Source organism: Armigeres subalbatus, chromosome 3 (genome assembly GCF_024139115.2).
Source record: "Armigeres subalbatus isolate Guangzhou_Male chromosome 3, GZ_Asu_2, whole genome shotgun sequence".
In the NCBI taxonomy this organism is placed as follows: Eukaryota; Metazoa; Arthropoda; class Insecta; order Diptera; family Culicidae; genus Armigeres; species Armigeres subalbatus.
Window position 1 is genome coordinate 128,311,090 of NC_085141.1, and position 72,089 is coordinate 128,383,178.

At 40.2% G+C, this 72,089-nt stretch overlaps 1 non-coding gene across 1 annotated transcript; it reads left to right on the forward strand.

The window, feature by feature from the left end:
- The first annotated feature begins 15,990 nt into the window (after positions 1-15,990).
- Positions 15,991-16,067, forward strand: Trnaa-ggc (transfer RNA alanine (anticodon GGC)). The gene has a single exon. It is a non-coding gene; the product is annotated as a tRNA-Ala (tRNA).
- Positions 16,068-72,089: the final 56,022 nt, after the last annotated feature.

The following is a 72,089-nucleotide window of genomic DNA, read 5'->3' on the forward strand; positions in this document are numbered from 1 at the left end:
ACCGGATTGATGCTAGTGCCGTAAAACTGAGCTGTGGCAAAGAATGGGGTTTGTTAACTGGTTCTCAACTAAATAACTATTGTTTAAACTAAGGAGTCGTCACTTTTACTACCTAATTATTGTATTTAGCTGAATTATGGAAAGAACTTGCTTTTAGAAGTATCCATTGAATAAATTCTCGACGGAAAAAAATAATGTCTTCATTGTCCCTAACAAGGACGGAAATCTTCGTTTTACTATCAGTTGCATCGATGCTCAGTAGGTAGCTTCGTCATTGATTCGTGTTTGTTTTGATCAGACGCTCGGCAATGCAGACACGAACATCTCGCAGCATGCTGTCAAACTTCCATACCAAATTTACCGCCCGATCCTCAATAGCCGATTGATAATGAGCGTAAAAAATGAATATCTACCGGAGCAGAAATGAATACTTTGAAATGCGGTTGATTTGTACCGATAAATGATGATTATTTTACTTTAGATACTAAACAGATGCATATATTTTAGGAATCTGACTTCAAAATGTTGAATCCATGCACCGCAGTATGAAGTGATATTCATATTTTGAGATTTCAAATTGAATATCAATGTGCCAAGCTGAAGATTCATTTTGACACCGCACAAAACAACGCTGACACCGAGAGTCGTCGTTTGCTGCTGTTCGTGCACATGCCGTCCTATTCATTCGCACATTCAAATTCGGGAAGGACTAGCAACTTGATTGTGTGTTGGATGTCAGCTGTTTGAGTGTAGTTGAAATGACTTTTTCTGTCCCTGGACTCCCTAACTCAGGCGAATGAACCATGTGGATAATCGAATACAGTCCTTCCCGGAACAATTTCTCTCCACAATCGTTTCTCTTAATGTCAATTCCATATTCACTTTTCCTTATGGTTTTCCATATATCACAGTTGATGAACCGTGCCCTTCCCTGCGTTATTATACCCCACCAAAACGACAACCGGAAACAGGAGCAACGCCATAAATAAAGCAGGAAAATTGGTTGGGAATTTCAGCACAATATTGTGATTCATAATAAAACGGGTCCCCTGGACAAACCGATGGACCGACCCAGCGCCGAAGAAAAGCAATCGGAAAATTGGTCTTTCACCAATTTCGCTACATACACACCAAACAATGCGTATACCTCCCGCGTGTGGTTCGCCGGCAAACTTTTCTTTCCCCCATAAATCGATTCGGACCAAACGTGGCGGAACCGAAGGCATTGACTTTTCTATTTCCACCCGTTCGCTTCACGGCCATCGCAATTCGACGGCGTTGATATACCTACTACCGGGAAGGTATGTACGTTTGTGCCACGCAACAGCAGCAGAGGGAGATTCAACCCTTCCAAGTCCATCACCAGGAAGTGCGGCCGGGCGGCGTAGGTCGTCCGTCGGTCGGTCGAAGGTCCTTCGCATCACCGTAGCTACTTTCTCTTCCGAATCAGGAGCCGGTCCATCCATTTTCGGTTATTTTTTAGTTTATTTGTCGATATCCGGTCGATAAATAACAGAACTTTTCGGTTTGTTAGCCAACCGACGCCGCCGAGGACATCGCAGCGAATAGCAGAGGGGTAGATTTATTCCTACGCCCAAGCCCGGTGGAGTGTGAGCATATTGCACAGACGGACAAAACTTTCTTCATTTTACTAATTTCCTTTACAGTCCTGACAGAAAAGAATAACTTCCGGTAGGCGGATGAGCTGATGGTTCGTGTTAGTCATTGTGAATTTAGCGAGGCATGGAGATAGTTGTTTGAGAGTAGGTATGTGAGTCTTTCAACACTGTTGTTAGATAAATGAATATATTTTTTCAAAACTATGTCCCTCCTTCTTGCATTTTTTTTTGTCAAAAATTCAAAATTTAAGGGGAATATGTAATAACCAAATTTCAACAATTCCTAATTCATCTTTGAGTGAGTGTTTTGATTTTAATATTTTATTGTTTATGTTTTACTAGCTTTATGTACCCGGCCTTGCTCGGAATTGCCAGTTTGGTTTTCAGCTTTTTCACAATCAGAAAAAAATAAAACCAATTGGTCAACAGAGTAATTGTGTTAACTTATTGATGCTTCATCATTTGATTAAAAGAAGGCTTTTGGAAACATTGACTGATCTTGAAAAAGGGATCGTTGGCTTGAATAGGCTTATTCCGAGCAAACGTCAATTGCTAAAGAAGGAAAAACATTCACCGATGCTTTATCCCGGGCAAACGCCCATTTTTAAAGAAGGGATCACACTCACCATTGCCTTATTCCGGGCAAATGCCTACTTTTAAAGAAGCAATCACATCCACTATTCAGAAGGAAACACATTAATCATTGCTTTTCACTGGGCAACCCATGATTCCGATGAAGGGTAACAATTATCATTGCTATATACCCAGCAAATGCATGCTTTCTATGAAAGATTTTTCTAATGCTGTTCATAATTATTCCAAGTGCCCTTTATGTCGAATGATTTTAAGCCAAATAGTGTTATGTTAATGGCCTGCTTCATTCAGGGATATGTCATTTTCAGGGAAATGCCATATTCTGGAATATGTGTATCGGTAAGAATCATTTTTGGGAAATATCATTTTCGTTGAAGTCATTTTTGGGGAAATGTTATTACCGGATCAATAACTTATCGATACACCTCCCCCCCCACACCCTCCCCCTTTTATTATAAAGCTTCCCCCCCAGTAGAAAGAGGCCAAGGGGTTCAAAAGGTACACTGAGTTGATCAATAACTTAGCAATACCACTCCCCGCACACCCTCCCCCTTTTCCAAAGAGCATCCCTAACCCCTCTATCGTCATCTCCTAAAGATAAAGAATGTGTGTTCCAAATTTGGTAGAAATCGGCCAAGGGATTCAAAAGGTACACTGAGTTGATCAATAACTTAGCGATACACCTCCCCCCACACCCTCCTCCTTTTTCCAAAGAGCATCCCCCTATCGTCATCTCCTAAAGATGAAGAATGTGTGTTCCAAATTTGGTAGAAATCGGTCAAGGGGTTAAAAAGGTACACTGAGTTGATCAAAAACTTATCGATACCCCTCCCCCCACACCCTCCCCATTTTTCCAAAAAGCATCCCTAACCCCACTATCGTCGTCTCCTTAAGATGAAGAATGTGTGTTCCAAATTTGGTAGAAATCGGCCAAGGGGTTCAACCGGTACACTGAGTTGATCAATAACTTAGCGATACCCCTCCCCCCACACCCCCCCCCTTTTTCCAAATAGCATCCCTAACCCCCTATCGTCATCTCCTAAAGATAAAGAATGTGTTCCAAATTTGGTAGAAATCGGCCAGGGGGTTCAAAAGGTACACTGAGTTGATCAATAACTTAGCAATACCCCTCCCCCCCACACCCTCCCTCTTTTCCAAAGAGCATCCCTAACCCTCCTATCGTCATCTCCTAAAGATAAAAAATGTGTGTTCCAAATTTGGTAGAAATCGGCCAAGGGGTTCAAAAGGTACACTGAGTTGATCAAAAACTTAGCGATACCTCTCCCCCCACACCCTTCCCCTTTTTCCAAATAGCATCCCTAACCCTTCTATCGTCGTCTCCTTAAGATGAAGAATGTGTGTTCCAAATTTGGTAGAAATCGGCCAAGGGGTTCAAAAGGTACACTGAGTTGATCAATAACTTAGCAATACCCCTACCCCCACACCCTCCCCCTTTTTCCAAATAACATCCCCAACCCACCTATCGTCATCTCCTAAAGATAAAGAATGTGTGTTCCAAATTTGGTAGAAATCGGCCAAGGGATTCAAAAGGTACACTGAGTTGATCAATAACTTAGCGATACACCTCCCCCCACACCCTCCCCCTTTTTCCAAAGAGCATCCCCCTATCGTCATCTCCTAAAGATGAAGAATGTGTGTTCCAAATTTGGTAGAAATCGGTCAAGGGGTTAAAAAGGTACACTGAGTTGATCAAAAACTTAGCGATATCCCTCCCCCCACACCCACCCACTTTTTCCAAAAAGCATCAATAACCCCACTATCGTCATCTCCTAAAGATAAAAAATGTGTGTTCCAAATTTGGTAGAAATCGGTCAAGGGGTTCAAAAGGTACACTGAGTTGATCAATAACTTAGCGATACCCCTCCCCCCACACCCCCCCCCCTTTTCCAAATAGCATCCCTAACCCTCCTATCGTCATCTCCTAAAGATAAAGAATATGTGTTCCTAATTTGGTAGAAATCGGCCAAGGGGTTCAAAAGGTACACTGAGTTGATCAATAACTTAGCAATACACCTCCCCCCACCCCCACCCCCTTTTTCCAAAGAGCATCCCTACCCCCCCTATCGTCATCTCCTAAAGATGAAGAATGTGTGTTCCAAATTTGGTAGAAATCGGCCAAGGGGTTCAAAGAGTACACTGAGTAGATCAATAACTTAGCAATACCCTCCCCCAACCCTCCCCATTTTCCAAAGAGCATCCATAACCCCCCCTATCGTCATCTCCTAAAGATAAAGAATGTGTGTACCAAATTTGGTAGAAATCGGCCAAGGGGTTCAAAAGGTACACTGAGTTGATCAATAACTTAGCGATACACCTCCCCCCACAGCCTCCCCCTTTTTCCAAAGAGCATCCCTAACCCCCCTATCGTCGTCTCCTTAAGATGAAGAATGTGTGTTCCAAATTTGGTAGAAATCGGCCAAGGGGTTCAAAAGGTACACTGAGTTGATCAATAACTTAGCAATACCCCTCCCCCCACACCCTCCCCCTTTTCCAAAGAGCATCCCTAACCCCCCTATCGTCATCTCCTAAAGATAAAGAATGTGTGTACCAAATTTGGTAGAAATCGGCCAAGGGGTTCAAAAGGTACACTGAGTTGATCAATAACTTAGCGATACCGGACAGCGGGGGCTCCTTCGTAACGCCACGTTCATCATTGGCATCTATATTCCGCACCTGTGCAGTTTGACGCTTCTGATCTACTTTCCGTAACGACGGCCTGCGGATGCTCCGTGCGCCAACCTCGTTGTAGGATGTCGGTTATCCTAGTCGTCATATTTGCGACAGCACTGCATTGCTCTGCGTTCTGGCATATTTTTCGCATGCTACGAACATCGCACTCCTCGAACCTGGACATACGAACAGGATATGCTCAATCGTTTCTGCCACATCTGGATATTGCGGTAAGGCTGAGGAAGCAACATGTCCGAACTTGTGCAGGTACCATCTGAAACATCCGTGGCTTGTTAAGAACTGGGTCAAGCCAAAGCTTAGCTCTGTTGAGACTTGGCCCTAGGTCTAAGGTCAAAGGAAGTGCGATAACTGGATTAGGATCATGCCTTGATATTTCTTCGGACGTTATCGGTACCTCTAAGGGTGTAACACTTTACGTCCTCCTTCATCACCAGTTTGATGGGCATCATGCGCGCGAGTACAGATGCCGCCTCGCGAATTACTGATGGCTCTCATCCATATCAGCCTATGAGTATTCTCCAGATTTCGGGCGTTGAAGTTTGCGCACGATGCCGACACGCAGATTGGATCTCCGCACCGTAGTATTCAAGCCACCATGCTTGCCAGGAGCCTGCCCTTACTGGCAGAGATGCATCCTGAACAGAACATGAGTCAAGAGCGTGCCTTGGTGTTCTAAGTTTTGAACTCTGAACACAGTTCAGTGTACACTGGGTTGGTACGCAAGCAAAACGATCATGGTAACTAAGATTCCTTAGATTTAGAACTATGCAAAAACATACAAGCATGCGTCATTTCTATCCGTTAGTTGCCCACGTGTTCCATTACTAGCCGAAAAATGAGTAGCATGCCGTCGCTTGAGTTTCCTAGGATACAAGTTGCTAAGTTAGGTCAGTGCTCTTGAACAGTGTGTAGTGTTCAGAACGTTTTGAACACGAACACGCGTTCTCGTGTTCAGATGCATCTCTGCTTGCTGGAGCACACCATAGAGCTGTTCCCATCGCCCTCCATAGTACCGCTATCGCCGACGTCGCGCGCTTGCAGGCGACATGACTTTTGAAGTTCAGCTTATCTTCAAACATCTCACCAAACTGTTTAAGAGATCTGCTGTGCAACCATTTCTCGACGAGATAGATGAATAGACTGCAGTCAATTTGACCTCCTCGTACATGGTCATAATTATGTACATCATTGTCGAATCACACTAGCTTGACTCCTGGCCTGGCGGGAGCTTCAACCTCAGCTTGTCATCGTACATTAAGTTCTACTGCAGGGGTTGTTAGCCAGTCTCGTAGATCAGTACTAGATTCTGGAAGTAGCCTTCCAGAATCATGAGCGAACGATACTCCCAGCCGAAGCAACGAGTTCTCAATATTCGTCCAGCATGCCCTGTTGGACGCATTCCGCGAGTGTTATTACTGCGCAGTACGGAATACCGCGCCGCTTATATTCGATGGCGACTTGTCAATATCAATCACCGATTTAATGTCGTCCAGGATAGACATTCCTTTTCGAAAAACCGAATCGCATTCGACAATCCTCCCATCTACTCCAACTATGGTGACAGCCTGTTGAGGATTAAATTCCTGTAGTAGCTTCCCTATAGTATCTATTAAACAGATTGGTCTGTACTCTGAGGAGTCTCCTCGTGGCTTGTCAGGTTTCGGTAACAGCTGTCTCGCTGTCTCTTCCATGTATCCAGGGATGTCCGCTCGTCCAGGCCACCCTGTCCGGATTTGTCATTATGGCTGCCTTCAACGCCATATCCTGTCCGGGCTAGGTGATTTACTATGGTCGAAGGACTTTGCCACTGTCATTAGTTCCTCTACCATCACCCGCGCCAACTCTTCGTCGTCTGTTCTTACCTTCGCTGCTGACGGCCAATGTGTTGGACCAAGGTGCGAAAATACCTGAATTATAGTCGTCAGCATCATTGGATATCGCTCGAGAGGAGCCAGTGCTCTTCTTGTTTTGGCCATCGCCACCCGATAGGCGTCTCCACATGAGTTCGAGTTAGTGCTCAAATTGGCACAGTATGGCGAATCAGGTTTTCTTGCTCTCTTTGGTGACCTTGTTTAGAGCCAGCCCCACCGCTTTGAATAGCTCAATACGATCCTCTACGTTCCTACGTTCCTTCCAGCGTGCCCTTTGCAGTCTTCTTCTAGCCCTGAGGCAGGTTGCCCGAAGGGCTGGAATTAGCTCGCTCCACCAGTATACTTGGGGAGTGGAATTCGGCTGTCGTTCCTTCCTCGGCATGGTAGCGTTGCCCATTTGCGATAAAACCACAATCAGTTCATCATCGCTCAAACTTGCCGTGTTTTCCTCCAGACACATAGCTTCACTGAAGGCCACACTGTAGAAATGGACGACATTCCACGCTCGGGTTGTAGAACTAGCTCTCCTGCTTTCACTCCTTGCATCAATGTCTCGATCCTTGCTGGATAGGCAAATAGTCACTGTGGGTGTAACCATCGTCAACCCTCCACTGCAAACCATCGGCCAAACTTGAAAAGCTGAATGTTACATCTATTAAAGATTCCATTCCGTTTCACTGGAAGGTACCCCGTGAGCCGTTGTTGCCCGGCACGACGTTCACCTCTCCCGTTAGTACAGCAAGCGCAAAAATTATCCATAACGCGAATAAAATTCAATATCTCGGTTCGGAACGGGCGGATTGCGCTGCAATTTAGTCACAAATCGTAGAACTTTCTGGGGAATCGTGCAACGGTGGTTAAGTGCACGGCACTTGGCTGCAAGACCTCGTTTAATCTTAATGCCTCTTATTTGTTACGCTTTTCGGAAAACCTTGGCCTTTTGGGTAATTGTTAGAAAATAATAGAACGTGGGGTAAAATGAACAATATTTTAGCTTCTTTACTCGTGCGGTGGACAAAAATAACTCAACTTCTGGGCGGCCGCAAAATGGTTGTGGTTGAGCTGCGTTAATTGCACGGCTTCCTCGCGTTAACACTAAACGGGCAAGGAGCCCCCCCCCCCATGGCATGGTTGTGTGCCTGGTTCCTGCTTGCACATAGTGTTCACGATGGTGCTTTATCGCACGTGTGCTCTTTATGGCTATCGTCAACGTGGCAATGTGCGTCCCCTGTGGTCCTCTACGCAGGCGGATGGACGATTTTGCTATAACCACTCCATCTTGAACGAGGCGATTTCTTCTGCTGTCGTGACCTGGTCCAGCTGTTCACATTGGAGGGTCACCTCTTCGTGTAAAACCCTCACTTCTACATCATCACCTAAAGCCTCATGGACTAGTGCACCAAATGAGATACCGCCCGCCTGTGAGTCCTTCCTTAGGACATGGACAGGGAATCAATTTTTCTTGGATGCGCTTGCGAAACAAGCGACAAAAGAGAATCAACGACAAAGCTTTGTTTTTGTCGGAGATAATAATGACAAAGATCCGATTTTTTTTGTCAGAAACAAAAAAGAAGACAATTTTGTTGCTAACTTTTCATATCGTTATTTTGCATTATCTGTACAGCAAATTTTGGTTTTATGCTATTGTAGTTTCTGCTATTATGGAAATATTCGAGAATCTAACTCTGATTATGAAAATAGCATCGTATTTTCGGAAATATCAGAGCATGCAATGGAAATGATTCTTGTCATATTGTGTTCGGGTTCTGACAAAGGCTTGTTGCGAAGTGCGTTTGTCAGTAACAAACCCTGTTGATGACAAAGAGTATATTGTTAGGCGTTGCTCGAATATTGATTCTCTGGACATGGATCATCTCGTCCGCCCTCGTCTGACTTATGCTGCGAACCTCCTTGCTGAGAGATCCGCCAGCTTTTCTGCGCTGCGCTGCGCATCGCCTTGAGAGCGTTGGCGTTCCTTGTTTTGATAAGCAGCGCTTTCCCTTTCCTGCCTGGCTCTCGCCGGGCGCGTGGTTGCCACTATCTCATTCCTGATTATCTTTTGCGAGGGATCGTTCAACCGCTTTGGTTCTCTTGGTCGAGTTGGCTTCCCGCCTCCGGTGGCAAACTGGTTTGTTCCGCCGTTGCTCTCTTCTTACGTCCTTCTCCTTTGCTTGCGACTCTCGTGGGCCTGATCTATTGGTTTGCGCTCTCCTGACGCCTTTTTGCGTTCTGGGGGTAGCGATTGTTTCCTGGCGCGCTTGTCTGCCGCTATATCGCTTAGTGCGAAACCTAACGCCTTCTTTGTCATGGTTAAGATCGAGGTGAATACACCACTAGGTGTTCTAATCTGCCAAATTTACGATTCAGCCATTTTGGATTTTAGTATGGGAGAGCCAGCCGGTTTGTTTTCGTTTTGCACTGAAAATGAATTCTCGCTTAACTTTTCAAAAGGACCTAAGTAACATTTTTTTCATGAATTAATTTGAGTAAGGTACTCCGGGGCAAGTGGGACCTAAAAAAACGCTAGTTCAGCAAAATTGTTAACGCATACTTAGAAAACAGGGTATTTAAGAACATTAACCACGGATACATCATTAAATGCTTCCATTGTTGAAGTGTTGAGGTATTGGAAGACATTTATTCAATTACAAAAATATTGGTGGTGCTAGAAATAAATTTACCTTCAGGACCCACTTACCCTTTCAAACGGGGCAAGTGGGACCTATTCTGGTTTCTACTTTCGAGCAAAACTATTTTGAGGAATGTAGATATACTGTTCATATTATTTCTAAGCCTAAATATTTTCAGATCATGGATAAAGATTGGTTGCATGTCGGATTTTATTTTTGCAAGAAGAAGTGGAATAAAATGTTAGCAGATATAAAAAGGAGACAAAAGTCGATTTACTGTTTATTTGGCTGTTGTCTTGTTTTCCATTAGCTTACTTTTGTATCAAATGTTTAAGGTGGCAGAGATAAGCAAATCTTTATTCACTTTTCGTATAAATAAATATTTCTCTGTTTAGAATACAAATTATTTTGAAAAACAGTACTTCAGAACGTTTTCTATCAGGCGATGCGCAGTGTTTTTAATTTGTAACAGAACAAAATTTCCAATTTATGTGTTACGCACTTAATTTATCGGAGAATCTGATGCGAAGTTTGAAAATAACAAAACACAAGACAAATCCTGATGACCTATTGTAGAATAAATAGATTATTTGCATTGTAAACGGAAGAATATCGCATTATAGTTATAGCCATTGCCCTTCTTCATGCGGGAGATAATTTACAGAATGCAAAATACACATTTGGTAATTAGCCGTACAATACTTTTTAACATCGAAATCAAACTGCAACTGATTCAGATCCATATGATATATGAATGACGAAGTTATTTCTCACTAAAAACAGTTTAAACAGCTTTTCGGAAATGTTGTTCAAATATGTCCCACTTGCCCCATGTATGTTAAAACTCAAGGGCAAATGAAAATTGCAGATTTTGGCTTTCAAATCGTTTTCGATGTCACACAATTATTTAATTGCTCAAAACATTCACTTTCCACATCAATGATTAATTTTGGAACGACTATTTAGTTTGAAATCCATTGAAATAAAATAAAAGTAATAGATTTTCTCGGTAGTTTAAAGTCATGATCAAGCAATCGCATTAGTATGGTGCCTTAAATGGTTTTGATTCCAAATATGTTTGTGTCCGGTGAATTCGTTGATAGTTCTGTTTCATCTTCCTAGAGCAGCGGTTCTCAACCTGGGGTACATGTACCCCTGGGGGTACCTTCACTGGTCTCAGGGGGTACCTGAGACAAAAATGGCGGATATTGTATTGAAATAAAAAAAACCCAAATTTATCCCCAAGTGGTGATTATGCCTTTCTCGATTCCATATGTTGGATTCGAATTAATGTTGTAAATGCTGTGCAAATTGCCTACATCTTGGCGGTTAAAATATTTGATGCAACTCTATCACGCTGCTTATAAATTACTCAATAATTGAGTAATTTTAAGCAATTATTATGAGTAATGGATTGCGTCATGACTAAATTGATTCATGACTTAAAGTGTGCATGTAAACAGCGTATTTGTTAAAAGAAAATAGAAATATTATTCAAATCGAATGAGTTATTAGCAAACAAAAACAATAGTGTCCAACTAGGAAAGTTTCTCCGTCGAATGAAACTAGTTGCACTCGAATCGGTCAAGTCCTTCTATATGAAACGTGTTTAACAATAAAAAATTCCAAACACACACACACACAGTCAGACATGTGCTCAGTTTTTCGAGCTGAGTCGATTGGTATATAACACTATGGGTCTCCGAGCCTTCTATCAAAATTTGGCTTTTGGAGTGAAATTAAAGCCTTCTGGTACAACTTTGTTGTACGAGAAAGGCAAAAATGTTAAGTAGTTCCTTGATTTTCAATCTTAACACAGTTGTAATACAAATACACATAATGAGCATGTTGAATAATTCACAGTGTCTACATCTAAAAGGTACTACCGTCCGAAGGGCTTGTTCTGGTACTTTGAGAGTTACTTTTAATTATGTTAAGTGGAGCACAACGCGGATTATAATCGAAATTAAGGCTTTGTCATCTACAACACATTTTGGCGCATAGATGATGTTTGAAATCCAATAGTTTTTTTTATACCCTTAGTAAACCGTGTAGCCCAACTTTCTATAAGTATGATCTCAACATACCAAAGTATTTACATATAATACAGAATTATTAAATTAAACATCAATGTCTCAGTTCTAGAGATTAATGACTAGCATCCAACCATAACTGCATTCCATGGGGAAAATGTTAAAATGTAAGCAATCGAATCCATTTTGCGGGGCTCTCCAGAAACAATGTGAAGTGAAAAGTACCATGATACAACGAAATTCGTACGTGTATAATATAGGGTGTTTGAACTAATTAGTTGATAAATCATTTATCTTATCCTATTCAAATACTTGACACTTTGACATTAAACTTTTTGGTCATTAAATGAAAAGTAGGCATTGAAATTAAAACACAAATCGAAACCCAGTAAACGTAAAGTTTCTGGTGTCATAATTTTGCGTGTTGAGCATAATTTTATCATAGTTTCTGTGCTTAAAACATATAGGGAACTGTTCCGATCTCCATCTCACTGTACATATATCCATCTCATCGCTAAACAAAGAAATACAGCACCAAATTCGTCGCTTCATTTTGTCAACATGCGTGCTCACTGCTGAAAAAAATCACAAAAATAATAAAACACATAAAACAATAAAACAAACACAATTCCTTTTCGTTGCTTTGTTTTTGATGGGATGGAAATAGGAGCTATGAGATGAAGTGGCGAACCGTTCCCCTAAATAATTAAACTGAAAATCGCAATAAATGAAGTAAGATCAATGTAATATAAATCCCATGGATCCCTTCTCAAGGTGCGTATTGAGTTATTTACAGTGGTGGCCAGTAAATTGTCTTGCTTTAAAACATTCAATAGCTGTACGAATTATGATATTTTGATTCGAAATCAATCCACGAGGAATGGAATTGATTCATGAGGTGTTGATTTTGTTCATTATGGATCATGGACTACCTAAAAAATGCAGGCCTTTGTGCACCTTCATCAACGACGAATGTCGTTTTTCGGAAGACTTTTCCTGTGGGGATTTCGATTCCCTACAGTTCAGCACAAGCGCGCTTTAGAGTCCCAAATGCTATCTAGCTTGTGCTGTGAACAACAATCCAAAAAATTTCAACAATGCCATATTTTTTCAAAACTTTATCGATATGATTTCCAAAATATTCTCAAGTTCATCACCTAAAAACAATGTTGTACAAAATACACGTTGAACTTTAAGAGACAACTGTTGGAACATTTTTATTGACACTCATACGTCAATGGGCAAATAGCGTCAACTCAACAAGGGCAAACACTTCTTAATTAATGAGATATCCGCTGACTCATTTAACTATGGAAATTGAAATTGAACAATCAAATTTGTCACTATTTAATAGTTGTACGAACAGCATACAAGATTGCCATACAAATAAATTGATTTTCAATTGACTTTTAAATCACAACCAAGTTACTTGAAACCTTATTGAAATTTGAATTATATTACTCAAAAATCAAAAATACAAAAGTACAAAAATCGGAAGCACATGAATCATTCGTCGTTAGTACAGTTGCATAGAAGCCTGATTCTTTGAGTGTTCCCTCACATATAAGAATCACGAAAAGTTTGCTAGAATATTGATATAACTCAACAGTTCCTGAATCAAAATAACAAAATAACTTTAATGTATGTTGTTTAAATTTTAAAGCCTACGAGAACGATAAGATAAGACATCAAATTCATATAATAAGGTAGACGGATTTTCCCCTCTATAATATTAAAGTTTGGGAATAAAACCATTTTTTATCAGAAGCGAAAACCATTGCCCAATTTATTCTAGAAATTTTAATTTGTGTTCCAAACGATTTCTGATGATTTCAAAAGATCAATCGCCTCCCCTATTTTTTTTTAACATTTACCTAATTAGTTCTTGCTTTTTTTTAATTTTCTTTGTTTCTCAAAATTGCCAAAAAAGACCCACAATTAATTTCCAAATTTCAGCAGCTATGTCGAAATACAAAAACTCTTGAAAATTTAGTGGAAGCTTGAGATTAAATTTTAATATTAAATAGAAAAATTTCTCTGATATAGTTCAAATATATTTCTGGATTAAAGTTGAGTAAAAATTGCATTTGGACGTAACTACGCCACAGTTTAGACTAAAGTATGAATTTTCAGAAAAAAAAATGTTAAGGGGTACCTCAAGCAATGACAAAGCCACAAGGGGTACCACTCATCAAAAAGGTTGAGAACCGCTGTCCTAGAACATTGTTACCATCAAAATCGTTCATAGATTTATCTGCAGTCATAGTACCCACTTACCCCGTATTTTCACTTGCCCCGGGGTACCTTACTGCAATCAAAAGCATGTTGTTCTGTTGATTGCGCTATTCAAGTTAATTCATGAAAAAAATGTTACTCAGGTCCTTTTGAAAAGTTAAGCGAGAATTTTTCACCTCGCCTTCTTCTCTTCCTTAAACTTGGCAGATTGGAGCACTTAGTACTGTATTTATCTAGGTTGTAGTACTATGAAAGGAGAAGGGAGCAGTGCTTTTCTCCGCCTTGCTACAGCCTTCCAGCCTAGCCTCAAGAATAAGGGTATGCGATAAAACACTTTTTCCTAACGAAACGAAACGAAACGAAATTTAAAATGTCTATGTTGATTCGAAACGAAATATAAATTTACTTTCGAGTCTTCGAAACGATACGAAATCGGGGTCCATTTAATTCGAAATTTTTCGAAACGAAACGAAATTTAATTTTTTTTCCGCGGAATTTTTATTAAATTGGTTTTATATTATGTACGGAGTTTCGATTTCGCTTTTCAAAGTCAAATAACTGTTTTGCGATAAATAGAGTTATAATAAGAGAAGAAGTAGTTTGTGATAAATCGCCTCGTTCCCGTTTATATACCATTGGCAATAAGGCAATACCCCAGCATTTGTGCCGCTTTCAAAGCAATACATCATGGAGCGTGTGCCCCCGAATCAGATCAATCAGTTCAGTTTTATATTAGTAAGTATATAAAAATATAGAAATTGTATAGAATTTTTTCATAGGGTTAACTCATAGTTTCATTGACGCTAGAGGTCGTAATCGAGTGAAAACCAACCGATCAAAAAAGTACTGGGTGTAATCTACTCTGGATAAAAAAAGTGATTCACTTGCTTCGGAGTTTCCAATTCATGACCAATAATGATGCCGGTCATGTGCTTACAGTCAATCCTTAGGGCCTTCTTAACTCTAAAGCGGTGCTTACCCATATCCTTAAACCTGGTTTGAGTCCGAAGTGGAGGTGAAGAAATCGGTTATTAATAAGAGGCGCTGAAAAATGACCAAAAAGGGCCATTGGAATCCACGACACGACTTTGCATCTTTGACAAAGTTATACTGATCTGAATCATATCTGGTTACATTTACACAAATAGGATAGAATAGTTTAACATGTTTCTCGTTTTCTGTTAGATATTTCTAACAAAATACTGAAGACGTTTTATAGAAGAAAACTAAATACGTATTTGTCGGCTCAGAACGGGGTTACGGAGTAAGCATCTCCAATAGCTATGCGAGCAAAGGCGTAGGATTGCCAATCTGGAGATGGCGAGCTCGATTCTCGGTCTGGTCAAAGATGTTTTCGGGTTGGAAACTTTCTCAACACCCTGATCAAAGCGTATCCATTGTCTTGCCACCCAGAATACATACTCATGCAATGGCGGACATAGAAAAGTTTTCAATTAATAACTGAGGAAGTGCTAATTAGAGGTGTGCGCCACCGCCGACAGTTTTTGGCACGCCGCCGTTACGCTGCTGGACTATGATTTTCCACGCCGACTGAAATTCGAAGAAATCTGATAGATATCTCTAACTCATCACGTTGAAAATCCACTGAAATTTTCGTGAAAATACCAATGATTTCCCGCTTAACTTTTCAAAAGGACCTAAGTAACATTTTTTCATGAATTAATCTGAGTACTGCAATCAAAACCTTTCATATTGGTCTGTTGATTGCGCTATTCAAATTAATTCATGAAAAAAATGTTACTTAGGACCTTTTGAAAAGTTAAGCGAGATTTCCTTGGAAAAACTAAGAAGAACTTCGAGTGCAAACTCTGAAGGATTACTTTTCACGCTTAAAATGTTCGACCGTGTACTTTTTCCATGATCTTTGTTTGCTTGAAAAATTTAGAATGCGCGCCGCAGTACTTTTTGTTTTGACGGCATAATGTAAGCAATGTTGGTGTGAAATTGTGTGTGTGACAATTTTAAGGAATCATTCACATTAAGTCATATTTCTGTGACAACATTATTATTCTTATAGAAAAGTATTGAAGTCATTCCTATTTTTTAGTTGCCACCCGTTAGCTTACACAACCTCACTTGATCAGTACAGTTGCTGATGAAGAATGTGTATAGCCGCCAGACATTCTAAATATTCACGCTCCTCTAATGTGAAAGTGTACTACACACATGTGGAAGTGTTGGCTTGAGAAATGGATTGCGAGTGATTTGACTATGCGGCCAATTTGAGAATCTCGAGCTCGTTCAGTAGCCGCTAGGTTGCGAAGGCCGACGGAGGTTCTTCGTAGCTTAGTTGGTTAGAGCACAAGTCTGGCGTACTGTGGGGTCATGGGTTCGAGTCCCATCGAAGGGAAAGTGGTTACCTCCAATATATTTTCCAAATCAATATCTTCCACATAATGTACATATTCATATATGAGTTTTCACAACATTGTAAATGAAAGAATCCGTTGACCGAATAGCTCAATTGGCCGAAATTGTCGTTTGATAGAAAGAACCATTTGGCCGGAATGAACATCTTGCCTAAAGTGTCGGAGTGATTTGCAGAAAGCTCAATTCGGCAAAACGTCATTTTCGGCCAAATGGCAGTTGGCCAAATTACATTTTCGTTTAAACCATTTTCGACCCAACAACTGTTTCGAACAAACGTTTACATAATTCCGCCAAATGGAAATCGGCTTACAGTGTTAGTCGGCCAAGCGACATTCGAACAAATGGTTTTTCGCCGAATGACTTTCGACCAAACGACAGAAAGGGCTATTTGGCCGAAAGGTGTTTGGCCAAATAAAACATTAGACCAATCTGGCCGAAAATGTCATTTAACGAAATGTTTAGTCATTTGGCCGAAAAAGTCTTTTGACCGAAAAGGTCATTTGGCCATTTAGGCCATTTCTGTCAAACGACCAGACGGCATTTTCGGCCTGTTGGCTCATTCAGCCGAACGACAATTTCGGCCAACAACCAGTTAGAGACAACGTTTTTTTTTCGGCCGATTGTCGCTTTGGTCAAACCGTTCCGCACGAAATATTTCGTCGAACTCACACTCCATAGAACATGTGTCTAGACGATTGACGTCGCTAACCGCACGGCCACGAAGCCCACAAAATATGATGTCATCAGTGAGTCACAAACAAGCGATTTTTGGGTCGAAGGAGAATCTTTTTTGGCAGTCTGTGGCGAGAAACATTTCACTCGCTCTTATTTCTTTGAAATAAACGAAAATGTGCCTACTTGATGATTTTTTTCATCATTCCATCATTCTTACGCCTCATTCGTTTTTCACGATAATTTTCAGTGTGCGCTTATGAAAAAAATAAGGCCGCAATGGAATTAGAACCTGGAACACCAACAAAAATAGCACTGGGTTGCGCTTACTTTAGCCATACCTCCACGTTGACTGCTTGTTGGGATAGGTATTTGTTCCATAAAGGCTACCCTTGTCTGCAATGGTGAAGGCACGAAAAAGATAGAAGAAGTGAGAAAACAAGCAAATCAACTTTTCGTGGATCGAACAGTGAGGGACAAACAGTTCTCTTATCAGGCCTTTTTTTTCTTTCCCGCATAATGATTTTTCGGTGAAAATCTGCGTGAGTGAGCATCATCTGCTCGTGAGAATGAGTGAGCATTACGATCCCTGATTATTTAACAGTGATAGCTGGGAAGCATGGTTAAAACAAATATATACGAGAGTTGAATCAACTAGACTGTGTTTAGTCTGTTAGTATAATTCAAGAAACAAACCAGTGAACTATCGCGTATGGACCGTATGGTTGATTCAACCCTATCTGTGATTGTATCAACAATAAATATTTTTATTGTTGCAGAATCCATATGGTTGATTCTAACACATTTTTCTCCGTGTAGCAATTGGGAGAAAACATGCAAATTCTATTAAATTTCCTATGGAGTTTCCGAACACTTTTCCGCGAAAACTCTGAAGAATTTTACGTGAACACTCTGGATGATTGTAATAAAAAATTGCCACGCCGATTCACGCCGCCGCTGACAAACGCCGCCGCCGACGATTTTTGGACCGGCGCACACCTCTAGTGCTAATAGAATACTAAGTTACTAAGTACTAAGTTGAAAAGTAGATCAAGTTCCAGTTGAAATGTAGAACCATTGAAGAAGAAGAAGTAAGCGTTAATAGAAAAAAATGTATAACATAAAGTTTTGAAAATAATTTTATGATTTAGTTTAGCGGCGCAGCCAAAATTTTTGATAATATAAAGTATGGTTTAAGTTAAAATTTGTTTCGAAATTCCGCGGAATTCCGTTAAATTTCGTGAGAAGCTGGTTTTTTCTAGCGAAATTTTTGTAATTTTACGAAACGAAACGAAATGAAGAAATCAGATTTCGCCATGCTCAAATTCCGCGAAATTCCGCGGAATTTCGTTTCGAACCACCTGAAACGAAATTTTTCGAAATACCGCATATGCTTACACAAGAACTTCTTTTTTCTATCAATAAGCCCCACCGGTTTGTGCTACCATTATCAATTGGATAATGGATCCATAATCAAACTTCTGAATTTTACAATCCAGCGCGTATTTAGTTTTACTTATTAGAAACATATTAAAAAAATATATTTTGAAACAATCTCACCAAACAAATCCCTGTCCAGAGACTGACACTTCACGTTTGAGGAAGAATATCTGTCGTTGGTTAACTGTGCGTAATACGTAAGGTAGAGGTTTTGATCATACCAGCAATCCACTAACATAAAAAAAAACACAGAACGTTCCTGATGCATCGCGGTCATATGGTACTCGCGTCACAGTTTGAATCACCAAAAAATTTCTAAATATATAGTTAAAACGCGGACCGTCCGAAATTCGGATGATTGGTAGGCAACAAAAATTTCACACGCAAAAAAATAACTCTGAAGCACGGTTTACTTGGATCTCAGCTGAAGTTGTCGCTGTTTTGATCCCATAATTATCTTTGCGAATGCAGTGAGGCCATATGGGGTTTGAAACACCTCGTTGTTCAGAGCCGGATTGGTGGAAGCCAGGAACAATTCAATTGATTATACTACTATCTGGTTGGGTGAGCCAGACGGCTGGATCTACATTTTTTAAAGTTTGGTGGCAAAGTGCAATCACGTAAAATTCCGGTCATTGTTCATGTCACTTTCATCCAATTTGTTCCCGCTGGATGGACACAACACTATTTTTTCTGCACCGTCATTATTGTCACACTTTATTAAAAAAAGAAAGTAACTGTTTGCATGCCTAATATGCACAAAGTGGAAAGTAATCGAGGAAATGGTTCCATTCGATCAACTAAACGCTACTCGGCTCTCATACACACCAAGCCTCGCGTCACTCACTCCTGTGTTGCCTTGCCAAGCGAAAGGACACTGGCGGCGTGATGGCAGAGCGACCATTCCACTTCTCTATAAGGCAGGGCATATTGAATGCTTCTGCCTGGCAAATGAACCGGAAAGACCAGTGAGAGGGAAAAAGCCCCGAGTCATTTCGAGGTTTATCTTGGGGGTCGCAGAGTATCGCACGGAGTGTGTTATCGAAAAAAATATTGTTTACCCGCATGTAGTATAATATGCTGTATGCACTTGATTCAATAGATGTGTTTATGAGTTTGAATTGAAAATGTTCGAAAAATGTTTACTTGTTGTGTCAGCCATAAAGAAAAGCATTCATAACTCGCTCATGCAAATGATACCAATTTATGAAGCACAAAACATTGTGGAGCGCATAAACATGGCGATTTTCTATCATGGAAGTTGCCGTGTATGCTTTGCTTTTGCATCATTGGACATCCGTATTGAGCTAACTTTGGGGGACCTGAAAGGACAGATCAGATAATACAGTAATAAATGCAATGTAAACAAAAGCAATCCACCCTTGCGAAGTTTCGAATGCAAAAATGTTGAATTTGTTGCCAGAGGTTGATGCATTTCGCATCACTTGACAATCAAATAATCAACGAGCAGCTATTAGCAATTCACAGTCTGAACAAAGCGTATAAATATCTATACCTATGATTCACTCAATTGGAGCATGAAACTTAGTGCACACGAGCATATATGTATATGATGTAAATTCATTTAACAACTTAATTGTTTCAAAATCTCACGTCATTCTGCATCGTTACATGAAATACGATACAACCTAACATTATTTTAATCATTCTCGGATTAATGTTGTTCGAAACACTCGATGCCTTGGTTCTGGAAAGTTAATTCAAGTCGCGGTTGGTTATAGTAGGGTGTTTGTAAGACTATTGATTCTTGACCAGAATTAGGATTCGTTGCTTGAGCTTTTCACATAAAATTCAAGGAACATTAATCATGTTAGTTCAAAATAAAAACACAACGTGAAAATGTAAGTTACTGGGAGCACAAAGTCACAAAGCACGAAACTGTGCACGGGCAACTTTCAAACGATTCAACCAACAAACCCCTCTTAAAATATGTAGGTTATGGTTTGTCAGTCCCTCCCGGAAAACAAAAACCTTCCTATCCCACACATCTGCAAACCAACGGCAATATCGTGCCGACCGAATCTCTAAGAGTGGGTCACACTTAAAACAACCTCAGCTGCTGTCCGTTCAATTAGAGCCATCCTCCACTTTACCGTTGCTGCTGCCAAGCCGGTGCTGTCCGTCCGCAGACCACAAAAAGACAGAACTCTGGTAAAAGCAGCTCACGGGTTGGGATGAAACTCTTCGGGGGCGTCTTACCAGATAGAATAAATTGGAAATTTCGAGATGGAAGTTTGTCCCCTTCTTTCAACCGTCCTGCGTCTGAGTAGCCGCTTGGGAGTTGGAAATGCGGAGAGGCTGGTGACTCTTTTTCGATCAATTAATTTCCCTTCTTGGAAAGTTAATCCAAGACGTCCATTTATCATCCAACACTATGACCAGCATCGAAAGTTGGGCAGGTTTTCCGAATCGGTGTGGGATTATGCTGTCCGCTCAGACACCCAGGCAATGTTCGATATTTATTAGTTCATAAAGTTAGGTTTTGAATAGCTCCGGTGATTAGGGCAATGGCATGCGCTTTCGTCTAATTTTCATCGTGTTAAAGTGCAAATATTTTGCAAAACTTAATCATTGGAGAAATGTAGAGACTGTAGAAAAAATATTCTTACTATAATTAAAGCCTGTCCATGACCATGTTAAAATTCTTTACGAAGTGGTGAGATTCAGCTGTTGTGTATCCTAAATTTTACATGGACAGGTTTTATGCATACATAGATACGAAAATGGTGTCAATTTGCTTCGTACCATAAAAAATCTCCACCCCTGATTTTCTGACCATCCACACACCGTCGGTCATTTTTAGTTTTTCGATCGGTCTCACCCTCCTATCAAACATTTAAGGCCCATTCACCGATGTCCACCGTGGTTCGTCCCTTTTCTCCTGTGGCTGTGGGCAGTAGTAGCAGACATGTGAATGTGGTAGTTAACGGAAAGAGAGAATAATCTATCCGTTGTGTCCGCTATACAATGAAAGTGAAACCTATCATATTTGATTGTCTATGTGTGCTTCCGCACATGTAGAGCTTTTCGGGGTGGACAATGCATGGCATGGAGTTATGCTCATAACAGACAGACATTTTTCAAGAATATTAGCTCTTTTTTAGTGGAATGTTTTCACCTTCATAAGACGAGTTTAACACAATTCCATTTGATTCCACCACCTCGTAATACTTTTACATATACGTATTTCGACCTCAACTGTAAGGTCGTCTTCAGTGTCTCGTACTTGACGAAGTCGAGTCAAGTACGAGACACTGAAGACGACCTTACAGTTGAGGTCGAAATACGTATGTAAAAGTATTACGAGGTGGTGGAATTCAATGGAATTGTGCTAAACTCGTCTTATGACAGTGCAGACATTTTTGTTATATAGGATTTGGCTTGAGGTTCTCAGATTGCACTCCTTACCCTTCCTGTAGATCTAGGTTTAACGTTAAAATCTAATTTATGATGTTAGGCTTGGAGGGCCGACTTTTATTTAACATTCAAACCAGGTCCACAATTTGAGGTAATGTCCATCGATTTTTAAGAGAGTGTGTGTGGGCTACGAAATGGTGAGTTGACATCCAGGTGGACCATCTAACATAGCTCTGGTCCTCACAAGTTCCAATAATCACGCTAACCCGGGTCTTCCGATGACAGTTGTCCGCAAATTAGGGGTTGCTTACGTAGCTGGTAGTGTAGCCTGGGCAGAGTTCTGAAAACGGTGCACACTGGTTCAAAAGCCCCCAAAACGTGCGTTTTTTTTAGTTTTCGACCTGAAAACTACATTTTAGAGTCATGGTGTCTTCAGAAGAGTTGAAAGATATTTCTTAGGCTTTCCTTTGATAAGAAAACATCAATGATCTATCCACCTTGAAGGGCGGTTTGGAATAAAAAATATACGCAGATTTACAAAAACAGTAGTTGTCCTCTGCAATTGCAAGGTTGTTAATCGATAAATTATCGTCGTTAATTTAACGCCAACTTCGATGACGATACCGGTTGTACGATGATGCTTCGTTGGCGATAAAGTGAGCGTTGAATCAACGTTATCGTTATCGATTTTTCGTTGATTTATCGATAATTATCAAGTTAACTGTAACAGGTATTACAGTTAAAAGTACAAATATTCACTAGTTGTGTTTGCAATATCTATTTTAAATATTGTATCGCCTTAGGGGCTGTCCATATACCACGTGGACAGGTTTTGGTCAGTTTTAGATACCCGCCTCTCCCAACGTGGACATCCGCTCATATAAATTTTACCAAATACCCCCCTAAACTGTCCACGTGGAATGCGCATCAGTTTTCGTTCGAAAGCGCGTTCGAACGTAAACAAGAGTAAGGGTGAATGTCTATACTTAATGTTTAATCTAGCATTATTAACAAAACTTCTATTTGAAGATCCGGAGCATCCAGTAATATGATTATTTTATGACTCACAGTGTAGACCAATCTCTTTAGCCTTACCGAATCATATTGAATAGGTGACAAGGATAACTCACCAATATATTGAGAGTATATTTACTCGGTACTGGTGCTCTATGCCTGGAATGCAGCACAGAATGCAGCACAGAATACAGATCGGTACATCAAATAAATTTCTAGTACTTTGATATATTATATTGCCGAAGGATTCCTATTCCAGCTGAATATTCTTGACAAAGGAAAGTCTTTATGTGCTCTTAGTAAATCCGCCTGGGTAGTGCAATTTTCCGCTATCTTTTTATTGGAATACCTATGCTGCATAGTGAAAAAAAATCACTTAACCACCAATAGAACACCTCCTTTCCCTTCGCTTCATGGAGTAGCAGGCATTGAACAATAATTCTAGAGTGCCCGCTTCAATTAACTCTGGTCAACCAGCTGCAAACAATTTGTTCCATTCTCGGCTTCTGTCAAAATTTTACACCAACTTTGTTTGCGTAATCTAGTAACCCCATTATCGCAAAGTTATCGAGTTAACTTACGTTAAATTATCGAACTCCGTTAATAATTCAGTTGATTCATCGTTATCGTAGCAACCGATAACGTTGATCACAATCAACTTTATCGGCGATAACGATAAATCAACGATTAAAAACCCTGAAAACCTAACTATCATGTACACTAATATTTACATTAAAATTTGATAACCTAGATTTGAACTAGCACCCTAATTGGAACCTGGTCCGAATGCAAGCAACGGACCCTAAATTTTTCTTTACACTCATCATAGCGTTCATGTAAGGTTTTTATTCCGGCCAGACGATGGACCTCAGATATTCTTGTCCTGGGAGGGTTGTTGAGGATTATCCTCAGGAATATGTTTTGGACCCTTTGAAGTTTGAGGTGGTGGGTTTTTGCGCAACTCTCCCAGACACGCATGCCATATTCAATCACAGGGAGGATGATTTGCATGTAGACAGCAAGCTTATTTTTCAGGGACAATGACGACCGACGGTTGATAATCCAGGAGTTGGAAGGCAGTAGTTTCAACAAGACGTTACACTTTATCACCGTCTTGTCAACCTGTTGCCTGAAAATAAGCTTGCTCTCGAGGGTCAAGCCAAGGTAGTTGGCCTCATTGCTAATTCCACAGTTGTGCCATTGAGAATGATTTTACAGTCCCCAGGCGAAACATGTTTAGGAGATTTAGAGTGGGGGAAGTGACCTGGGTCTTCGCCGCGTTGATACAGATCTTCCAGCTGGTGAGGTACTCTGTCAGGGCATCCAGGCCTCTTTGGAGTTTTGCCACTAGCGCTCTGATCCCTCTTCCGTTGTAGACGATGGAGGTGTCATCTGCGAACAGAGACAGATTGCCGCCTTCTGGAGGTTCTGACATATCTGGGGTGAACAGATTGAAAAGCAGGAGCCCGAGGATACTGCCCTGGGGTACGCCCGGAATGTCCTTGCCGACAGGTAATTGTTGATTATTTTCACCTGGTAGCTGGAAAGATTGTAGCATTGTCATCATGCCATACATTGTCGAATGCCTTCTCGACGATAACGTAAGGTCATGGCGGATGGTTTTGAGACAAACTTGTTCCGTCTCAGGACGTTGGTAACTCGAGTCAGCTGGTGTATGATTGATCGACCGCGTCGAAAACCAAACTGCTCCTCGAGCAAGTTGTTGAGGTGTTCGGCAGGATCAAGTAACCGGTTGTGAATCGCCTTTTCGAACAACTTGGATAAACCTGAGAGAAGGCTTATGGAACGATAGATTTTTGGAAAGGAAGAATCCTTCCCAGGCTTCCGGATAAAAATGACATTCGCAGACTTCCAGGACAATGGGAAGTATATAGCTGAGTCGCAGACACTGATTGAAGATCAGCGAAAGGTGCTATAGCACTCATGTGTTTGAGCTCGAGATTTAGGATGCTGTCGGAGCCTGGGGCCTTCATGTTATTCGATGATTTGATATAGGCCGTCAATTCGCCAGCTGAGATCTCCAACTCCTCCGAGAAGTCGTTGGAAATCAAATGGATGTTTTTGACGGCTGCTTCATGTGGACTGGCGATGTTCTGCCCAAGATTATTTGAGCTGACTAGCCTATTTCAGTGCAGGAGTTATCAAGCGATCCTTAGCGCCATTATTGTCTAGTGGGATCAAAGGTGGAATGGGCCGAGGCTTGAATTTTAGTATTTTGGTCATTTTCCAGAACGGCTTAGCATAATGTGGGAGGGTGCATATCTTATTCCAGAAATCGTTATTTTTGAGGTCCACCATTCTGGCCTTGATAATTTTTGTGATTCGATTGCAGCGTGCCTTAAGCTCAGGCAGTCCAGTACGCTGAAACTGCCTGCGAGTGCCATTTCGCAATCGAATCAAATCTTTGGTGAGTGTATCGATGTTTAGAGAGTTGCTTACCTGCCTAGCTGTCGATACATGTTGTTCCCGGGCCACCGAAATCGCCTCCTCGATGGAACGCAGCTGCCGATCGATTTCAGGCGTTTCCGGCTGCGCCTCGTAGTCGACGTTGTTGTCTACGCACCTTTGGAACCGGCCCCAGGCTACTCGGTTCAGGTGCGTTTCGGTGATGAACACCTCGTCTGTTTCCTTCTCCTCAAAGAAATCCTTCAGCTCAATTGTTTTGCTCTTTAGCGCGCAAGCGTTCCAGTTGACCAGGCCCACCCTAGCAGCCATTTTCAATAATGAACATGCCAAGAGTGAAGACCTGGTCGAAACGGGTTTTGCAGCCGCGCAGCCGAGTGGCGAGCTGTGCAAAGATCGGCATCAGCTGCTCCGGGGTGTACAGCGGAGCAGATTCTTCAGGGGGCCGTTTTCGTTCTCCGGCTGCCGACGGAACCCAGGAGGAGGGAGTGGGGGCCATTCGCTGGTGGATGGTGCTGATGGTGCTGGAGCTTGAACCGACGCAGCTGCCGCTGCCAGTCGCTTGTGCGGTTGTAACGGTGGGAGGATTGGAATCGCTCGACGGGGAGCCGTGATGGCCGGATAGTTAACCTCGTTGACTACAGGAACACGGTTCTTCTTCGTAAGGTTCCTGGCGGAAGCCTTCTTCCGGATTTCCAGGAGCTCGGCTCGCTTTGGGCAGCCCTTTGTGGTGGCCCGATGTTTGTCGCCACAGTTGACGCACTTGGGATCGGCCACCTCCATTCTGTCGCACTCGTCACTGCAGCGCGGCTTCATGCGGCAGTTTCTGGTTCCGTGCCCGAAATTGAAGCAGTTGGTGCACTGCGTAACGTCGCGGTGCACTGGGCGATATCGCTCCCAATCAACGACGGTATGCTTGATTATCTCAAACAGCTTCAGGTCCCTGAAGGTGGTGGAGCCATGCTCCAGGTGGACCAGATAAAGCTGATCGCGATACCTTCTTGTCTTGTCGTGATGAGCAATTTTGTGCACCGCGACTGGCTTGAGTCCGCTGCCTTCCAACTCCTGGATGAGCTCATTTCTCTTCATGTCATTGAGCCCTCGCAGCAAAGCCTTGAGCGGCTTCGTACCGGGAAGGTCATGAGTGTAAAACTCATATTTGTGGACCTCGAGGAACTCCACGACTGACTTGAGATAGCTTAGGTATTTCCGAGGAATTTTCTATAGGAATTTCTTAAAATATTTCCGAAGAAATTCTTAGAAGAACTCATTGAGGAATTTTCGAAGAATTCCTGAATGAATTTCGGAAGGAATTTTTGAAGAAATTTCCGAAGAAATTCTCAAAACGCAAGGATTCGTAAGGATTTAAAAAAAAAATCCTATTGGAATTTTTGAATAGATTCCTTGTGGAAATTCTGAAGGAATGTTTAGAACCCCTGCTTTGAATTTTCGAAGGAATATCTTCCATTTACAAATACATTTTCATCTGAGAAGTAATTTCCTGAGAATTTTCCGAAAGATTCTCTGGAGGAAATTCCTAAGGAATTGTTGAAGGAATGCCCAGAGAATTTCAAGAATATTGGAAACTCCTTTGAAAATTCCTTTAGAGATTAGACCTGTGCGCTGCCGCTGACGATTTCCTTTCGCTGCCGCCGCCGTCAAAAATGAATTGGCGTGCCGCTGTATGGAAATTTACCACGCTGCCGAGTATGTTGTTACCACGCCGATGGTTATCAAGGACTATTGAAGCAGTAATGTTTCGAACATGCTTTAAAAAGTTTTATCTTGCCCAAAATACAAATTTTCAGTCAAGTTTACACAGGGTTTAACTGTGAACGAACCATCGACTCATGTAAATATCGAGATGAAGAATAGCAAATCTTTGGAAAGCTGTTTGAAGGGACCATCACAGTAACCCAGATTTTTTTTTATATCAGGGTAAAAGTTCCGTTAGTCGTGGGTGTTACTATAGTTGCGGCAGTGTGGTTTTCTCTACAGATTAAACGTAGCAACCCAAATTGTTGATTAATTCGGTGAACTGTCATTATACGAAACAAGCGGAAAAAGCTTAGGAATATCCTCTAAAAAGGTAAATTATACTCAAACACCTTGTTTATTTTTGGCCTTTGCACCAGTAGTTGCGGTAGTGTTCCTATAGTTGCGAGTCCCGTAAGAAAACTATGAGATTCGCAACTATAGGCACACGAATTAAAATATACCGCAATTATTGGAACATCGTACCAAAAGTTAGAGGAATGATTTTAGGCAACAGTGATAGATTTCCTAGGGGTTCGCATAAAATAGTGTTAATGAGCTTTTGGATACACCCTCAAGGTACATAAGTTGAATGCAATATCGTTCAAGTGTAAGCGATTAAATAGTGATAGCGGGTGCTTATTGGGTCTTTTACCCTACGGCATAATTTGCTTCCATGAGTCGATATCGAATCATAGAACCATGCATTGCAAACTATCCCATCATTCGATCTTCTGATCAAAGATACTGATGAAATAAGGGGATATTGACCTTAATTATCTTTTCGCTCAGTAAACAAAGTGCAGTGTTTGCCATGAATAATTTGCTTTGTACAGCTCTTGTTTTAGGATCACCCTTAAATGCTCAAATGATGATACCGTTTTGGCTCGAATCCTGCACATGACTCATATTCTGAACACTAGCGTTTTAGCACTCTGAAATTAAAAGCTTCACTGGTTTTTCGCACTGAGAACAAGAACACAAAGGAGTTCAAGATCCTATGGAGAAAATAACGGTTAGAATTCGACTTGTTTACTTTTTGCATCCATAAGAAGAAAGCAAAAAGTTCAAGTGATTCCAGTATTATTTTCAAGATTTCATGCATTTTGATTTCGTTGCCATTTCGACAGTTTTTCCCTCCACCGGTCTCTGGTTATAGGGTTGCTACCGTAAATGCACGGGAGGTTGTTGGCTACACTTTTTACTGCTGCTGCCAACTGGGAGTAAATTTCATCGAAGTACATTAAGTAAATAATTGCTTCTAGGACACCTCCGGAATGTCTTGAAAAATACCTCAAATTTTATAATTTCTCCAACAACTTCTTCAGGATTTTCAGAGAGATTTTTTTTGGTATTTTTATTGAGAAATCCACACAATAAATCATCGAAAATTGATTCAAGAATTTATCCAAACAATCCTCCAGGGACTCAAACTAGAAATTTCTTCGAGAATTTCCTATATAAATCCCCTAAGAATTGTTTCAGAAATATCCCGGCGTTATTCACGGAATCTACTGGAGAACACCTTGAGGAACTGCTAAGAGAATTTCAAAAAAAAGTTCCAGAAAAATTTTCGGCAAAATTTCCGGGGGGATTTCTGTACGAGTTCTTAAAGTAAATCCAGCGGAAATTTCTGGATGGTTTTTTGAGAGAACACTTGGAATATCTCGTGGATGAAAGATTGGGAGAATTTCCTGGGTAAGTTCAATAGGATACTCTGGGGGAATTTCTGGAGGAATTTCCCGGAAAAAATCCAGAAGAGTTTGCTGGGTGATTTCTTGACGAAAAGTTGGGAATAGTACCTGGAGAACTTTCTAGGGGACTTTAGGCAGTAATTTCTGGAGAAAGTTATATGGGGATGGAGGACTGAAGTTGTACTATTAAGTTGACAAAATTTCGGTTAGTCGGACTAAAAGCGAAAACACATTTGCTACTTATTAAGAGCGCTATCGAAAAATAAATTCAATCGTTTTTGGAGAAGTTCCTGTGGGCGTATTTCCTTATATAATTTCTTGAGAAACTTCCGGGTGGATTCTAAGAAAAACTAAGAATTTCTGAAGGAACTCTTTTAGGAATGTCCAAAAGAGTTTCTGAAAGAACTTTCTTAAACTATTTTCAAGTAGAATTATTGGAGGAATTCAACAGGAAAAATCTGGATGAATTTCTGAAGGAATTTCCGGTACAATTCTCGGGAGCTGGATGGGAGGTGAGATAAAATGAATTCCAAGTGTATTTCGAAAGGAATTGAAAAAAACATTTAATTCCTGGATGAACTTCCTCAGGAATTTCTGGAGGAACTTTCGGAGGAACTCCGGAGATTTTCCGGAGGAATTCCAGGAGGATTTCCCGGCGAATACCAGAAGGAACTTCCAGAGTACGAGACGAGCCAGCCTAGGGCTGAAAGTCTCGATAATAAAGACAAAAAAAAACTTCCGGAAGAACTCCTGTAGGAACTTTCGGGGGAATTCCTGGAAGAACTTCTGTAGCAACTTCTGGAGGAACTTCCGGAGGGATTTCAGGAGGATTTTCCGGAGGAATTCCAGAAGGAACTTCCGAAGGAACCCCTGGAGGAACTTCCAGAGGAATTCTTGGAGGAACTTCCGGAGGAATTCCTGAAGGAGCTTTCGAAGGAATTCCCGGAGGAACTTCCGAAGCAATTCCTGGAGGAATACATGGGAGAACTTCCGGAGGAATTCCTGGAGGTACTTCTGGGAGAATTCCTGGAGGAACTTCCGGAAGAATTCCTGGATGAACTTCCGGAGGAATTCCTGAAGGAACTTTCGGAGGAACTTCCGGAGGAATTCTTGGATGAACTTCCGTAGAAATTCCTGGATGAACTTCCGGAGGAATTCCTGGAGAAACTTCCGGCGGCATTCCAGAAAGAACTTCCGGAGGAATTCCAGGAAAAATTTCTGGAGGAATTCTTTAGATTCATTTATAATCATATTACAATATAATCCAAAATGATTGAAAATGTTGTTTCTATGTAGGGTATCTGTTCCCATATTAATAACAGCCCGTATATTAATCTCAACCGTCGATAAACCAAATGAAAAATCAATTTGATAACAATTTCTCACTTCGTATGTACACAATAATGAATAGACCACCTTCTCCAATGTTTGGAATATTATTTAAAATTCCGTTTGAGTAATGTTTTAGTTCACAAGACTCAAATTATTAAAAACAAAATTATAAAACACATTCATTTTCATTTTCCTACCTCTGAACTGTTGATTTGATGCACTGCTAGATTGATACTAGCAGATTCATCTCATTTCACGCCGTTGTTTTGCACTCAATTTCAAGCTAAAATGAATGAATCCTTTCAAAATACACTTCACAACACATAGAGCACATCACAATTTCACTATTTATATAATCATACTTGAAAAACTAACGCGATTTCCTATAGTTTGATATAGGTTTATTTCGAACAACGTCTAAATTATTCTTGTCCGTATTCCAAACTATTTACATGGCTTGCAGCATCGGCAAGGGTTGCCTACCTAGATTTTTATTTCAAAAATTCTTAAATGAACTGTTACTGTGAAATTCAACTCTTATGTTTGTAAAACAAGGTATATCGGAGAGATAAGCTATGACAAACATACAATTAAACTGATAAGTTGGAAAACTTCAACGAAAACTGGAATTTTGTAATTATATTTTAACTCAAATACAAAACATTGAAGAACTCGGCATCACTGCAATCATATCGTTACCCATACACACAAGTAATAGTGTGCGTATTTTATGTTGGAAACAGTATTATTGATATAGGTACAGGCATAGGATTAACTTTTTTTGAATGTTATTGAAATAGGTGCATGGCAGTGATAATGTTTTTTAGCTAAATACTTCTAAATTGTGATAACAATTTCATTTTTGAAGTTACCAAATTGTTATCAATTAAAAATGACGTGAGCCGAGCATAATTATTCTCATGTTTCTTGATTATTGGGTGAGAAATAAATGCATTTCATATGCGCATTGGCTTAATGTTATTGATATAGGAACAGATACCCTATCATCAATCATTGGAAGCTAATGGAGCGCTCATTCAACCAAAAATATTAAGTCTTCTTCAACTAGAAAGCAATAATTGTTTATTGGGATAGTATTGGTATAGTATTGGGTAAGTAAAAGACTTTATAAATTTTCAAAAATCCCTATAGTAAAGATTTAAAAAAATATAATGTTGGGATAGTTATGTTTGCATTATTTTTAGATAAATTGGAACAATTGAAGAATATCATGTTGTCGACCACTGATGAAACTTTGACATTTCGGTATACACCATGTTCTTTTTTTTTTACAAGGGTAGTTTTTAGTCGATTTAAACGTTTCGCGTTAATAAAACTATGAAACCCCATGAAAAAATTCACAAAAAATCAAAGAAAATTCGGGTGGTATTTGAAAAGCTGTGAAAACCCAGGTTAACCGGAATATTAAAGAACACCAACCTTGTAAAAAAAAATATTGGGTGAAAATGCGAATGCTTTGTAGAACTAACCACCCTATGCAAATCAAAATTCAAATGTTTCCCTTTTATAGCAAATTGCTCGTCCACCCCTCACAAGGCTCAACTAAACTCACCACCAAATACGAAAATTGACCGTCCTACGGTTTCTCTAATCCGTTGCATGTGCCTCGTTGATTTATTTTTTATATTAAATTTCCACCGACATTACTGGCCTAAAAACCGTCAGGGACAGTTTTTTTTTTCTATCAACCCCACAACAGAAGTAGTAAAAAAAACAACGCTTTCTCTGCAAACAATCCTCTCTAACGGATGGCAATCCGTTTCCCAGTGAGCCACCGTTTCATATTTGCATGTGTGTCCTTTTTCTCCCTCCATTTCCGTCCACAATCCCCGAAAGCAAGCGAGGCGTAAAATTTCAAATATTTCAGCGTCTGTCAACTTACTGCGTCCGATATCGTCCGTTTCGTTCAGCTCGTTTCTCTAATTGAATAAATGGAAAACGTTTTGAACTCCCTCTCCACAGCTGAATGCCCCGGTGCGCCACATGCCGCTTGATAAGTTCCGATGATTGATTGAGAACTAGTGGAAAACTTTATGACAATTTGACTTTCTTTCGACCCCGTCCAATTTTCCGGAGACAACTTTCCGCTTCTTGAAAATTTGTTTCCAACTCGGTTCCGGTGTAGCTGAAGGAGGCGCCACCAAGCCGATAGCCGTCTTCCCGGTAGATCGATAGGTGGGTCTGTGGTGGTCCATCCAAGCTGGTCCCTCCGGTCCGACGAATCTGACGATAAATTAAAGTGACATTTGAACAGTCAGCCAGCGTGAACTTGCCTTTGATCCCTTTAATATGACACTGTTGGCTGCTTCTCGAGAACAGCCAGCCAGTCTCCCGTAGCCAAGCGGTCAGGCTAACGGAAGAGCTCCAAGGATACCGACCACGACGTTCGGTTCGTAGCACTCCTTCCCGCACATCGTCATCATCACCGTCATCATCGCCATGCTTTCCACAGGCAGCGGAAAACTTCGTAGGGAGGACCACCAAAGATGAAAGAGACAAGTTGCCGTGTGGTGGTGAATCCGATTCCTGGGAGCGACCGGTGGAAATCCAAGAAACGAACCCAGGCAACCGAAACTAACCGGTGTCGAGTGATGGAGCGAAGGGTGGTTTTTTTTCGGCATCTTGTTCGGTCGAGGGCCACTCAATAATGGGTTGACTATTGTCATTTGTATGCGCGGATCTGTTTTCATAATAAAAATGTGTTGCAATAATGTTTTTCTGTGGAACAAACCGAAATTGATAATTCTTTATCAATTCCGAAAGTTGTTGCATTTTGAGTAGTTTGTATCGTCATTCGATCCTTACGTGTCTCTTAAATATCCCACAAGGTTTAGCTTGGGAAACTCTCTCGAACTTCTTCGTAATGGGTGAGGAAAAGAATTTTGTTAGACCACTGGTAATCGACTGCAAGGGTATGATCGGAGAATCTCGGATGTGCAACGTAGCCGACAACGACGTAGCACTTAGTATCTTTACCCACCGGAGACGAGCCAACCTCGGGCTGAAAGTCTCCTTAATAAAGACACACAAAAAAAAAAAATCTTTACCCAACCAGCGGATGGCAGGTTTTAAACGGAGTTCTGTATTAGATTCTGCATAACATTTTGGCATATTCAAATTCGGAAGCCTTTCATGGCCTTTCATAAAGGTTGCATGTTTTGGGATTCTGCTGAAACGATTGGAATGGCACTTATTATTGTTGCACCTTAAGAAATGTAGTCTTGTGTGGAATTTACATTATTCAGAGTAATCTATTCAATGTCTCTTGGGCGGAAATATTTAAAATTAGGTACAGAGTGCAATCAGTACTGCAGCACCTCATGTGTAGAGTGATATCATTTTGTTCTCTTCTTGGTCTTTCAAAAATCAAAATTTGTTATCGTAGGGACACGGCAGGTATTTCCGTCCTTCGTCGTAGGGGCTAAAACCAACGAAAACAACGTACATTTGCTAGAACTCCACTATAGCAGAACGTTTCTCCTGAGCTTACGATTTGGTACGTGTGAGTTTTCCAAAAAAGCGTCTTTTTTATTGGTTTTCGAGACTATGACGAACAGACGAAAATACCTGCCGTGTCCCTATGTCAAGCTCAGATTAATAACAAAATTTAGATGGTATTACGCATGCACTTTACCTGATGGCTAACTAACTAACTTTCCATTCTTGGAAATTAAACACCGCTGTCTCATCGCGTTTCCTACCTTTCGTTCATAATTCTATGCTTTCAATCGCTTCTACTATACGTATGACGTATTTCATGGACACTTACGCAAATGGTGGACGCTCCAATAAATTACTGTTTCATTCTGCTATTGTCAAATAATCCACTCCTCTCTCATAATAAAACCACATTCTATCTTTGCTTAGCCTTTGCCTTGTCAAAGAGTATAACATTTCCCTCAAACTCGGCTGTTGTCAATCGCAAGCTATGACGTTGCGAAAAGCGGAAATTTATTTACACTTACCACACCCTCGCTCGCTTGCCACCTTTTCCTTTGCCAATCGAGACGCTGCTGGCCGATCATCGCCCATGGCTTGGATGGGGATCGAGGTGGCCGACAAAGACGATTCCATTTACATGGGCTAGCCTCGGTGGTGGATTGAATTTCGCTACATACGGTCGCGCGCGCTCTAGTTGCTGACATCGAACTCGCCGAATAAACAGCACATTCGCGGGCTGACGAACAAACCCAAACAAACAGGGTGGTTTTTTTTTCCCGCTAGCAATACCCCCATTCTGATTTTTTCTGGTTCGGTTCGACCAAATATCGACTACTATTGGTTAGCATTTCTCATGCTTAGGGGTTCGGGTAAGGGGATGATGTAAGTGCGCGGTGAAGTGAAGTAAAACCAAACTAAATATTTGCACCCATTTTTTGCCATTCACTGAGGAAATCCATTAGTGGTATCATGTTGCAAGTCCCACCGAAAACTAATGGATTTGTGTGACCCTGTATGCAAAACTAAGGCTCAGTGGAAAGTTCGATAAATTAAAATGGTTCGTGGGCTTCCTCCATTTTTGGGAGGCAAGTACTACATTGCAAAAATATGCAATGTAAAGAATAACTAATCAACGATTTAATCTCATCCTCATGATGAAGAAATCATTTAATGATGTAGAACATTAACAATGGTACAAGAATTAAACGCACTAGGGACTTACAAATTGTGTTCTATGAAAATTCTCCATTTATTTTGGAATTAATTCATTTGAAGGATATAAATAAAAGAGATAACAGTCGTATTCTATAACTTGTAAGTATGGCTCTTAATATTTATGCCCATCGCTTCCAAGTTTGCTGAAACCATAAACATAGTAACATTTTTGATATAAATCGCTTAATCATCTTCAATATTCTGAGCTGGAAAAATAGATTAATTAGGTTCATTCAAGAAAAAATATAAACTAACAATAGATTAGCGATATTTTAATGGAAACGGAAAACCCTCTATCCTTGTTGAAATACCAACCAATCTGAATAGCATTTTTCCTTCAAATTTAAACCGAACCAAAGCCCAACATTAAAGCAACAGGATCCTTCTCGTGTAAATCACTCCGACACGAACCGCTCATTTTATGCAAACGATGTAAACAATGCATAAAAAAAGGAGGACGCTGCACACCAAGGACGTGCCCCCGCCGCCTTGCAGAGAGAAAACAGCTGAGCCAGAAGAAAGAAATAAAAATATTCGCGAGACGCAAGAAAGCGGAAGTGAAAATATAGCGACTGTAAAAAAATCCGCCCGTCTCGCGAATAAAAAAAAACATACTTTCAAGTGAGAGTTTTCCACCCCGGCCGGTTGACTTTGTTCCGCGGCATCCCCCGACTTGTTTCTATCGAAGTAATTTTTTTTTCTTCTGACGCGCTTCCCTGAATGTTTTAATTTATGATTGCAGTCAAGGCTATCAGCTGATGGAGCTCGTTTTCCATGAACTTTTTCTTTCGTCGGCGGTGTCTGATGTCGGTTAGTGCGGTGTGTTTGGGTTGGTGTCGTCATTATTTTAATTTTTTCGTAACTTTTCTCTCCTACAAATGGTGTGTGATAAGGGTGAGAGATTAAAAAGTAAGGTTTCTTTTAAAACGTAGTGTGGTATTACTGCTGTCCGTAATAAGTTGACTGACAGAATTCGTTCACAATTGATAATGATAGAGGTTTGAACTCCGAATGCAAGTGAAGAACTGTAAAGCTTGATGATTGTACATTGCGTTGTTTCATTCCACAAAACAATCAAAATTGTACAAAGCACCTAATTTTTGGGGTTTGAAATATAGCTTTCCAACATCAATGCACTGATTTCAGGGAGTGCCAAAAATAATTTTACCTATGCAGGATTCGGAATAAGTATTTTGGTCATAGCTTTTGAGTCTATAGTCCGATCTGTCCCATTTTCTATAGAAAACAATGAGAATGCAACTTATTGCAAACCAATCCAATATTAAGAAAAAGTGGTCGGAGGTCCTTTGTAGCTTAGTTGGTTAAAGCACCAGTCTAGCGTACTGTAGGGTCGTGGGTTCGAGTCCCACCGAATCCTTATACGAATCCAATGGGAATTGTTATGCGATTTCTAACGTGTAGTTCTTTCACGATTCCAACCGAAATTCTTCTGCTATTCCAGAAGGAATATTTTTATTATTCCGAACAAAAAATTCTGGGATTTCAAACGGAATAATTCTGCGAATTTAAGTGTAATCCTTTTGTTATTCATAAAGCAATAAATCTGCTGTGTCGAAGGGTTCTCAATGGCATCCTTCTGAGAATCCGAGCAATATTCTTCGGCGACTCCGACCACTCTCCTGCGGTTTGAACGGAAGATTCCGTCTGCGTTTCTGAATGGAATACTTCTGTGATTCCGAACGAAATTCTTCTGTGATTTCGAATGGAATCCGCCTGTGGCTCAGTGCAGAATTCTTCTCCTATTCCTAACGAAATCCTTCTGCGTTCTTCTTCTTGAACTGAGTTCATCTGCGTTTACATATGGAATCAATCTGCGACTTCGAATGGGACAATTTGGTAATATCAAAAATATTTCTTCTGCAATCCCGAACGTAGTTATTACTATTTCGAATGAAATCCTTCTGTGATTCTGAATGGATTCCTTCCGAAATTCCAAACTGCGGTTCCCAGCGAAATCCTCCTGTGATTCCGAGCTTAATCATTTTGCGATTTCTATTAGGTGTCTCGTGTCTCAACTCCAGGCATGTGAGATATTGTAGGATTTCTAAATTGTCCTGGAGTTTGAATCAAATGATCTCCAAATCAACCACAACTTCCATGATGTCTCCAACCGCAGTATCAACTAAATCATGTCCTCCGAGTTTTTGTCTTTCATTCGCGTTCCAAATCCAGGCATATGAGATGTTTTAAGCAATCCAAATTGTCCTGAAGTTCTTATCAAATGGTCTACCGAATCGACCATGACTTCCATATTATCCCCAGCGTCGATATCAACCTCATCATGTCCTCCGAGCATTTATCTTCCATTTGCATCTCAAATCCTGGCGTATGATATATTGTAGGATCTCCAAGTTGTCTTGAAAATTGAATCAAATGGTCTTCTGAAACAACCACAACTTCCATAATGCCCCCAACCACGGTATCAACCAAATCGTACCTTCCGAGTATTTGTCTCTCATTTGCGTTTTCATATGAGATATTGTAAGGTCACCAAATTATCCAGGAGCTTTCATCAAATGGTCTATTAATTCAAACACGACTTCCATGATGTCCCCAGCCACAGTATAAACCTCATTATGTCCTCCGAATATTTATCTTTCATTTGCGTCTCAAATGCAATCATGGGAGATGTTGTAAAATCTCCAAATTCTTCTTGTCTACCGTATCAACCATGACTTCCATGATGTCCCTAGCCACGATATCAACATCATTATGTCCACTGAGTATTTGTATTTCATGTGCATCTAAAATCCTGGTGTATAAGATATTGTAGAATCTCTAAAATATCCTCGAGTTTGAATCAAATTGTCTACCAAATCAACCACGACATCCACGATGTCCCTAACCGCGATATCAACCTAATCATGTGCAGAAATATTGCAGGGTCTCCAAATGGTCTTGGAGTTTGAATGAAATGGTCTTCCGAATCAACCACGACTTCCATGATATCCTTAGCCGCGGTATCAAGATCTTGAACAGAATAAGCATGGTTGGGCGGACACTTCTTTCGATCAAAACTTACGACGGAACACTTTAACACGCTCAAATTCATGTGATTGGCCAAACATCAAACGAGAAGCTATATTTAGGAGCCCCTACAGCTTGATGCAAACTGACGATTTATCGAAGACAACATATATTTTTATGTCGTAGTAGCGTTCGCCAACATTAAGGACTACATCGCTTAAGAAGAGCGAAAATAGCAACGGTCAAAGATTGCTTTCGTATAGAAAAATATACCCGTTTGCGATCCATTCCGAAACAGAGGAGCCAATTTTAGCAGGCAGCTAGTTTTTTATCAAACAGCTTGGACCTGAACCAACCAAAAAGCCAAGAAAGTGACTCGAGACATCATGGAAGTCGTGGTTGATTCGGTAGACTATTTGACTCAAACTCCAGGTCAATTTTGGAAATCCTGCAACATCTCATTTGCCTGGATTTAAGATGCGTATTACAGATAAATACTTAGTAGGACATGACGAGGTTGATATCGTGGCTGAGGACATCATGGATGTCATGGTTGATTCGGTAGACCATTTGATTCAAATTCCCAGACAATTTGAAGATCGAACAACACCTCGAATACCTAGATTTGAGACACAAATCCAAGCCAAATGCTCGGAGGACATTATTAGGTTGGTTCTGTGGCTGTGAACATCATAGAAGTCGTGGATGATTCGGTAGACCATTTGATTCAAATTTCATTAAACGGAACATGATCATGAATTTGAGACACAAAAGAATGAAGAATACTCGGAGGACATGATTGGGTTGATACCGCGGCTGGGGATATCATGGAAGACGTGGTTGATTCGGTAGACCATTTATTTTAAGCCCCAGGACAATTTGGAAATCCTTCAACATCTCACATGTTTAAATTTGAAATGAAAATGAAGGACAAATGCTTGGAGGACATGATGAGGTTCATAGCGTGGCTGGGGACATCATGGAAGTCGTGGTAGATTCGGTAGTCCATTTGATCCAAACTCAAGGACAGTTTGGAGATCCTACAACATCTCATATACCTGGATGTGAGACGCAAATGAAAGACAAATACTCGGAGGACATGTTGAGGTTAATACCGTGGGCAGGCAGCCGTCGGCAGCATCGCCGTAGCTGACTGTTAGTCTATTGTACCGTTTTTGCAGTACCGGACTTGACACGAGAAGCCATGGCATCTTTTCGGATCAGTTGACAGAAAATATTTTAAGCTGTTTTTTCAAATGATCATTTGCTGAACGATTATTTAATTTCGAACTTATGTTTTATTATATTCGATGTTTATTGTTCAATATATCTTGTCGTAGCAAATAACGGAGAAGTTCTGAGAAAAACTCTATTGGGATTATGAGCAGCATCCGCCCGAGATTCTAAGAAGTATCCACCTAGCAGAATGGGATCTTGTCCAACCCTATTCGGGTCGTAGCTGGTGTGAAGCAAGGATGTCTTCTATCACCGTTACTATTCCTTATCGTAATCGACGAGATTCTGGTAGGTGGGATTGACCGTGAACCAAACTGCGACTTCGAATTGGCTGATGACGTTGCACTCCTCGCCCAACGGCGACCTGATATGTAGAGTAAGCCTAACGACCTTGCCGAGCGCTCCTCTTCGGCAGGTTTAGTCATCAACGTCAACAAAACCAAATCGTTGGATATAAACACGGTGACCCCTTCCAGTTTCACAGTAGTTGGACAATCAGTGGAGAATGTTGAAAGCTTCCAATATCTTGGGAGCTAAATGGCGTCAGATGGCGGTACTAAGATCGACATAGGCGCACGGATCAAGAAAGCAAGGGCTGCCTTTGCGAGTTTAAGAAATATCTGGAAAACAAGCAGATAAGTGAACGCACCAAAATACGAATTTTCAACTCTAACGTGAAATCTGTGCTGTTATTCGCTAGCGAAACATGGTGTGTATCAGTGGAGAACACTCAACGGCTGCAGGTGTTCATTAACAGATGCCTGCGGTATATAATTCGGGCCTGGTGGCCTCAAAACTGGATCTCAAACAACGAGCTCCATCGTCGTTGTCACCAGAGGCCGATAGCAACAGAAATTCGGGATCGGAAGTGGCCTCGATCGGCCACATCCTACGTAGGGGCGGAAACGAAATCTATAAACAAGCATCAGACTGAAACCCAGCGGGACATCGCAGCGGGGGGAGACCCAGAGGCTCATGGCGGCGAAGCCTCAATAAAGAAATCGAAGAAGTCGACCGAAATCTAACCTGGCAACAGGTTAAAGCAATAGCTGGACATCGCTTCGGGTTTCTAAGCCTGGGAAAAATCTTGATTTCGTTCAATATATTTCGTAGAGTGAAGTGAGTTGATATAAAAGCTGGTAGTTAACGTACTTTATGCAGGTAATAGTGCAGCAAAGTTTCAGTTCAACTTTGATAAAACATAACTTAATTTGAAAAATAACGGCATTCTTATCATGGAGCAGTTTATGACAACACTATTTTTACTTTTGGCTCAATCTTTAGTTCTGTGGAATCTGCGATTAAATATAAATTTGCTATTATCATAACCCGGGGCGCTAACATCGAAGTATATTTGCTATCGGCCTACATAACATCTATGTATGAAGTTCTGAATTTCATGAATCATTATGATAAAACTATTCAAGATATATAAATCGTGCTTCAACATCATAATGATGTGACCTCGACAGGTTCCCGAGTACACCGAAATATTGATAAAACACTAAACATCAAAAAAGCAAAAATATAAAGTTGAAGGGCTATCATGGCGGATTACTTGAAATGCAAGAAAATACGTAAAACAACAAAATAATATAAGCAATTGTGAGCGCGCTGTTTTTAGAAACTTACCTTTCGTTTTGGTAAAAACTCATATTCTCAAAACTCATTGAAGTTTCTAATAAAACGTAAGTTAAAAGCCTGTTTGCAATCTCAGATTAGCATCATTACATTATTTTTAGGGTTTTCTTTTTAGGTTATTAAATGCCTTTTTAGGTATAGGCAGTTGATAAGCATGCTTCGTATGAAAAAAAAAAGAAAATTTGTAAGCAATGGCTTTCTACTTGTTTAACTTGTTTAAATGTTAAAATGTTTATGTTTGGCGGCTTTTTTAGCGAAATATTTATTTCTTTTTAGATTGTTCCGTTAACTCGGGAATCTTAACAAAAGTTGAAAAATTGTTTTTTTTTTAATTTTGAATCACAATCAATTGATAAAATCGAACGTAAACAAGAGCTGGCAGAGCATCGTGAATTTATAATTATTTTAGTTTTAGTTATCTACGATGCTTATGTTATTCAAAAACACTAAATGAAAGTTAACAGACTTATATAAAACTAAAGTTTTGATCAACAAAACTAAATTGTGACTATATATATAAGACTATATGTGGCTATATGTATAAGGAAAATATGGAGCTCCAAGTAACAGTCACGCCTAATCATCGAGGAATTTCAGGAAATGTCAAGGCTTATATTTAAAACATCAATGTCTAGTGACTGAAAGAGCAATAAAACCATACGTATTCGTGAGGTAAAAGAGTGTGAAACCTCTCAAAGGCCGTATAGAGTGGTTCTTTCCTTTTACATAATAAAAAATCAACATTAGAATAGCTGTTACATGACCACATTTTGCTCAATTAGCAAGTGTATTCTCTGTGTCGTGTAATAAATTAAATAGTTTGATGGACATGATATCAAAATTCTCCAAGGGGAGGTTTAGCTATCGCTCTATGGTTTATAGATCATGCAATGTAGCATGATAACATGGATTCTGTCTGTTTTCTGCAGCAATATGTTTTTCGACTCAAATGATAATGTGAATAAATCAGACTGAACCATTTTGGTCCCAATGTATCATATTGAAACCTATTTTTCGTCATTGCAAAACATAGCGTGTGCAACTCGTTGCTAAACTCGATTTTTTCAGCACTCATAGTATTTATCCAAGTCGGCAAGCCTCGTTGGCTGAACGTACCTTGTGCTGAAATAATCACCTTTTTGCAACTAGTTGCACAAACTTCTATTTCTCAGCTCGACTAAATAGGTTCAAACCTCGGTCCTGGTCGGTCCGAGTCGCCGATACAGAATCAATAATCGCCATTCTCTACTCTTCTTGACGCGTTCTTTCAAGGCGTAATAAATCGTCTGTCTAGATTTTCAATAACTAGCTGTTGACCGTCTCACGAAGGGCTTTAAAATGGTATTCTTAATCTCATCGATGAAGTCACACAGCAAATATATTTTTTAGGTTTTCTTCTGCAGATTCACACACTACTTCAATTACCTATAGATTCATCATTTTGAGTTTGAAGCATCTTTCACGCGAACTCTTAATGTTGCATACTAAAATAAAAACCACTAAACAAAATAAACTACCCCACAAAAAATCGAACAGAATAAACACAACATTAAAGTAACACAACAATGCAACAATTTCCCGATCCACTTCATCAAGAGGCATATCTATCGTCGAATTGACTGCCGAGAGAAATTCTTCCAGCGATCCCTGCCTCTGGCGGTGGTGTTGGTTCCTAAGAAAATTGCTCAGCGTGTCACGGACGGTCACCAACAGCTTCGCAGACAACAAGCTCGATTCTCTCTGTTGCAGCTCGAGCTGTGAACGGGGAATGCCGAGCTGATGGTTTTCGACTAGCATAATTTTGCCAACCACACCGGCATAGGTGCGGGAAAATCATTGCAGACACACCGAAGAGAAGAGAAAAATAAAATGAAGGCTTTCCTCCCCTGGCCCACTCATACCACTGGGCGCTGTATGTTGTGAGAGGGAAAGAGAATTGAGAGGGATATGCGATGGTGTGTGGCGTCAGCAAGGATCTGCCGACGATGGGTGGTAAGTTTACGTGTGGTGGTAGTTTCCCCTAAGGCAAGGCAACCATGTCCAATAGGAATGGTATCGTAGCGCCAAATGTTCAACGGTGGTTGCTAGCATAACTGAGGATAGGAATCCTCAGTTGTGGTCAGCATGGAAGGGATCATTACTTTGTTACATACACCAGGATAACAAACAGTTATTATACTGGCTCCAGCCTTAAATACACGTTGTTTTATGATGTTAGCGTGAAATTTCGGGGTTTTTTACCGATATTTGATAATCTATTCCACATTACATTACGTTTAAATCATAAACGATTAATTCATTACACATAAATATCCTGCGAAGAGAATTCGTGGATAAATCAATGAAACAAGTAGGTAATGATATTCGCCACGGTGCCTTTTAAAGATTAGTAAATTATGTTAACCATTCAATAAAAAATAGGGAAAATCAGAGGAATGTTTGAAGACCAAATTTTATGAAATTTGGCCACAATATTCTTTGATATGCAAAGAATGTTTAGGCCAAATTTGAGCTTAATTAGTTATAGAAAAAACCCTGACAATAATAGAACAAAACCTGCCGAAGCCGTCATTTCCCCTACTCTTTTATAATTGACGATTTAGTTTCACAAGAAATAGAATTTACATAAATATGATCACATGTCACGTTGTAATCTTTACAGATTCGTATGTCGACCTCAACTGTAATCGTATTTGACTCGGCTTTGACATGGTGGAATTAAATGGAATAGAACTAAACTCGTCATTAGACCTGTGCACCAAATCATCGGCGGCGCTGCGTGGTGGTCACTTTTGCCCCGGCGGCGGCGGTGTGAACTGGTGTGGATGAAAAAATTACTGGCTAAAAAAGCAATTTGAACGTGGATTTTTGGATTCACGCAGTTTTGATTCACACGGTACGAATCGTCCGTATAAAAATCGACTTCAATGAATTAAAAATACAATATTTTACGTTTGCCGATCATCAAACAGCACATTCAATAGTCAATTGCCGACGACACTAATCAGTAATTGATTTCAAAATGTTATTTTAATTAAAACTATTTTATTATTCTCTGATTTTGAATCAAATATTATCAATAAATCCTGCTTCATCTATCGTGCCCCCGGCAGTGTTGAGAATTACATTTCGGTGTCATAGGACTAATTTGTTAATACTTTTTTGTAAAAATTGTTTCCAATTCAGGAACTTCTCAACATATCTATATTTCAACAAAAAATAGAACTACTGTTCATCAAGTTACATATTTAATTGGGCAATGTTTAAGCGGCTGCATATCTAGTTTCTTTGGAGAATTTGCAGTGGTACTTCATTCTCCTGCTGTGACTCCTGGATCCTGTAAGGACATACTCGATGGAATCCACTAATGACAGCCACAAAGGACAATTTATTCCGCACCTCGCGTTCTTGTATGCACAAATCTCAATCAGCATAACTGAAAATGAGCACTAGCTGAGTAAGACTGGGGCACGATGACCAACCAAACAGTATATTTTTACTGAAATTTGGTTTAAATATGGGTCATTCCATACCAAGTGACCGAACCACTTGCAATCGACATACACCGATTTTTATCAAATTTCGTGGATTTGTTTATCTACCGATTATATGTAAAAATCCAAATTAATTTGATGATTGGCCAACCCCTCGGCAAATGCGAGTACCCCACGTTTTTGACCATTTGTAAAAACCATATTTTTGAACGACTCATATCTCGGACAGTTTCAAAGATATAAATAACTTCTGTTTATGCATTTTGAAGAGAATTCTTCAAACTTTAAAAATATCTATTTTTAGTAGAAGTGTTGCCATCTGTATTATTTTTGCAATTTTAAGTTTAAAATTGTATTTTTCTGCCAATAAGTATATTTTTATTTGGAAAATAACACCAGCATCGTGTTCTCCAGAGAATTTCACATAAGAAACACTCGAAACCCCAAGGTACTATGAGCCGTTGTCGAGTTATGGAGTTCTGAATGTTATATGATTCATATGGAACTTATCAATCACATAAGATTTTGTTATGCATACCTAACCTTTACCCTTTTTGCTAGAGTGTTTTCATGGAATTGCCAAGAATTCAAAGATATTATGTTCTTAACAGAAATTTGAAAACATGTAACTCTGAATAGAAAATAATGTACTTGGCAACGTCACTTTGTATTGTTGTAAAGCGTACTATTAAACTATTACTCACACAGGTACTATAGAATTTCACCTGCTCTGGCTAGATTTTTTTTTTTAATATTACAAATCAATAATTAATTTCAAAAGCTTTCGGCTCATATGCTGTTAAGCGTTACGAAGCCGAAATCTTTTTTATACTATTTTATTCTTACAAAATAACGTTAGATTTAGTGAACCAAAAGACAAGTGTTTTAATATGGATTGAGGAATACAGTATCCCTACTGTGATACTGTGGAAGGGAACGAAGAACACTAAATTTATGACGATGATGAAAACATTGATGAAGTTCTTGTTTCATTTGTGTAACGGGACATAGAAATGAAACAAGAACTTCATCAACGTTAAACAAACATTTTCTTAAAAACAGCAAAAGAAAGACATACGAGAGGCAATTACGACAGAAGAAACGATATGATTATCTAAAAAACCCTGATTAATTTACCTTGCGGGAATGGTGCATTTCTCGTGCATTTTGAAAATAGTATTTTGACCATATGTTTCGAGCCCATAGTCCGAACCAGTCAAATTTAAATAGGAAATAATGGGACAGGATTTCCCGTAAAATGCAACATGTTGTGAGCAAATCGGTTAAGGGCAAGTGCCTAAAAAGTGGATGAAACTTTTTGCGCACACACACAGATATTACCTCAATTTATCGAACTGAGTCGATTGGTATACAACACTATGGGTCCCCGGTCCTTATATAAAAAGTTTGTTTTCGGAGCGAACATATAGCCTTTCGGTACGCTTAGTGTATGAGAAAGGGAAAAATAAAGTAGCTCATAAGGAAGTAGACTTTCACTATGTTATTGTGGAAAAATAGTGTATGAAAAAGGCAAATCATTATGTGAATGATACTTGCACTCACAGAAGGAGAGGGTAAGTGATTTGTGACTATTTGTGACAAGTGGGAGGCAAAACGGTTGAAAATGGCCAAAAAACGTTGGATGAAATTTTCAAACGGATTTTGTAATTATACACAAGCCAGAAGAAAACCTTAATGTCAATACTAGTCGACCAGAGGAGAATTATCCACGAAAAGTTTTTATCTTATTACCACGGGAATTAAACCCACACTTCACAGCACGCAAATTTGATTTGACAACAGCCATGAGCTCTCAGTCACTCACCAAGGAATCGAAAATTGTCAACTGTGTATGTACATTATCAAAATATGAAAATAGTAGACCAAAAGCAAACATCATACAAATGGTCTTTTGAGACATTGAAAAACCGAAAAACTTTGCAGAAGAAGGAATTGTTTATTCTGCCAGCACTGCCAAACTACGTGTTATTATTTAATAATAATACTACATTTCGCTAAGCTTGTTTCATTGAAATTAAACGCAAAGGTTAATCGTTATACTCCTATTGGTAGGTTTAAAATAAATATTTAAATATTTCCTGTAACAACTTTGCTGAGAAAATCTCTTCACTGAAATTGATGGCGATTAACTGCATCAGGTTCCATCTAAATTGTTGAGGGTTTTGTTATGACGACAATAGATTCAAAACGGGGCCGTTGCAGTGGCCGTGAAATTTTGAAAAAATTTGGACGATCAAGGAATCTCAATTCGATCGGTGAGCAAGTTAGATGCGATAGCACAAAGCCAAAAAAAAAACTAAACTAGCAAAAACCAGTAAAACAGTGATCGTAAGTCGATCGGAAACAATATTTCGAGAGACAGGAGTGGAATTAGTTTTAATCGACCCTGAAGTGAAAAGTTTTCATCCATAAAATGTGAGTCAAAAGTCCCAATCAAGGAGTAGTGAAAACTTTAAAAACTGAGCTGTGCCATAGCACGAGGTGCAGGACACTGCCATCCTTCAAGTGAAGGTGCGAGTGTGGGGCGTAAGGGGTACAGATCAGCCACACTATCTCTAGAGACAGATTAGAAGCCCGGCGGCTTGTAGGCTCGCTTCGTCGTCGAGCCCGTATCTGACTCTCGCGCGCTCTGGGCCAAAGGAGATAATCCACGCCTCTATTCGGGTTTATTCGAAGGTCATTCACCGAATAAACCGACGTTGGTCTCGAAGGAAATTCAGGATTGGTATCGAGCATCTAGAGTCCAGACCAACCCGTTCAAATAACGAGCTTCCAAGTACGTGGAAGTCCAACCGACTAAGTCCAGAAATCCGCTTCGGAATAAGCCCAAGGTTCACGTGAACAAGCCCACTGCGAAGGTGTGCGCTAAAATGAATTTATGAAAGAATTTTTAGAACATTTTTGAAGGAATTCTAACACATACTCCAAAGAAATTCCTAAAACATTTTCCGCAAAATAGGTATTTCCTAAAAAAATCGAAGGAATTTCCTAAAGAGTTCCAGGAGAAAGTTCTTAAAGGATTGAGGGAAATAATAAAATGATTCTTTGCATCCCTTCCTTGAATTTTTGGAGGAATATCTTAAGAAATTTCAAACTTTATTTCATTTCTAGATTTATTTCCCAATTCATTTTCGAGATATTTACAGAAGAAATTCCTATTGGAATTTCTGAACGAAATCTTGACGGAATGTCCAAAGGAATTTTTGGAGAAATCTTATGTCGAATTCGTTTTTAAACCTGGATCAGTGCCAACCCGAACCCTGAATAAAAAAACGTTTTCAGTTCCATCTGTCATTGGATATGGTGGTGTGCGTGGCATCGTGTTTGTTTTGATTCGAAACATATGATCGACACCATACCGGACTTTACCAGTGCACTGGCAGTTTGTGGGCCACAACGAATCAGATCATGATAAAAATAATCAAGTACGCGCTCTGATTTTCGCGAATTACGAAATTTACTTTTGGATGGATATATCTACCCCAGATTCTCTATTCCTTTTCGCTTCTTCAGGAATTCCTCCGCAAGTTCTTGCAGGCATTTACTCGGAGTTTCTTTCCGGAATTACTCTGGATGTTTCTTCAGGTATTCCTTCGGAAATTTCTTCAGGAATCTATTCAGAAGTTCCTCTTCTTCCTGAAGTTACGTTCGGAGCTCGGGAGTTCGTTAGGAAATTCTGAAGTTCCTTAAAAATTTCCTTCGGAAGTTCCTTCAGAAACTCTTTGGAACATTCCTTCAGGAATTCCTTTGAAAATTTCTTCAGGAATTCCTCCCAAAAATACTTCAAAACTTCTTCCGGAAGTTCCTCAAGTATATCATTTGGAAATTCATTCACGAAATCCTACTCAAATTCATTTAGGAATTCCTCCAGAATTACCGTCAGGAATGCCTCCGGAAGTTCCTCCAGAATTTCCTCCAGGTATTCCTCCGATGGTTCCTCCAGAGATTCCTCCGGAAGTTCCTCAAAGAATTCCTCCGAAAGTTCCTCCAGAAATACCTTCGAATGCAAAAATGGTAACCTGGCTTAGAAACCTCGCAGTTAATAACTGTGGAAGTGCTTAATGAACACTAAGCTGCGAGGCGGCTCTGTCCCAATGTGGGGATGTAATGCCAATAAGAAGAAGAAGAAGAACTTCTTGAGAAATTCCTGAAGGAAGTTCTAGAGGAATTCCTGGAGGAATCTCTGAAGGATCTTCCGGAGAAATTTCTGGAGAGACTTCCGGAGGTACTTCTGAAGAAAGTTCCGAAGGAATTCCTGAAGGAACTTCTGAAGGAATTCCTGGAGGAACTTCAGGGGGGAAATTCTGAAAGAACTTCCGGATGGATTTCTGGAGGAGCTTCGGGAGGAATTTCTGGAGGAACTTCCGGGGGAATTCCTGGAGGAATAGCTGGTGGGATTCCTGGAGGAACTTCGGGAGGAATTCCTGGAGGAACTTCCGAAGGAATTTCTGGAGAAACTTCCGAAGGAATTCCTGGAGAAACTTCGTAGGAACTCTTGGAGGAATTTCCAGATGAACTTCTGGAAAAAAATATGAAGGAATGCCTGAAATATTGCTCTAATGCATTCTTGGAAGAATTCTCAATGGAATGCATACAAGACTTCAAGGAGGAATACCTGAAAGAATTATTGGAACTGGTTCCAACCTAGGTTGGAACTTTCTAAAAACGAATTCGACATAAGACTGTCGAAAATTCCTTCAAGAATTGCTTTAAAAATTCCTTCAGGAATATCTTGTTCGGGAATTCTTAAGAAATTAGAATTTCGTCCTAAAATTTTCAAAAAAGTTCTTAGAAGAATTCCTGAAGGAATTTTCGGAAGAATACCTTAACGAATTTCCTCAGGTTTTCCTAAACAAATTTCTGAATAAATACGTGGAGGAAATTCCGAAGTTATTTCTAAAGGAAAATCCAAGGAATGCCCGAAAGAATTTCTGAAAGACTTTCTAGAATGCGTTTCCGAAGAAGTTTTATAGATCTTTTTATAGAATTCCTATACAAATCTTCAAAGGAATTTCTGGAGAATTGCGAATAAATTACTGCGGAAAATACCAAAGGAATTCCTGGAGAAATCTAGAAATTAATTCATAAATACCAGTAGGCTTTTTTTTCGGAAATGACTTCAAAATTCCTTTAGGGATTCTTTTTGGAAATCTTTTAGAAATATCTTGAAAAACTCTTTCAGCAGTTCCTTCGAGAATTCTTTTTAAAAATCAACTTATGTTCTCTTTTAGAAATGCCTTCAAACCCTCCAAGAATCCTTCAAAAACTCCTCCAAAAGTTCATTTGAGAACTTCTTTATAATGTTTTTACTTAAATAATCTGAAAAAAATCCGCCAGGAATTCCTTCGGATATTTCTTCACCGACTTCTTTAAAAGATTCTTTGAAAAACTTCCGTGAGTTCCATCGAAGGTTCCTACAGATTTTTTACGGAAGTTCTTCCAGGAAATACTTTGAAAAATAAGAGAGAAAGAAATAGTTTCCGATTACGAGTTACTAATTGAATTTTCGTTAGAATTACAAAAATGTACAACAAACGCTAAAAAATTTCGAAGGTGTTACTGAAAGAATTTCGGAAAGAACTCATAACAGCATTTTCGAAGGAATAACTGCAGGAAGTTTTTGAAGAAATCTCGGTAAATGTTTTAAAGGAATTGCTGGAAGAAGTTCTGAAGAATTTTCGAATGAATCTTTTATGCAATATCTGGAAGAATTTATTCAAGGAATTCATGAAATAATTCATCATCATCATCATCATCATGTACCCTGAACACCCCCTAGGCTACACAGGGCCAACGTAAAAGATCTCCATACTGGGCGGTTGCTCGATTACTGACGACTTACTTTATTTCTTTATTGAAGCAATGTAGGAATTTCTGAAGGAATTCTCAAAGAAATTTCCGAAGCCTTTGCTTTAAAAAGTTAAAGGAATTTCTGAACAATTTTCAAAGAAACTCTCAAAGAAATTTACTGAGGAATTCTTCAAGAATTTGCCGGAGGAATTTCTAAAAAAACTTTCGAAGTAAATTCTCAACGAGTATCAGAAAGAATTCCTGCAACAATTTTCATATGCATTCCGTAAGGAATTTCCGAAAAATCGTAAAGGATTTTCGTAATGGAAATTTTCGGAGAAATTTCGTTAGAAATTTACGAAGAAATACCCAAAGAAATTTCCGGAAGAATTCCTAAAGTAATTTTCTAATGTATTTCCGAATGAATTTCGAAAGAATTTTTCTGCGTTACAATGGCAGTAAATAAGAAAAAAGAAGCGTTTTCAACTGATACTCGCAATATAAAAAGTGGTTTTATAAATAACATTAAAAAATCGATTTCAATTCAAAAATTAGTTACTCTGGACAAAAAAAAAACTGGAAAGGCATCACATTAGGGATTTAGTCAATGCTCAATTTTGCTCAAATAATTTGTCCTACAAATCTAAAAGCAAATTGATTGATTGTTAATTTTAATAAATAAAAAAAAATATTGTTAAGATAATTTGCATGCTAGAAATTTCAATCTGAGTTGCAATGATTTGGCTTCGCCAATTCCAGATCCTATAAGAATGCGGGCACATTGGGCATATATCCAAACCATCACAAAAGCTTATGTACCACAACAAACATATTTTGCGAGTCACCTACAAGCTTACTAGTAGTTACTTAGACGAATTCCAAAGATCAGTCAAGCAATTTATGTATTATTTTACTAGATAAAGCCTCATTCAGACTCTCAAATTAATTAACCAAACTATTCATTAATCAATACAATGTATGTCACTACACCGACTTAGAGACACCATCAATTGAGGTAGATTTGAAATTTAATAACATTTATGAATTATCATAAGAAGAGTTTAGTACTATTCCTATTTATTCTACCACGCTGTATTACTTTACAGATATATGTATTTCGACCGAGTTCAGTGCCTCGTACTTGACTCGACTCGACTCAATCTATTTGATTTTTTTTGTTGCAATTAGTCATCGGCGTGGCAAAATTACGACCGGCGGCGGGCGCGCCGACCTAATATCGCCAGCGGCAGCGCACAGGTCTACTCGTCATGTGACAGGTGATGACATAATTTCCCTTCATGAAAATGATGTAACTTTGTAAATGATGTATTTGATGAAATACGGGTATACAATGTTCCGCAAAATTGGCCCAGGAACAACAAATATGCACAGCTCACCAATTGAATAGTTTTCTTGGATTATAAAACTTTTCTTACTGTACATGATTTGGGGTTCAATTATTGCAAGACCAATTACGATTCCGGCCACGTCCTCACAGTCAATTTAGGACAAGGAGAGGAAAATTAGTTCGTTGCTCATTGCTACAAGAGACCGAGGAAGACCGCATCTGCATCACAACACGATCAATCCCGTACTTATAAATTGTTTGTTCTTTTATGCAAAAAATAATTTCTCACTTTGCTTTCTCTCGAGCAAGCTGGCGTGCTCAACATTAACACGATCGAACTCTATCCAGTTTTTTTTTTCTATATACACTACTAACAAAAACTGTTCATGGCAGCCAACGAAATTTTATGTAAAATGACAAATATGACAAATAAACAAAATTCCTTCAGGAATTTCTCCGGAAGTTCCTCCAGCAATGCCTCCAGCAGTTCCCCCAGAAGTCCATCCGAAAGTTCCTCCAGGAACTCATCTGGAAGTACATCCAGAAATTCCTCCGGAAGTTCCTCCAGGAATTCATCCGGAAGTTCCTCCAGGAATTCTTCCGGAAGTTGCTCCAGGAATTCCTCCGGAACAGTGACGGGAAATGTCATTTCGATGCCATGGACTAATTTGCTAATAACTTTTTTCACTCATTATTTACAATTATGTTTTTTTATATATGTAGCCCTCAAAGGACCCTATATATGGCAGCGTTAGTGCCGAATAGGTGTCAAATGACATTAATGTCAAGACATTCCGTGACATTTTTTTTTTAATTTCGCTCTCATGGCTTAGACTTAGTATTTATGTAGAACAATGATCAAAGTTCTAGGATCTTTTAACCATTAAATGTTAATAAAAAAACCCGAATTGTTAATAACTTCTGAAAAAGTTATTGGAAAATTAGCCATCGGACGCGGAAACTTTTCTAGTATACTGTCTCCATGCAAAATCTTAGATTGGCCCTTGGCCACCGGATATGTTCCGGGTTTTCCGAGGGTATGTTAAACATGCATTTTTTCTGCTTGTCATTTTATTTGACGTTTACTGCCATCATGTTTTATATTTTTCCCAGAAACTAGAACTAATATGCTGACTAATGCTGCAGATCAAAAATTCGTTAGGTATACGCAGAGATATGGCCATTTTCGTGAAAACGGTACGGAATTGGCCATTCACCCTGAACAAATGTCACTTTCGCAGAACACCTGGAACCTGTTACAAATTAGCCAGAGAGTCTTACAGTTCTTAAAACATATCTTTCATAAAGATCCTATATTCATCGTCTTGGAAAAACATGAATTTAGATACACATATATGCATGGTTCCAAATGGTGCCAAAATCGGCTCTTCCGGGAAGGGCCTTGGAACCTGCTATAAGGGTGGCAGTGGACATTATCATTCTGAAAATGTTTCTGTAATCATCGTCTCGCAAAGCCATGAAGTTAGATACTAATATTTGCATTATTCTGTTCTGTTATCATTTCATTATGTTCCCGGAACCGTTTTTACGGAAATGGCCATATCTCTGCATAGTTTTGATGGATTCTCGATCCACCATCCACCATTGGTCGGCATATTAGTTCTAGTTTTTGGAAAATGCATAAAACATGATAAAAGTAAACGTCACGGAAAACCCGGAACATCTCCGACGGCCAAGGATCAATTTCAGGTTTTGCAGAGGGACAGTGTACTAGAAGAGTGTCCGCTTCTGATGGTCCTGGTTTTATAAAATCGGATTATTGATATTTTACCTATCTCAACATTTTTGTCTATTCCCTGTACATTGATCCTAATCCCAAGAAGGTTATTTAAATGGGGAGTTGTGCATATTTGTAATTTTTCGATCAATCACGTTTAGCAACTACGAAGTGTACAGTCAATCAAGCTACGCAAAGCTGAATCTTTTTGCTTGACTTGGTTCGGTGATTTCCTTACTAAGACGTTCACATCCAGGACGTTAGACAAAAAGATTCACGCTTTGATCGTGGCCTGTTTCAAATATGGCCTTCTTCTAATGGGTTTCAAATCTTATTATCTACTTCCTCAAACTATGAGCAGCACTGACCGATAAAGCTATTAAACAAACTGTTTCTAATTTAACAACAAGTGTATTACCAATATTGAGGTTTAATCGTGAGCTATAATTATCATTATAAATTGAAAAGCAATAACAAACAAATACCTAGTAATTGGTCTGTACCTTATGTTTAAAATTATATTTGATATTTAAATGTACCTATTTTGTTCCTCGCAGTAAAACAGTGATGTGTACATCCTGGGAAGCATCCTTGAAAATGCTCCACCACATACCCAACTTCAATTTGAATTCACCCAAAGTGCACTTGAATGCACATGCAAATCAGACAAAATTTCCTCGTTTCAATCAACCTAATTGTTTCATAGACAGCCCCCTCATTTGCACTATTTGCAACCGCTCCAGTACGGTGATTTCAAAAGGCGTCTGATGACGATGTTTTTCTCTAAACCATTTTTTTCTTTCTCGTCAACCAACCATCAACCGTCTACAATGTAGACTCTGGAAGGCACACATCAAAAAGCATCCCGGCGAGTGCAAATTTAACATCCTCCTCACCCGGGAACCATCACCCACAGATCCACGATTTGCCTGCACATTTGCGAACCCATGAAAGAATATGCAAATGATGCAAAGGGTTTGACCATCGTCGTTGGTCTGTCGGTCGCTCCGAAGTTCTTTAGCAGCAGCCAACCACCCGGCGGGTGTAAAAGGGGTTGATTTACATCATTTCTCTCGCATGTGCCAACCAGTAGCAAACAGTCGCCGGAATGATGGCGATGGCAACGCATACGTGCCGTATTCCTTTTTCTCACCGAAGGACCCCCTCGGAGATATTCATCACATGCTGCAGGGAGCCAACCAACCGGACGGACCATCAAGTGGAAATACTTCAGTTTTCCGTTGCCGTGTGGGTGGAAGGGCGCCCTTTATATCCTGGTTCGGTTCCCTACAGATGGATGATGTGGGGCACCACTCCAGTCCAGTATCAACGGCAGCTATGGGATGGGATGACCATGGGGTGGGTGTTTGAGCTTTAATTTATGTGCATGTCCGTTTCCGTCCCACCAACCAATGTTCGACATCGTCGTGTCACACTGGGACAACACTCTAACTTGTGTCGAACGAATTCTCCAATAAGTACTGCAGATGGGTTTATGGTATATCTGTAAAAGATAAGCATAGGAAAGTTAGAGACCCAGATAACATGTTAACAACTACACCAAACTCGAGGGTGTCCACGTTTTCACTTTGAACTTTTGAACTTTTCCCAGACAACATCTAACTTTTGTGTATAATCAAAATGTTGGTTTGACACTACTACACTACATTACTATTGATTCGGTGATTTTTTTTCATATCGCCATTCCATTTAAATAGTGTGTGTGACACAAATAACTAAATTTGGCTGCATCTTTAAACAGCTTTAGTTCTTAAAGTACGAACATGTGCATTATTGGAAGTAAAAATAATAAAATCTCAATAGTTTTAGTCATTTTTTTCTCTCCATAAAATCACATTAAGGTTACGCTGTTACGCCCTTTTCAAATGTTAGTCTAGAATTGTAAAAGGTATTATTCAGAAACAAAGAAAGGATCAAGCACTACAACATTCGTAACGTATCATGTTCTGATAACAAAAAACTAAAGTATTCTGCCCCATTGTGCATTGCTGGGCACTGCTGCTGTTGGCTTGCATCTCTTCCTGTCGCACCTTTAATTTGTTACACGATCATTCCATGATGTGCACAGGGTGAGCACATAGGCGAGTGCCCTGAAATAAGAATGCAATTGTACGCTGAGTTCCCTCCCTTTATTAGACCCCCAAGTATACCCTCGTATGAATGAGCATCATGGCGGTAGATGAGTGGTGCAGTTCTGGATGGTCGTCGTTGATGGGTAGTGGGTGATTTTTTTCTTCTTCACATGACATAAAATCGTCATGCAAGGTAGACCTGCTTGCACACTCGTTGTAGTGTCCCCGGTCTGTGTCATTATGGGGCCAGACCGACCGGCTGCCCTTGTACCAGGTATGGTAGATGGAACCTCTCGTACAAGTTTTGGTCCTCACATAACGACGATAGGTTTCCTTAAACGGAGCAGAACAGATGCAGCTGCACTTTGTAGCCTTCGCCGACATCGTTCGCCATCGACAGACCTGTTATGTTACCATTGTTAGCATAGCGCAGAAGGTACACGAGAATTTCCTGCTGTCCGCTCGCTTTCCCACTTTCCAGAGGAGACGTTGTTTGCGGAAGTACAAGGCAGACATAAATGAGTGAATAAATGAGCGATGATGACGAGGTTCGCAACAGTCATCTTCAGTTTCCTTCCTCCCTGATGGAGTTTCCCAGCATTGCACTTATTGTGCAATAAATACCAAGAAGTTTCATCGATTGTTGAAGATATCTATGTCTACTTATTACTTGCAGCATTGAATCAATACTGAGCAGACCAAGCACAAAATATAGATCCGAAAAATTCCTGCATCTTAGCAAGGATCAGGAGATGAAAATGTTTATTAGGTCTATTAGGCAAGCATTTCAAATTATATCAGCATTGTGATATTTATCTATGGCTGAATTACTTAGCTACACCCGTTTTAATTGCCTGTATTTGGGCAATTCGGTGTTAATCATTTTTCAAATCATATTTTGATAAAATCCTGTTACAACATTTGAAAGATAATGGACAAATTTCTATCAAAATAAGTTTTAAATATCACAATTTGTTAAAATGTTCAGTTTGTTTTAAAATGTGTTCAGTGTTTGTTATGCTCTTCTTAGTCGGATTTTCAGAACATAGTCCAAGTCAGGTGGTCCAGTACCCGGAAAACAGCAGGGTGTCGACTACCTGGAAAGTCAGGGAAAGTCAGGGAATTTCAATGTGGACCTGGAATGTCAGGGAAAGTCAGGGAATTTCGATTGAGGTCAGGGGAAAATCACAAAACCCTATATTGAAAATTTATAATGGTTCAATCAAAGGTAATTGCTTATTTCCGGGGATTAAACCACCCGACTTGGACGTCAATTTACAATGTTATGAAAACTCATATGTGAATATGTACGTTATGTGGAAGATATTGATTTATAATGATTTTTTTTTTATTTCGAGCAATATGCTAAACACTTATGACAATGAAACGCTGAACCATTTAAATCCATTGAAATAGGATCAATTAAAGTACCGAAACTTCGGATCAGAATTAATATAGCGTTTTAGCTGGTAATCAGACAGCATAGCCGATAAACAAAACAATACTCCGAGGCAGTGTTGGTAGAATCATACTCAAATCTGAATCATTGAGGATTCATGCACGAGCGAACTCGCTTGCGATTCTGTAGGGGGAGAATCGCGCCTAAGTATCTCAGACAGAATCGCCAAAAAAAGATTTCGCTCTAAAAAGTGTCAAAACGCAATCGATGCGTATGTTTTGTTTATATATGCATTTATTAGTCATTGTTTTAAGCGAAAAAAGTTAATTCAGTGCATTCAACAATGAAGAACACGAAAAAATCATGCATTGATGCAAATCGCGATTCGAATTATAAGCGGTTCTTTGGGCCATAATTCTGATGGCTAGCTATAAAGCTTTTTGTGGGTGATCGTTGGCAGTTTCTAGACTAAAAGTCGGCGGGCAGCGTAGTTTGCCTCCGCGGCTTCCTCGCTGGAAACGATAGCGTATCAACGGCAGTTGAAGGGCTAGGCGGCTAAATAAACTACAAACGAGGGAGCGTGGTAGCGCATTGAGGCTGACGCCAGTAAGATCTCAATTATGTTTCTGGCAGGCACGTCATGGCTATGTGTACGGTATATTGTGTTATTGTGAAGCGAGGGCTGGCAGTCTGACATTCTACTCTCTTAGTAGGGCCGGGTGACACCGACTCGAAACGGCGAGTGGGCTAATGGCTAGGCTGTCTTCCGTCCCATAAAACCGTGGCTGGCTTTGTAGCACGCTGCCCAATCCTGCCATCCAGTTTTTCCTACTGGGTGGGAGTAGGCTCAGATGCCCTTTCCTGACTTGCGCTGATCTGGCTCTGAACACGCAAGTGTCAACCCTCGCATGGCCTCCCTGCTTGCCGCAAGGCAGGCATAGATAACCATGGGATCACTAAAGGCGACTACTTCAGTAGGATTCGGCGGCAACCGCAAGCGGAACCCATACAGCAATGAGTATCGAAAGAAATCAATCATTGGAGTTGGAGATGATGGACCCCTTTGCCGAAAGGGGTCTGGCGAGGTCCCCTATTAAAGAGGGGGCGAGTGGAGTGACGGTTGCTGCTATTGGCAGTACCGAAGAGTCTCCAGTGGTGGTGGGGAGTAGCCCTGCCTGCACGCCTGACGAGCCACTACCAGGGATACGGGTGGTGGCCGAGCAACTCGATGAGATCATCGAGTTCATAAGCGGCAGGCAAAACACCAACAAGGAGCTTAAGCAGAGCCTGTTGGTGCTCCGCCAAGCTGTTCGTGTCGCAAGACAAGAACAGGATGCTTATATCAGACGTGTAGCGGCAGCAGAGAAGGTAGCCAAAGGTACGCAGACCAAGGCCCTCTCCTCCCCTAGCGGTGTTACTGTGGCAAAAGAGGCGACCGCCCTTACGGCTTGCCTTACGGCCAGTGAGGGTAAGAAAACGCCAAGTTCGAAGCGACCCAAACGCGCTACCATTAAGGCGAAGCGTCGCCTGGATGGTGCACCGGAGCCTGAAGGGCGTGTGCCCAAAAAAGCGAAAGGCACTAGACAGGCACAAGTTACTGAGCCACAAGCTGGCCCCAGCCAGCCATCGGTATCCGCCGAAGGGGACGCAAAACCTTGGCAGCTGGTCGCTAGGGTGCGGAAGTCTAACATCCCTCGACCTACGAAGAAGGTGAGAGACAGAGGCGAGGCCTTGTTGGTGAAAACCGACAAGGACAAATACGCCGATGTCCTGAAATCGCTACGAGCGGCCGATAGCCTATCGGCCCTGGGCCAGGATGTGCACAGCGTCAGACGTACCAAGAACGGTGAAATGATCTTGGTACTGAAGCGTGGCGCGCAATCCAACGGGGTGGCTTACAAAAAGCTTGCCCAGGAGGTATTGGGTGACGGCGCTCAGGTCAGTGTGGCACAGAGGTTGAGTGGTCCTCTGTACGTCTAAGAGGGGGATTCTTTGGTACGCAGGTAGCCTATCTCAGACTACCGGTGGCTGACGCCAAAAGGTCACTGAGAAAGGGAAGCTGAAGATCGGCTGGTCAGTATGCCCAGTAAGCGTGCTCCAGCCACCTTCAGTGGACAGGTGCTACTAGAGTTTCCATCCCGGGACATCCCGGGACAAAAAATCCCGGGATTTAGGAAAAATCGGGATTTCCCGTTTCCCGGGATATTATTTTTGAAATCCCGAAAATCCCGGGATACCCGGGACAAAAAATTCTGTTTTATTTCCGGATCGCAAACAGTGTAATTTTTCTTCTTACAAAAAATATTTGTTTTGAACGCGAAACCTAACTTAGGTGATAAACTCATATCATATTTTTATACCTCCCATCAGATATGATTGTTTTCCAAGTTCGTTTACTTGGTAGGCTCATGTATACGGAGCCAAGGTTCTTTGCGATGCACAATCGATATCATCTTATTATTAAATTATTAAGAAAGAAACACCTTCACCATAGAACACCTTCACAAAAAATATTAGATTCCCCTATACTACTACATGGAGGGCTACTGACTGGTACTTTTTCCAGCAGCTACAGCTCTCTATTAATTAAACGACAAGTATCTACAGTACAAGATCAGCTACATATATTTGGCGCCTGCTTCCTACCCATCTCCCGTCTACAGCGAGGTTGTGCACACTAGCTGATATTCGCCTTGCTAATCTCCTCGCGCCGCCCAACATTGAGTCAGTCTTCCTGAGCTTCTTGCCTCCAAAACAGTTCTTGATCTAATTTATGTCCTTCCAATCGACGTTCATACAACAAACTTTTCAGCACATGCGCAAGTACAAGTGGTCAGACCCCGATGCTCTGCCTAATTTTTTTTTTGAAAATCAACTCTGGTTAACAGGCTGCAATCAATCGTTTTCCAAATCTCGGCTTCTGCCAAAATTGTATACCAACTTTATTCGCGTACCGCCATCGGAGGTGACAAAGGGTCTGGGGGGTGAGAATGGGTCATCGCTCTCATCGGCAGCCTGGAGGTCGTAGAGCAAAATCGTTCAAAAAGGTCTCTTATATTTTAGTCTTCCTGCCCTCAGATATATTCAATCCATTCTAGAAGCATTCTAAGTAGTTGAAACAGTGACCCATTCTCACCACCATTTGACCCATTGTCACCCCCGACGACGGTAATCTATTAACCCCATTATTGTTAAATTATCGATTTAACTTACGTTAAATTATCGAACTCCGATAATAATTGAGTTGATTCATCTTTTGATTCATCATGAACATTGAATAAAATCGTTTTCAAATCAAAAAATAAGTTTTCTAAGGAAACATCGAAAAATCCCGGGATCCCGGGATTTCCCGGGATATACGAACAAGTTCATCACGAATCCCGGGACAACGAAAATGGCCGGGAAATGGAAACTCTAGGTGCTACCGGTGCCTTGAGTCCGGGCACAAGTCTTATGACTGCAAGGGCCCAGACCGAAGCAAGATGTGTCGTCGCTGCGGCGAGGAGGGACAAAACGCGCAGGAGGTGGTTATCGTCAGCAACCGTAAATCGGCACAACATGCAGTTGTTCACGTGGGAGACATCGCGATCACTTCAAAGCGGAGTCTGAAGATTCTTGGGGTCATCATAGACGACAAGCATACCTTCGGTAGCCATGTCGAATATGCGTGCAAGAAGGCTTCGACTGCTGTGGCGGCATTATCGAGGATGATGTCCAACAGCTCCAAGGTGTGCGCCAGTAGACGTAGGCTAATGGCAGGCGTTGCCGCATCTATCCTTAGATACGGTGGCCCGTCCTGTGTAAAAGCACTGGGGTAACCAGTTACCTGCCGAAACGGGAGAGCACCTACCGCTTGATGTGTCTCAGAGTGCTATCGGCCTACGGCACGGTATCGCACGACGCATCCTGCGTGATAGCGAGCATGATGCCAGTCGGGCTGGTCATCCGGGAAGACGAGGAGTGTTTTGAGCTACGTGGCACCAGAGGAGCCCGCGAGCGTACCAGGATGACTTCAGTTGCCAGATGGCAGCGCGAGTGGGATAACTCCTCGAAAGGTAGGTGGACCCACCGGCTGATTCCTAACATATCAAGCTGGGTGGGGAGACCCCATGGGGAGGTTCACTTCCATCTCTGACACAATTCCTGTCAGGCCATGGCTGTTTCCGACAGTACCACCACAGGTTTGGGCACGCGGAGGTTCCCGTCTGCTCTGACAGCCCAGGTGTTGATGAAACTGCAGAGCACATACTGTTCGTATGTCCTCGTTTCGACGACGAAAGAAGAACAATTCTAGACGTTTGCGGCCGGGACACAACTCCGGATAACCTTATCCAGAGGATGTGTCAAGCGGTGGAGAAGTGGAACGCAGTGCAGAGAATCTGGCGCGCCGAGCAGCAATCGACAAGCAGTACTAACTTGTGATTGGTTAGTTAGAGCGAAAGTGCCGAACGCGGAGAAGTGTGTGAATGGTCGTCACCTCGAAGCATGGCAGAAGTGTGAATGAATAGGTGTATGTATGGACTGCACACGCCGCGCTGGGAGTAGCGCAGGAATGTTGGTTCCTATGACTACTGATACCCCGCGGCGTGGCAGAGGAGTGTGGGTGAGCATCCAAGTCAGTCTCACACGGTACGAAAGGAATGAGCATACAAATCAGTCTCACACGGTATGTTTGAGTTGAGCGAGGTGAGTCAGACTCACATGGTATGTCAGAAGTGGGAACCTAAGCGAAATGTCCCATAAGGGATGCCAGAGGGAGTGTTAGGTCGAATGACTCGAGTAGTTTGTGTCAGCGCGAACTGAATGAAAGAGGTGAGCAGACTCACATGGTATGATAAAGGTGGGCATACAAGTCAGACCCACATGGCATGAGAAGGGTGGGCACACAAGTTAGTATCACACGGCATGATAGAGGTGAGCACACAAGTCAGACTCATAGGAGCGTTAGCGTGAGTGCAAGCATGGAGTGCATGAGCGTGAATCAAGTGTTTGGGTGAGCATACAAGTCAGACTCACACGGTATGAGAGAGGTGGGCATACAAGTCAGACCCATACGGTATGACAGAGGTGCAACAGAGTATGTAGGGTGTGTTTGAGGGTGCGATAGAGTGAGCACCCAAGTAAGACTCGCATGGGACGGGTGCCTGTGTGAGCGAGAATGAGCGAGTACGTTAAGTACTGCCAGTCCCCTTTAATATTCTAGATTATTTAGTTTGAGTGGTTTTGTGTCAGAGTCTTTTTGTTTTTTTTTTTGCAGTTTCCTCATCAGTAGCTGTAAAGTCATGTTCCCAATTCCCATTAAACAAAAGAAGTTTTGAAAGTTCGTTCAAACACTTAATCATCAATCGCGAGAGTCTGAAATTGGGATAATGCGATCTATTTGGATAAATTTAAATTGCTGATTATTAACCAGCTCCAATACATCATATTACCTTTTGATGAAAATGCAGCCCCCATTTTTTGAAAAATTATCTAGTCTAAGCAGTCTTAACTGAATCAAATGGCTGAAATGTGCAATAGTTCAGAACCGATCCACAAATAATCATCAATAATGTTCAACCTACAATCAACAACTAGGATATTTAAAGGCTTGTTGAAAGAAAACGCCAAACTATCTTTGTGGATCCTTGACAACACTCCACATCATCGGCATAATCTCCAAACAAGATTTTGTAGGTAATGTTTTAAAAACATTTCGTGAACTTTCCTTTGATGATGGGCTTATGAAGCCATTGGTCGATCCTCACGTCCTTAGGTGGTCAAATTACTAGTCATGTAGAGAGAATGACTGTGGATTAAAGCATTATATGATCTACCTCATGTACGTAGGTGGGGGATCAGTTCTAAAAAACCGAATCACATAAGCCCAAACGATTTTTTTTTAAATTTCTTTATTAAAATGATTTTTAAATAATTATAAAGTTCATCACTGTAAAAGACCGAATAACACAAAAGTCATTACAAAAGTTTCAATCTTTCAACCAAGAGAACTTGGAATACTAAAAAATAAACGTTTACTTTTATTATACTGTCCCATAAAGAAAAACTTGTCCACGTGTTTTGCAACTACTAGCAGCGATCTAATCAATCTTATTCAGTTGAGAAATTTAACGTCAGTTCAGCGTCGAATCCTTATATATTGCATGATAAATCAATCATCATTGCAGTAATGAAAGGATAAACATAACTTAACACTGTATACATATAAATATTTGCACTTAAAAATAACCGAGTAATCCAAAAGGGCTCTTTTTTACTTCCATTGCTAATGTAGTAAACTAATCATCATCAGTAGTATTGGGAAAAGTCAAATTCTCAAATCTAATGCAAGAGCCCGAGTTAAATTCTATTGGATTCATGGCTCACAAAATCGAATCGCCAATTTGCATCAATGTAGAAGTTGTGTGCTTCATACGTATGGTTGTGCCAATGATGCGCACTACCCATGATCTAAATGATACATCAGAAGCTAAACAAAATCGACTGTTCCAATTATTATGTTTTAACTAAAAGCTGTATAATTCTGAATGAACCCGGCAGAAGCGCTCGTTCCGGCCCACTTTGTTGGTCTTCCGTGTTCATTCGGTTTCGGCCTTTTTTGATTCGGCCTTTTGTGGTTTCGGCTTTTCGTGCATTCAGCCTTTTTTGCTTTCGGCCTTTTGTAATTCGGCCATTCGTGATTCGGCCTTTCGTAATATACCCGTAGGTGGCGAAGGTCTCAATAAAACATTTTCTTGATACTCCATAACCATACTCGGCGGCAAGAGGAGGATAATGTTGTTGATAAGAAAATTATTTTGAGCTTTTTAGTGGAATGTTTTCACCTTTTCACCCTTAAACTCGTCTTATGACAGGTGATAATGTTGTTGTCAATGGTAATGTTTCAGTTCAACCCGGATTTCCAAGAGCTCGCTCAATAGTTTAATCCTGGAGCTCCTTGATGGATGTTTAGTAGATTTTTTCCAAAGCTCCGCTCCAAAAACATGGTAGATTGTATGGTGTTTATTTAATCAAATATGAATTGAAATGTCTTCGTGGAAAGATTCATACAAAAAAAAATGCCAAACATGTTTCCACGAGTGCTTCAAAAAACTCCATTAGATGTTCCTTATAAAGTTTCATTGCTTGTTGAAGTTGTCTGACATCTAGTTGATAGTTGTTGAACTCTCTATAAATAAAACATTGCTGGAATTCCAAGATTATCGATTCACTCTTGGCAAACAACTAAAATCGATAAAATCGATAAAATAAATTGAGAAGGTGTAGCTCCCCTTAGCATTTAAGGACTAGCTATGCCACTTCTTCACAAACATGACCATTTTTTACTGATATTTTTACATGGGGCCATTGGCAAATGCCACAATCGACAAATATGAAACGACCTGAGTGTAGACCAAAATATTTAATGTATTGCATGGTTAGAATGTTTTTTCTGGGCTGTAAGTGCTGCATGGATTTATGTGAGCTTGTAGGGATTGAATTCTTGAATATCCGGAAGATTGCAGCGTCCGTGACTATTCTTAGAAGTCCATTAACTCCACAGAGTGAATAAGAATTCTTACTCCGTAAGTATTCTTGAGAGCCAATGGAGGTTTCTCGATGTCCACAAAAATACCTAACCTGTAAGTTTTTTTTAACGGAATTAGAAGGATTTCTGGAAGCCCCCACGATTTTTCAAATAGTTTTTCAAAAGTCGTGTCAAAAGAGTCGTGTCAGTAGTCTTGGAGGTCTATTTTGACTCCAGAGAGTCCGTGGGAATTCCCAATTGTGGATGAATGCACCAGAAAGTTTGGAGAAACATTGGAGCAAATTTTGGAAATATTTTTCAGGAGTTCTGTGCATTTACTTGATTCTTTGTGACGACCAGAATTACCTATGAAATTCTATATATGCTTAATTTTTTCTTCTTCTAGAAGTAATTACACCCAACCGGCAGTTGTTAGATTTTATAACAATTCTGTATAAGAATCTAACAAAACCTGTATAAAAACTGGGCATATGCAAAATTGTTAGATCCTTATGCGAAAAATGTAAGCTATCAAACAAATATTGTTAGAAAACCTTACAACATTGTTAGATTCTTATACAATACTTGTATAAGAATCTAACATTTTTGCATATGCCCAGTTCTTATACAGGTTTTGGTAGATTTTCATACAGAATTGTTAGAAAATCTAACATCCACCAATTGAGTGTAAACTTCCAGTAACTCAGGAACTCATATGGACTTAAAGAATTAATCATGCAGAGATTTTCATATGCTTCTAGGAATTAAAAAAAAACACATTTTCATACCTGAAATTTTTCGAGAAATGGTCTGGAAAGTCAGTGAAAGTCAGAATTTCATTCTAAAATTTGAGTCGCCACCCTAGGCAATTAAGTTTGATTGAACTCAATGGTTGTGTTGGATCCGTTCGAGATTTATTTTCAACTAGCAGACCCGACGAACTTCGTTTTGCCTAAAATAGTTTTATTCTTTGTTTATTTCTCGAGTTATGCAGAAATTTCTGTTTCATTTGTATGGAAGCCCTCCTTTCCAAAAGAGGGAGCGGTCTTGAACCATCTTAAGAACCTTCCCTGGCCTCAAAATCCTCAGCATACAAATTTTCACGCCGATCGGTCCAGTAGTTTCGAAGTCCACAAGGTTCAGACAGACAGAAATTAATTTTTAAGTGTTGCATAAGATCAGCGGAAGGGTAAAAGAGGTATTATTAAGGACACTCCTCAGACCGCATCGTGCTTTCGTACTGTGCGGTTCTTTTCTTTCTTTGCGGAAGGAAGTTTTTTAATACTACCCTAATACTACTGCTTCTCAGCGCGATTTGTACCCACTGATCCCGTTACGATATTTGCAAGGACCCGTGCCTTCGTTTTACGTTGGACCCGTTTGCGGGAGTAAAATTCCGACAAGCGGTGGTAATCCTGCAGGGACACCGTTCTGGGAAAAAACCTCTTAGAAGGTCACGTCTCCACGCTCAGCCATGAGCATTAATAAAAACAAGAGGAAGGGGGAGTCTCTGAATTCTCCACTTTCTTCAAAGAAACAAGGTTTCAAGACCGTCCTGCCCAAGCGCGGAAAAATATAGAAGGAAGCTGGAGACTTCAGATATTCCTTCTAACTCTAACGTTGACAATATTTCTTCTCCTATCGAACTGAGCAATCAGTTCGATTTGATTAATGAAGAATTTGAGGAAATCGAATCTACCTCTAGCCCAGGTGATTCGATTCATGCGAAGAAACAACGGATTCCGCCAATTGTGGTATCTGTTGCCGAGTTTTCTGGTTTTCGGAATGAAATCCTGAGTAACCTTCAGGGGATCAAGGTTTCATTTCAGATTGCTAGGAAGGGTGACTGCCGCGTTTTGCCGGGATCCTTTGACGATCGCAAACGTCTTCTTCGGTATTAAACTGAGCGATTGTTCAAAGTCGTCTTGAAAGGTCTCCCCAGTGATGATAAATCACTGGATGAGATAAAAATTGAAATTTCTCAATTACTTGGATTTTTACCAGTCCAAGTAATTAACTCTGCTACTTCCCAAAGGGGCATTTCTCAAGAATTTTATTTAGTTCATTTTAACAAAAGTGAACTAAATAATATAAAAAGTTTGGAAAAGGCCTGTATTATGTCCCATGTCCGTGTTACATGGGAACATTTCCACTGAGCCTGGGGAAATTTTCACAACCCCACCTAGTGCCGTAACTGCTAAAAGTGGGGTCACGAAACTAAACGTTGTCACATGGATGCTAAATGCGTGATTTGTGGTGGAACCTCTTACGCCAAGGACGCCTGTTCTGTGAGAGAAGATTCTGTAGAGAATGTAATGAATGATATGGAATCAAAAAAAAATTGGGCTGTTTTCGAATGTTATTCTAAATGTGATAAATTGGGTATTTATATTTGAGCGTGTATGCAATGAGCACCTGGCATGAATGGAGCAGTTTTGAAACGATTTTGTTAGCGGAAGGACGTCTGCTTTCCTGATTTTTGCGTTATCCAGAGTCTGACATATAAACTCGACTCAACTTGGGATGCCTAGATTAAAACCCTGATTAATCCACCCAGCGGTAATGGTGCCTTTCTCGTGCATTATTAAAATAGTATCTTGGCCATTACTCTTGAGCCCATAGTCCGATCTGCCCAATTTTCAATAGGAAGCAATGGTAGAGTATCTTGCGTCGAATGCAATTTGTTGCGAGTAAATCAGTTAAGGATAAGTGCATGAAAAATCAGTGACATTTTTTACTCAATTTTTCTATAAAAAGTGGTATTTTGGCCATAACTTTCCAAGCCCATAGTCCGATCTGACCAATTTTCAATAGGAAACAATGGTAGAGTGTCCTGCGTCGAATGCAACTTGTTGCGAGTAAATCAGTTGAGGATAAGTACAAGAAAAATGAGTGACATATTTTTTGGGTGGGTGCACTGAACGCACACACATACACACACACACACACACACACACACACACACACACACACACACACACACACACACACACACACACACACACACACACACACACACACACACACACACACACACACACACACACACACACACACACACACACACACACACACACACACACACACACACAGACATCACCTCAATTCGTCGAGCTGAGTTGATCGGTATATAACACTATGGGTCTCCGGGCCTTCTATAAAAAGTTTGTTTTTGGAGCGATTATATAGCCTTTACCGTATACTTAGTATACGAGAAAGGCAAAAATACTTACGGAAATTGTCTGTTTTCTCCAAATTATTCAAACTTTCATTCTTTAAATTCAACTGATCCTCTAGACTGCCCAAGTTAGCCTTTTTCTGAGTATTTGGATCTCTTTAGGTTTGCAAGACACTCTTTTCCTATAAATTTCATGGATTTTTCAAACATTAAAGAATCATCATGGAATGCGGGACGTTTTCCGGGACGCCTAAAAATGCAGGACGAGTAGGCTGAATCCGGGACTATCCCGCATTATCCGGGACGTCTGGTCACTTTACTTAATAATAACCCGTCACACAATTCGCGATGCAATTTCGTTTTGTTTGGAACATTGGAATTTCCAGCCTTTCGATAATTTTCTTGCGTCTGCATTGAACATAATTTTCCTGAACACGAGAAACTTCCCCTAAAGCTTCTACTATTTCCTGGATTGCACAATTGGTAACGTGATGCTTTGAAAGAAGTTTCAGAAACAGAGCTCCCAAATTTTTTTCAGCCACAATCATTGGATGCAGATTATTATTTTCTTCCATGTTTTCGTCATTTTCGCCGCCGAATTTTTCTCCACCACTATTCTGCCTGTTCTGGATCCAATATTTTGAGTCCACCTCTGTGAGACTGCCCGGGAGCAATATGAACAACAGCATGCTTCATAATTTGCTCAAAACAGAATGCTTCGAAATCACATTCGACAAGAGAATACTTAAATTTTCTGGTATGCTTCAAATCTGGATCGGAATGACGGAAACCACGGAAACGAATGTGTTCCGGAAAGATTGAAACGAGCAAAATTTCTTAGCGCACTCATCAACATATAATTTAACGGTTCTGTGACATCTAATGTGCACTTTTAATAAGTCGACCCACAAATACTGCACTTTAAATTGTTTACATTTTTTCACCTTTTTGCGATTGTTTTCGTCGACCGCACTCGAACAACGCGAAAGGAAATATGGCGGACATTGAGCTTGGTGAGCCGCAGTGCTCACTTCAATCTTATTTTACACGACATCGTGTAAAATTGTAGACGAGTTAGTTTCAAATGAGACTCTATGATGGTGAAATGTGTGAACATGGCGAAACGACATTTAGCATCCGATGCTCGCCAGCAAAAGATGTTCCGAACAGTGACGACAGCGACAATCTTTATCTTGTAACTAAAATATCTTTTCAACAACGCTTCGTGAATATAAAAGTCGCCTTGGTGAAAAAAACCTAATTGACACTTTGATGTGAATTACGCCAAATAGATTACTAGATTGCAAAAAATACCAAATAATTTAGGATAAAGACAAGGCATGCCTGGATTAGGATCGTTTGCGAGATTGGGGTTCATCTTATTCCCATTTTATAAATCTCAGCAGCTCTCAGAGTGTAAATTATTGAAGACCCGTTATGTCGCTGTTGCTGTTCTAAACGAGTTGTTTCCAAGCATCATTATGGAACCCTAACAATCATTGTTTCACGCTGTAAACATTCCTATCCGAATGACTTGTTCTATCACCCAATTTCCCAACTAGTCTCAAAGGTTAATCACCAACAGCAGAGATCATATGTCCAGAACCGGATGCTGTTGACCACACGCTAATCAGGTTCTCCTCTCGCGCAACGTAGTAAAATAAAAAAATCCTCTTCATTGTCCAGAATTATCACACTTTAACACAAAAACACGACATTTGAACTGCGTGGCATCCGTGTCTCATTTCATCTCAATTTGCGCATCATCATCATATTGGTGGGCATACGTTGAAATCCAGTTTCTCTGCGTGGACCATTTACTGTCTGCTTAGGGGAACTACCGATGAAAAATTAACGACATAAAAAGACCCTTCTGCATAGGTATACCCTTCGATTCCAGCAGAGTACTGTGAAACGGTCTTGAACAATTTATCCCTTCGAAATTAACACGTTCTTGTATTCTGTTCAGCAGGTAGCAGCGTGATCTGTTCGGGAGGAAAATATTCGATGTTGGTCTGACTGAAATTTTCTCCTCTTGTAAAAATTCTATCAAACTTTTTAATACGTTCCTTTATTTCGATCTTCGTTTTAACGGATGACGGAGCTGGAACGGCCCATCTATACCACTTTACATCCGTATTCAACGAGCAGCACTTTATTTCCCTTTAATTTATGCTCCCTGTTCACCGTTCAATTCTCCTAGAGTAGGCAAATATGTTAGTTTGCATCCGGTCCCCCTGACTGGCTGCAAATGAACTCTAGTGGTTACCTTCGACCAACCGACCGTCGTCCGTTTTACATATTTAGAGATGCTTTTCCCGAACCAATCAATCTTGTTGTTGTTTCAGTTTTCCACATCAAGTTTCTTGTTACTGCTATCGGAATCCTGGGGCGGCAGGGGCTTCTATGGAACGTGATTCGGATGAGATGGGAGCCTATACGAGAAGACGAATGAGCCCACTGACCGACCCATCACTATCAAGCATGTGGGGTTGGATTTCACTTTGCTTGAGTAGATCTTGGCGGTTGGAAAAATGAGCCTGTTGTGTGGCATATAAGGAATTTAATGAAGTGTGAATTTTATGGTTTTGAAGGTAGTTTCTTTGCATGAAATAGCAACCAAATTCGTACCAGGGAAGATTTGCCCATGTTAAAGTTTTCCTGTTTTTTTTTCGATTTTAAAAAAAAATCGACTTTGTGAACTTTCTGTAATCATTCCGTGTTCTCAACGAAATATATCATTTACCTTAAAACCATGGCACTATTCTATTTTATTAGCATAACATGACTCGTTTTACGGCTTTGGGCAACTTTATCGGTTTTGGCCATGGCTAATAATTCGGTAACTTCCACGAATAAAATATTGTACAAAGGACTTTACCAGGACCATATTAGCACCGCCTTTTACACTGCTAAAGCTGATCGTTCATATTCAAAAAATAAAAAGGTTTTTTGGATATGGTTGGATATTTGACAATGAATATCATTATTATCAATAGTTAATAAGAGAAGGGACATGGAACAACACACTCGAGATTAAATTTAACATTTTCAAGGACGGACCAAGTTGAGGCATAGGTTTCAAGAAGCTCATCCGGGCATTTGCATCGTGCTCGAATTATGATTCAACAGGAGGTATCTTCCTGATAGCTATAGCTTCGTAGTTCACGGAACAATAAGACAGAAACAAGTAAAAACCCTGATTGATCTACCTAGCGGTGATTTTTGATTCAATCGTTTGATTTCTCCTTAGTGTGACACATCAAAAGTAATTGCCTACCTTCCGGCTTATGCAAACGATTTACAGCGTCAACCAATACATTTTCTTCATAGATTTCGTACGCAATTAGAGATGTCGCAAATTAATCGATTACTTCGATTAATCGATTAATCTTTGTGGTAATCGATGATTTTGAATCGATTACTATCCAAAGATTAATCGATTCAATAATCGACAAGAATCGAAAGTGATCGATTAGTTACTAATCGATTAATCGGGATTTTACGACATCTCTATACGCAATGACAACTCGTGATTATTTTCGATAACGTTCAAATAGGATTTGTTCCCCGTCGAATGCAACCTGTTGTGAGAAAATTGGCTAAGAATCGCTATATTAAAATTTGACTAATGTACACACATATAAACATGGACAGACATTTGTTTTGCTCGACGAGCTGAGTCGATAGCTATACAGCATCATGGATCCCCCGAGCCTTCTATAGAACGTTTGATTTTGGAGTGAAATGATAGCCTTTCGGTACAACTTTGTTGTACAAGAAAGGCAAAAATGGTTAGAATCACAAAGAAAATATGAATCACAAAAAAAAACAACCAGCAAACAGCATTCATATGGGAAGTGGTAACAGAGAAATTCGACAAGCCATATCAACATATTTAGGTATTCATATAGAAAGAAAAAATATCATGTTCAAGTAATGAAATATTCACAGTCCTATTTTTTACTTAATGTTAAACCACATGTGAAAGATTTAGTTCGAAAAAGTTTAGTGGGGGTAACCATTTTCTTCGGTAGGGTTTGGTCTCACGAAACCAGTACGCTAGACAGTAGAGATGGGCGTTCAGATCCGGAACCGTTGAAATGATCCGGATCTCTGAAGTGAGTGAATGATTCGTGGATCACTTTTTAAAAGATCCAGTTCACAAGATCAGCAAATTATTTTACCATTTGTAAGGAAATCATCAAATGTAAAGTTCATTGTTTGTACTCAACACGTTTGTGAACAAGAAAAAGTGAAATTATTGTCAATACGGTTTAAAAGTGTGAGCCTGTATGACTAACGTTTTACTATTTTGCATTCTTCTTGCGTTTTGACATAAACTACGTCTAAGGGAAGACTCGGATACAGGGTGACAAATGAAAATTTCCAAATCCAAGACCGTCACGAAATCATGTTAGATTTTGAACGTTAATAGCGCATTCATCTTTCGATGGATTTTTGAGATTTATATATCAATCGACGCGGAAACTCCACGAATTTTCCAGTTATATTGAAACATTTGATTATCAACGTTAAAGTAGGGTATTGGACCATTTTGGCAGCACCTCTTTTTCCCGTTCGCAACGTGAGTCTTATTCGGCCATCGTTCAGTGTAGTTGGTTTTTGGGCTCTTCTTTTTGTGCGGTGCTTCGCACCAGTTTGCCACAAAAAGTAGGGCCACAGCAGTGACTGCAGTCGGCGATATAAATACAAGCGCATGTTTGTGCAAGGATAGGATGATCGATTGTTAGCAACGGCAATGCAATGTCATAATGCGATAATCGCAATGCAAATGAACAAACATTTTCGATTCAAAGATAACTTAGGAAAATGGTGAGCCATTTTATGATAAACTGCAAATTGTTAATTATATTTTTATTATTAATATGCGCCAAAATCAAAAGAATTCAATTTTAATTCAGGAAGTTTGAATGCATTTCAGATACTCTGTGGGTACATCATGTACAATCATCATTGTAAACGGATATAGCTTCGGAACGCATACTTTATTGAAATGGGCTATAGGTTACAATAGAACTATTACTTTCTAGCTCCCGGATCTAAGATTCTTGCAATTATATTAATAATATGGTTGCACGAGTATGTTATCCATAATGCCACTGCCAGATAGTGGGAGTTAGATTGTAATAAAATAGCACAAATACCCTATTGCCGTCCGCAG